Source organism: Schistocerca gregaria, chromosome X (assembly GCF_023897955.1).
Source record: "Schistocerca gregaria isolate iqSchGreg1 chromosome X, iqSchGreg1.2, whole genome shotgun sequence".
NCBI lineage: Eukaryota > Metazoa > Arthropoda > Insecta > Orthoptera > Acrididae > Schistocerca > Schistocerca gregaria.
The window spans coordinates 35,717,844-35,789,932 of record NC_064931.1 but is presented as its reverse complement, the minus strand read 5'-3'; the positions used below and the strand labels follow the sequence as shown (position 1 = coordinate 35,789,932).

The 72,089-nt window shown below is 40.3% G+C and overlaps 1 protein-coding gene across 1 annotated transcript; it reads right to left on the bottom strand.

Annotated features, from left to right (window-relative positions):
• Positions 1-28,658: 28,658 nt before the first annotated feature.
• Positions 28,659-70,494, bottom strand: LOC126298592 (uncharacterized). Its single transcript, XM_049989966.1, has 4 exons — positions 69,718-70,494; positions 40,528-40,821; positions 32,597-32,812; positions 28,659-31,372 (listed from the first exon to the last, which is right to left on the bottom strand). The coding sequence occupies exons 1-4, from the start codon at positions 70,000-70,002 to the stop codon at positions 30,944-30,946; spliced, it is 1,224 nt and encodes a 407-aa protein (XP_049845923.1). The 5' UTR covers positions 70,003-70,494; the 3' UTR covers positions 28,659-30,943.
• Between the last annotated feature and the right edge of the window lie 1,595 nt (positions 70,495-72,089).

Genomic DNA, 72,089 nt, shown 5'->3' with positions numbered 1-72,089 from the left:
GATCTCAGTATCCATGTCTAACAGAAAATATAAGTTGTACTACTGTCAAGTATGCAGAGGCGGCCATTCCGTCCAGATGCTGGAAGAAAACTAATTTGGTTCACATGGTTGGAGTTTTGGCATATTTTCAGAATACTGCAACCTCTGATCCGAATGAAATTGTGAATAGCATGTTTGTGCTCGGGGAGGAGAGGAATTATACATGACATTTTGGAAGCGCATGTGGAACCAGCACCACCACACAATCTGTTTGTTGCTGGTAACACCCTGAGTGGTAAGTATCACTAGTTGGTTTGTTGTTGTCAGCTGACTGTGGTTCATTTCGTTACCCATAAGAGGTGAGATGTAGTGGAAGTATTGGGAGCTTAGGATGTGTTTGTTCCACATCAGCCACTGCCAGCTGTGGTGAAGGCCAAGATGGCTGCCATTGCTCTGTAGGTGGCACGTTGTGAAACAGTGTATGTGGTCGGCTTTGCTCAACAGCTGCCTGCCAAGTCGAATCATATTATTGCTGATGAGTACATGTTCTGCTGGTTGCTGCTGGGTAGCAAGGGTATCCATCTGAAAACAGTCTGCCATCTACAATTTTATCTCTTATGCAAGTCTTTTGTTGAGAACATTATAATCCTGTGAGACAATTTACTGCTATTAATGTAGGACCTACTAGAGTTCTTAGAAGGCACCAAAACTGTGGGGCGTCTATCTGTTCAAGTGCTCTGAGAAAACTGCCTGTCGAATTTGTTTCTCAGGTGACTTGCACAGTCTTCAAAGTAATGCCGCCTTGGATGACTCAAATTTGTTAAAGGGAGGCGGTGACAGGATGACAATGCTGATGATAGAAGCATGTTCTACCATGTGATAGAGTAATGTAGAATGATTCACTGTATCATCAATAATGTTGTGAGTGGAGCACACTGATTCTATAACTACAAACCGGGTCTGTGGTTGTTCTGGTAGGGTAACACATGCTGAACAATGGATTGCTGGAAAAGTACCTGTATGGACTAACAAAGTCGATCATGCCATATCGTCAGGTGTAACCCCATCGATCAGCTGCAATATTGTAGAAAACCATGAAATTTTATGGCGTGGTGTGCTGACCAAGCTTTACTGAGGGGTAAGAATGGATTTGTCACTTCTAAAACTGGTGAGGAAGCACAAGTCGAATTTGGAGGAGTAGGATCCAGCACAGGTCCTGTAACACTTCCAGGTATCAGTCTCTGCTGCTACTCCTCCATTAGGAATACGTATATCAGATCCACATGAGGAAACATGGAACGTCGCCACATGGAATCTACACGTCCATGTACATATGTGGGAAGAGGGTTGTAGTCACTTTCACTAGCAGCTTCAGAGTTGGGTGGCTTCATAATGTTTGTAACACTATGCAATCCGCGAAAAGCACAATAAAAACTAGCAGAAGGTACCAATAACCTTTTATGGTCCGCAGTATCCGTTGTACTGGTATGTTGATATGCTGCATGTTTACTGACTTCGTAGAAAACGTGCAGTTGTCATAGGCCGCCCATGTGGAATCTTTGTAGTGGTGAGTATGCAGAATAATATACCGATATTGTTGACGCGTATTGTATCCCTTTATTAACGGAAATCCACACACAATAATATATTAACACGTCAGTCATAAAAGTACACAGCAACACAACAACGAATCAGAAAGATAGTCATCAAAACAAAGAAATATATACAGGGTGGTCCATTGATAGTGAGCAGGCCAAATATCTCATGAAACAAGCATCAAACGGAAAAAAAACGTGAAAGAACGAAACTCGTCTAGCTTGAAGGGGGAAAACGATGGCGCTATTGTTGGCTCGCTAGATGGCGCTGCTTTAGGTCAAACCGATGTCAACAGCGTTTTTTAAAATAGGAACCCCCACTTTTATTACATATTCGTGTAGTACATAAAGAAATATGAATGTTTTAGTTGACCACTTTTTTTCGCTTTGTGATAGATGGCGCTGTAATAGTCACAAACGTATAAGTACGTGGTATCACGTAACATTCCGCCAATGCGGACGGTATTTGCCTCGTGATACATTACCCATGTTAAAATGGACCGTTTACCAATTGCGCCGGCTGGGGTGGCCGAGCAGTTCTATGCGCTACAGTCTGGAACCGCGTGACCGTTACGGTCACAGGTTCGAATCCTGCCTCGGGCATGGCTGTGTGTGATGTCCTTAGGTTAGTTAGGTTTAAATAGTTCTAAGTTCTAGGGCACTGATGACCTTAGAAGTTAAGTCCCATACGGCTCAGAGCCATTTGAAACATTTGAACCAATTGCGGAAAAGGTCGATATCATGTTGATGTATGGCTATTGTGATCAAAATGCCCAACAGATGTGTGCTATGTATGCTGGTCGGTATCCTGGATGACATAATCCAAGTGTCCGGACCATTCGCCAGATAGCTACATTATTTAAGGAAACAGTAAGTGTTCAGCCACATGTGAAACGTCAAGCACGACCTGCAACAAACGATGATGCCCAAGTTAGTGTTTAGCTGCTGTCACGGCTAATCCGCACATCAGTAGCAGACAAATTGCGCGAGAATCGGGAATCTCAAAAACGTGGGTGTTGAGAATGCTAACTAAATCAACATCGATTAAATCCGTAATATATTTCTATGCACCAGGAATTGTGTGGTGACGACTTTGAACGCTGTATACAGTTCTGCCACTGGGCGCAAGAGAAATTACGGGACGATAACAGATTTTTTGCACGCGTTCTATTTAGCGACGAAGCGTCATTCACCAACAGAAGTAACGTAAACTGGCATAATATTCACTATTGAGCAACGGAAAATCCACGATGGCTGCGACAAGTGGAACATCAGCGGCCTTGACAGGTTAATGTATGGTGCAGCATTATGGGAGGAAGGATAATTGGCCCCCATTTTATCGATGGCAGTCTAAATGGTGCAATGTATGCTGATTTCCTTCATAATGTTCTACCGATGTTACTACAAGATGTTTCACTGCATGACAGAATGGCGATGTACTTCCAACATGATGGATGTCCCACACATAGCTCAAGTGCGGTTGAAGCGGTATTGAATATCATATTTCATGACAGATGGATTGGTCGTAGAAGCACCATACCATGGCCCGCACGTTCACCGGATCTGACGTCCCCGGATTTCTTTCTGTGGGGAAAGCTGAAGGATATTTTCTATCATGATCCACTGACAACGCCTGACAACATGCGTCAGCGCAATGTCAATGCATGTGCGAACATTACAGGAGGCCCACTTCTAGCTGTTGAGAGGAATGTCGTTACACGTATTGCCAAATGCATTGAGGTTGATGGACATCATTTTGAGCATTTATTGCATTAATGTGGTATTTACAGGTAATGACGCGTTAACAGCATGTGTTCTCAGAAATGATAAGTTCACAAACGTACATGTATCACATTGGAACAACCGAAATACAATGTTCAAACGTACCTATGTTCTGTATTTTAATTTAAAAAAGCTATCTGTTACCAATTGTTCGTCTAAATTTGTGAACCATATGTTTGTGACTATTACAGCGCCATCTATCACAAAGCAAAAAATGTGGTCTAACTAAAACATTCATATTTTCTTACGTACTACACGAATATGTAATAAAAAATGAGGGTTCCTATTTAAAAAAAACGCAGTTGATATCCGTTTGACCTATGGCAGCGCCATCTAGCAGGCCAACCATAGAGCCATCTGGTTTCACCCTTCAAGATAGGCAAGTTTTGTTCTTTGTAGTTTTTTCGTTTGATGCTTATTTCGTGAGATATTTGGTCCGGTCACAATCAATGGACCACCCTGTATACGCCTTCATTGTTCTTAACGTAGATTTTGTAAGTCTATCGATTTCGGCGGTCAGTCCGCCACAACATTTAATGAACATGTTCGTATTCCGGTTTCGTCATATAAGCAGCGATCATTTCGCTCACCCCATGAGTCAGTATTGTCAGAGTGTATACACGGACAAGGAAGAAAAATTCCCGGATTCCCCATATAAAAATTCACTTTTTCCTGGGTGAAAACACGCTTTTTCCATGATAAGTGACAGTTTATTTTCCCTTATCAATACTTTGAATGATTGAGGTTTTATACACAGGTGTAGAATTTCCCAGCACTTTAGAAAACGAAACTCAGAGAAAAAGACACGTTTTGGAAATATCTTTTATGTGCAGCAACATGTAGGGGAGAGTGGAGGAAATACACGCACCTAAGGAAAAATCGATGTGAACTATTCGTTACGTCATTAAAACCTACGAAAATAAGTATGTACCATACAATGGACATTTCTCCACATATTCCAATCGTCTGTAAATGGTTATAAACAGTACCTTAATTCTGAACATTAAAATAAAAACAGCGCAAATGCGTGGTATTCCCCCCCCCCCCCCCCTGGAGGGTAATGACAGGCAAAGTACTGGGTAATAACACATAAAACAAACAAACAATAAAAATGTACAATACATGCTATTTTTATTTGCTTATTAGTTACTACAAATAGTAAACAGTATATTTAAGAAGGAAATAATGTAATTCTACAAACATCTCTTGTAATCTTCGTTTTTTACATTTTTTTGATGTGAAATAGAGTTCTTTTTCTCATACAGCAAAGAACGCACTTGTAGCCTTTTGGAGTGTTCCAGCCACTACATTCTTCATGACTCCATCTGTTACAAGAAATACAGCGGTACCATAGTTCTCCATCTTTCCCAAACTCTCCACAAACCAAACAGACATCTTCTGAAATCGCCAATGGATCGATTTCATCCATTTCATCGTCATCAGAAATCTTTTGCAAGTCCAGATTTAGGTCATCCTCGCTGCTACTTTCACTTTCTTGGTGGTGTTTCTTCTTATATAATGTCTGTTTCTTCTTCCAGACTTTATTAAGCTGTAGATTTCTGCACTTATCTGCTTTATCGTTAAGATTTCTTTTATTGTTACCTTCAGCTTTCTTTTTCATGACTTCTTTTTGTTTCTTTATTGATAACTCCGTTAGCAGTTTATTCTTCTCTGGAGTTGCTGTAAGGATCACTGACTTTCCCTTAGGCTTTCCCTTGTCTTGTTTCGTCTTAGGAAGAACTTGTTTTTGTTTTGGAACAGGAGATATGTCAAATACACAAACTTGCTTGACACATGCACTTTTAGTTGATGTTGTGACCTCGTCTAGGCCTACTAGAAGTGGAACATCTTCTGCTGAAGATCCATGAATCTGTTCTTGACTCCTTTTGGGGATATGTGGCTCATTTGTAGATGAAACCACTTCATTTCCATTTGTTGCATTCGGAACCTCTTCATCTTCAAGGACAACATCTCTGAAGATCTCACATTCTTGTAAGTCGTCATGCTGAAATTTGTTTGGATTGAAAGAACAAATCCCACATGCCTTAAACCCTGACTGACCTTTGTCCATGGTAGCGACCTAAATATATGCCTTATTAAAAAGTTCTGCTATCTCATATGGTGTAATTTTTTGATACACCTGTGTTTTCATATACATGTCATATTCACGATTGAAGAAAAGAATGTAACATCTAGTGGTTGAAGCTTGTGAGAAGTGTGTGGAGATATGCTTACCATGACAATTGAATTTTTTTTTACAAAAGTCAAAAATATCAATTGAAATGTGGCTGTTGTGATTATATAAAATCAGCAACACAGGGTCATCAATAGTTGATTTTACATTGTTCTGAAAATGTTGGATTCATTCGAAATATAATGACTCATTGGACCAGCCATTGACGGAACGACCATATATTGCTCCAACTGGTCCACCTTTACTTAAAGAGATTTTGCATCCTCTTCCTTGGAAAGAAAACATAGGGGGGATGTAGGTACCGGCAGTATGGAAACAACATATCACAGTCATCTTTTTCCCCCTATCCCAAGATGTGGCCCCACCTATTTGTTTAACATCTGTAGGAGCCAAAATTCTCTCTGGCTTTTGTACAGTATTTATGCCCGTTTCATCGACATTGAACACTCACCCCTCTTTAAGTTTATATTTTTCAAAGACATGTTCTAAATTTTTAAAATATGCATTAACCTCTTCTTCATTAAATACCTGCATTCTGTTAATGCTAGTTGCTTCAGGTTTTCTCATGCTATTACTTAGGTTTCTTTTTAAAAACAGAGCTAGCCAATCCTATCCAGCTAACCTAGATGACATCAAAATTGTTTGCAATACTGTTAGCCTCTGCATACTCAAATGCAATCTTTGCAGCTGGATGCATGTAACGCCATAAAACAGCTTGGCCCTTGTAATAACATGATCCCTAATCTCATTTTCCTGTTCTGTCGAAAATGTTGGGTTTGTTCCTAGTTTTGGACACTCGGTATTTTTAATGTTCATTTTCGTTCGCAGAGTAGCTTCATGAATCCCGAAAGCTCTTGATAATTCTCTATTTTTCTTCCAGATTAGATGACATAAAGAGCTTTACAAAGTTCCTCTTGCGTCCATTTTGCTTTCTGGGTTTTTCTTTTATAATATCTACCCATCTGAAATTTAAAAAAAACCCTCGTTAGTATTGAAAATATAATCTGCAAGGGGGAATATCACGCACTTCAACAGCTGCGTAGCATTACCCCACTATAAGTTCAGTAACTAACCTAAGAATAACTCGGCACCTAATTCAAATATCGCGACAAATCTACAATTAAATTAAAGGTTTCATCTAAGGTTAGTAATTGATATACACGAATTACATTAAAGCCCTTACCTTGCAAAATACAGTGGACCAAAATTACATGAGACACACCAAAAATAACCAATACTTCACTGCTCCAATAATGCCACTGGAAAATGGCTGGCGTAAGCTGTGTAGTAGTTGTTACTCCTGCCGGTAGGGCGTAGCACCAACTGGGAACAGCTTACGCCATTCAAACTGCGTAGATCAGCCTGCTTGGGATTACCCACATGCGTGTAATTCCACCACCTTACCCTACGTTGCGTATTTTCGTATTACGAAAGTATACATTGGAATTCCACCAAACACCGCATCTTTCCGAATCATTGAAATCGAGATTGCAATGCATTTCTGTAAGCCAGTCATAGCTCATGTTATGTGATCTAGGCAGCCGATGACAGGAGATATTCAAGAGCATAGGACACATGATGTAGTTAGCCAACAGCAACATCACTGTTATGTAGCATGAATACACAAACAGGGAAAGTTAATAGTTTAAATTAATATATACAGTGTTGCTACAAGAAAAGCAAGGCTTTCACATATAATATTGGTTATTAATAAACTGAAAGAGAAGCTAAGATTTCGCATATAATTTTGATCTTTTTTGCGAGTGTTACTTTAAGATATATCACACAAATATGCAAGCAAAATTTTTAATAATGACATAAATGTATGATCTTCAGGGTTCTAAATTCTTCTAAATGGCTCGTCATCAAAGAGCTGATTTTTAAATGATAGTCAAACGCTCTGTGATCTAAGAAATTCGTGATACATTCTCGCACATAGTTAAAGTTACGTAAAGGGATATTTACTTTGAAAGTAACGCTTTTCAAACCACCATTCACAATATTTTCCCGCGACCTGTTAGAAATAGGTTCGTTTCAGCAGTTGCCAGAGAGCGCAGATAACAGGCGACACTGTGCTTGCGCAGCTACGGTGACGTAGGAAGCCCGTATGTACGTACGTGTAAAACATTGAAGTATCATACATTGTCATAAAAGAAACAAGACATCAGAGGATACTCCAAGAGCATCGGAATTTTGTGAACTATACAAAAATGTGCACATTTAAAGTGCATACTGAAGTGCAAATTTGTATGTCCAGATTCCCAATGAAGTAGACCTCTACCTGATTTAAGATTTTCAGTGTGGTTTTCGGGATGTAAATTTTCTTGGAGCACCAGTACTGTATTATATCATGTCTGGTTCTTTATTATGGCATAATACCATACGTGCTAGAAGATGAAAACGTGCACTTGAAATGCAGCGAACAGTTTAAACTAGCCAGTACTGTGGAATTAAACATTTCGTTTCAAATACATTGACTGCCTCTGCAGAAATGGTTAATAAAAGTCAAATTTCATTAGCAAACAGACAAAAATAACTTCACTGTTCTGCAAGGCGATTAATGCTTGACAGTCAGAAAGGTGGAAATAAAATAAAATCTGAAACTAATGAGATATTTTAGCCTTCCGTAATTATGTGAATGCATTTTAATTCACTGGATAGCTCCCCGCCACAGTTATCCATTTTGTTTTCATCTGACGTGAAAGTAAACGAGGGGGAAACAGCAAATTCATTAAATGTAAACACGGATCATGTGGAGACTTCCCACTATAACTCAGACTGCTCTGCGCATCAGCCCCAGATCTATGACATTTGCGAACTCTGTGGAATTGAAACATGTATATTTTGTAATGGATGCCATCAAACCTACACAGGACAGTGCAAATTAGAATGTCCTGTGGTGCCTCTCCCGCTCCAAGTCGGCAGGCCTGACAGCCTGGCCCTCTTAAAAAAAAATTTAAAAAAATCTCGCAATTAATTTAAAAAAAAAATGGTTCGAATGGCTCTGATCACTATGGGACTCAACTTCTGAGGTCCTTAGTCCCCTAGAACTTAGAACTAGTTAAACCTAACTAACCTAAGGACATCACACACATCCATGCCCGAGGCAGGATTCGAACCTGCGATGGCAGCGGTCTCTGGTTCCAGACTGTAGCGCCTAGAACCGAGTATTCAGAAATTTTTATATAAATTTGGAATCGTCTTATTCTTCCATAATTTGTGTCATGTCCTCGTTTCTTTTCCTTCCTCGTTCTAACAAATAATTTGTTCACCGATTAATTTCATTAACCCTGCCAGAATCACAGGTTTAGTGGTCCCGCAATTGTTTTCTTGTTAGGCGTTATTACATGTTCATACTACACGTTTTACGTGTTACTTCAAAAATAGAACCTATGCGGCTGCTAGCCGGGGACTGTACAACGGGTCCTTACTAGTGTAGCACCCTGGCCAAAGATTTTCTGTCAAAATTTCATTTTCTTGGGTACGCTGAGAAGATAGTTCAAATATGTGTGAAATCTTATGGGACTTAACTGCTAAGGTCATCAGTCCCTAAGCTTACACACTACTTAACCTAATTTATCCTAAGGACAAACACACACACCCATGCCCGAAGCAGGACTCAAATCTCCGCCGGGACCAGCCGCGCAGTCCATGACTGCAGCGCCTCAGACCGCTCGCCTAATCCTGCGCGAGAAGATAGTAAGTAATCTTCCTCACCTGTTATCCCAGTCAGTTGTTTATTTCCATTCTGGTAGTCTGAATCTATGGATTTCACTGGTAATTATAACAATGGTGATCATTCGCAAACCCAATCAACCACATAATCAGACAGCGATTGGCATTCATCCATTCGGCTTTACTCCGCTTAGCTCATATAGCCCCGTTCCCTTTTGTCTGCGGAAAGTTTATTTCTAGATGCCAAGAGGATTCTCCTGACAGATACATCATGTGCATTATGCACGCACTCAAAAATCAACTTATGACTCATTCAGAAATGGACTTAAAATGTGTTTAAAAAGCAACAGGGAAGCGTTTCAAAATCATATGAACAATCGATAGACAAACGTGCGCTGGATGCTAGGCGCTTTGTGAAACAATTTTTTTTTTCACCTCATGAATATGAATTTGCCGCCTACTTTTCCCGGTAGCATCTAGCTGCGACTGCTTGCACAGCCAATAGGCAATAGCCACATTCCTGTAGCCATAAGCGGGACAATCTACTGCTCAAACGCGACTCAACTACGCATGTCCACAAACCCGCTCGTAACTGCTAAAACGAATCTAATGTAAACAGTTGTGACTTTACGCTCACCGGAGGGTGGGTTGGGTTGTTTGGGGGAAGAGACCAAACAGCGAGGTCATCGGTCTCATCGGATTAGGGAAGGACGGGAAAGGAAGTCGGTCGTGCCCTTTCAAAGGAACCATCCCGGTATTTGCCTGGAGCGATTTAGGGAAATCACGGAAAACCTAAATCAGGATGGCCGGGCGTGGGATTGAACCGTCGACTTCCCGAATGCGAGTCCAGTGTGCTAACCACTGCGCCACCTCGCTCGGTGCTCATCGGAGGCAATTTGTTGTTATGAAGCACTGCATAGTCTTCCTGAAGCCTTTGACACATTTTGCTGTTGGCAGACGCTTGCATGAGAATGTGTGTCGTCGTTGCATATGGCGCATTTCCTTTGCAATTTAAGTTATTTTCGTTTTTTCCCTCGTTTATGTTTTATTGTTGGAGTATTATTCTGCAGTAGCGGGATACAGTAATATCCTTTGTTAGAGTATCGGATCTTACCAGCCAAAATCACAAAAATTTAACTTATAACTGAAACAATGAAAAATTCCCGGAATTCTAAAAAATTCCCATGTTTCCCCGGTTTCCTCCCAGATGAAAAAATTCCCAGGTTTTTCCCGGTTGTCCCGGGCTGTATACACCTTGAATGTAGAAAAACGGCTCCAATTTCCAGTAAGGTAGCAAAATTTTGTCCAGATACTTTTGATAGGTTTCTTTTCTGAGCTTTCCACATTTTGTGGCTATTGTGTGCACATTCTGATGTCATTCCACTATCTTGATGGACTCAAGCACCAAATTTGTTGCTGACTCCTTGCATACTATTGGTCGCAGTTCTCTGGAAGGTATTAACCTGTATCAGTTCTGATGATAAAATTTGTTTTAATAAGATTTGAAACATTTATTTCTTTTGCCATTAATTCCATTGCATTTCACGATGTCTAAAAAATATTTATGTTACATACCTCAACGAAGACGAGAAAAAAAACGCACTATTCGATTTGAATATAGGGCCCAAAATTTCGGAACTGCACTCTTAGCCACTGGAAGTAGCCTGTTGAAGTCATGTAGAAAATTTGACTGTCATCTTCTCAGAAGCTATTGCTTGTTGGCATCGAAGCCAAAATACACTGTCTGATCAAAAGTATCAGGACAACCACAAAAACATACGTTTTTCATATTAGGGGCATTGTGCTACCATCTACTGCCAGGTACTCCAAATCAGTGACCTCAGTAATCATTAGACATCGTGAAAGTGAAGGATACTGCGCTCAGTGGAACTTACAGACTTCGAACGTGGTCAGGTGATTGGGTGCCACTTGTGTCAAATGTATGTACACGATATTTCCACACTCATAAAAATCCCTAGGTCCACTGTTTCCTTGGGATAGTGAAGTGGAACCCTGAAGGGACACGTACAGCACAAAAGAGTACAGGATGAACTCGCCTGTTGACTGACAGAGACCATTGACAGTTGGAGACGGTCATAATGCGTAATAGGCAGACATATATCCAGACCAAACTGCATCAGGATCCTCTGCATCAGAACCTACTGCAAGTACTATGATAGTTAGGTGGGAGGTGAGAAAACTTGGATTTCATGGTCGAGCGGCTGCTCCTAAGCCACACATCACGCCGGTAAATGTCAAACAACGACTCACTTGGTGTAAGGAGCGTAAACATTGGACGATTGTACAGTGGAAAAACGTTGTGTGGAGTGACGACTCACGGTACACAATGCGGCGATCCGATGGCAGGGTGTGGGTATGGCGAATGCCCGGTGAACGTCATCTGCCAGCTTTTGTACTGCCAACAGTAAAATTCGGAGGCGGTGGTGTTATGGTGTGGCCGTGTTTTTCGTGAAGGAGGCTTGCATCCCTTGTTGTTTTGCATGGCACTATCACAGCACAGGCCTACAATGATGTTTTAAGCACATTTTTGCTTCCCACTGTTGAAGAGCACTTCGGGGATGCCGATTGCATGTTTCAATACGATCGAGCACCTGTTCATAATGCACGGCCTGTGTTGGAATGGTTACTCGACAATAACGTCTCTGTAATGGACTGGCCCGCACAGAGTTCGCACCTGCATCCCACAGAACACCTTTGGGATGTTTTAGAACGCCGACTTCGTGCCAGGCCTCACCGACCAACATCGATACCTCTCCTAAGAGCAGCACTCCGTGAAGAATGGAATGCCATTCCCCAAGAAACCTTGCAGCACCTGACTGAAAGTATGCCAGCGAGAGTGGAAGCTGTCATCAAGGCTAAGGGTGGACCAACACCATAGTGAATTCCAGCGTTACCGATGGAGGGCGCTGCGAACTTTTAAGTCATTTTCAGCCAGGTGTCCGGGTACTTTTGATCACATAGTTAGGTATCCCTCTACGCCACCCTGTCAAGTTTAGACTGAATCAGAGAGTGAGCTATGGCAGACTCTTCTCATCAGAGATTTGCTAGTTAAACCTCAGTAATAGAAAGTGAGCCCTTATAAGTGCATTCACAGAAGATTTAAGGCATCTGGACCTCATATTTGACGGTAAGAAAGACCGCGCAACTATCGACAGGCAAAAATTAGAACAAATTCGTGTGTCCATAAGAAGTTCAATGCATGAAGCACGCAACTTTTACTATTATACCTTAGTGCAAGTTCTTGAACACATTCTGAATTCGAATATAATACACTACTGGCCATTAAAATTGCTATACCTTGAAGATGACGTGCTACAGACGCGAAATTTAACCGACAGGAAGAAGATGCTGTGATATGCAAATGATTAGCATTCACACAAGGTTGGCGACACCTACAACATGCTTACAAGAGGAAAGTTTCCAATCGACTACCCATACACAAACAGCAGTTGACTGGCGTTGCCTGGTGAAACGTTGTTTGATGCCTCGTGTAAGGAGGAGAATTGCGTACCATCACGTTTCCGACTTTGATAAAGGTCGGATTGTAGCCTAGCGCAATTGTGGATTATCGTATCGCAACATTGCTGCTCGCGTTGGTCGAGATCCAATTACTGTTAGCAGAATATGGAAACGTTGGGTTCAGGAGGGTAATACGGAATGCCGTACCAGATCCCGGCTGCGTCGTATCACTAGCAGTCGAGATGACAGGAATCTTATCTGCATGGGTGTAACGGATCGTGCAGCCACGTCTCGATCCCTGAGTCAACAGATGGGCACGTTTGCAAGCCAACCACCATCTGCATGGACTATCAGCTCAGAGACCATGGCTGCAGTTACCCTTGACGCTGCATCACTGACAGGAGCACCTGCGATTATGTACTCAGCAATGAACCTGGGTGCACGAATGGCAAAACGTCATTTTTTCGGATGAATCCAGGTTCTGTTTACAGCATCATGATGGTTGCATCCGTGTTTGGCGACATCGAAGTGAACACACATTAGAAGCGTGTATTTCTCATCGCCATACTGGCGTATCACCCGGCGTGATGGTATGGGGTGCCATTGGTTACACGTCTCGGTCACCTCTTGTTCGCATTGATGGCACTTTGAACAGTGGACATTACATTTCAGATGTGTTACAACCCGTGGCTCTACCCTTCATTTGATCCCTGCAAAACCCTACATATCAGCAGGATAATGCACGACCGCATGTTGCAGGTCCTGTACGGGCTTTTCTGGATACAGAAAATGTTCGACTGCTGCCCTGGCCAGCACATTCTCCAGATCTCTCACCAAATGAAAACGTCTGGTCAATGGTGGCCGAGCAATTCGCTCGTCACAATATGCCGGTCACTAATCTTGATGAACTGTGGTATCGTGTTAAAGTTGCATGGGCAGCTGTACCTGTACACACCATCCTGTTTGACTCAGTGCACAGGCGTATCAAGGCAGTTTTTATGTGGTTGCTCTGGGTACTGATTTCTCAGGATCTATGCACCCAAATTGTGTGAAAATGTAATCACATGTCAGTTCTAGTATAATATATTTGTCCAATGAATACCTGTTTATCATCTGCATTTCTTCTTGGTGTAGCAATTTTAATGGCCAGTAGTGTAAATTTTCTTCAGAGAGAATAGCTTCTTACCACAAATCAGTCCAGGTTTGGAGAGAATTGCTCATTTGAAACTCAGATTTCCATTTTTCCACGATGCCCTACAAACCACAAGAGGTGGCCAACAGGCAGATTCCATATTCCTGGATTTCAGCAACGTATTTGACAAGGTGCCCCACTGTAGACTGATATGGTAACGAAGGCACAAGCATATGGAAGAGGGTCCCAGATGTGCGAGTGGGTTGAAGACACTTTAAGTAACAGAGCCCAGTATGTTGCCCTCAATAAAAGTGTACAAAGGTACAGTCAAGAACACTCTTGTTCGCTGTACACATAAATAATCTGATGGGCAGGGTGCACAATAATTTACGTGTTTGCTATGACACTGTGATGTATGGGAAGCTATAGTCGTGACTGTAAGAGGATACAAAGTGATTTGGAAAGAATTTCTAGTTGGTGTGATGAATAGTAGTTTGCTCGAAACGTGAAAAAATGTAAGCTAATGCGGATGAGTAGAAAAAAAAAAACAATACTGAAACGTGAATAAAACATTAGTACTGTACAGCTTCACAAAGCCACATCTACACGTAAAATCGCAGAGTGATATGAAATGGAATCAGCACATCAGGCTGGGAGCAGGGAAGGTGAATGATCGGAAATGTAGAGAACCGGCATTGATTTTACTGCTGCCATCATACACTGAGGTGAGAAGAGTCTTGTGATTGTGATATGCAGATGGTGCTAGCATCGTGTACACAAGGTGTAAATGGCAGTGCGCTGGCAGAGCTCCCATTTATACTTAAGCGATTCATGTAACATTTATACTTAAGCGATTCATGTAAAAAGGTTTCTGATGTGATTATGGCAGCACAACATGAATTAACAGATTTTGAACGTGCAATGGTAGTTGGACCTAGACACAGGGGAGATCCATTTCGGAAATCCTTAGGGAATACAGTATTCTGAGATCCACAGTGTCGAATGTGTACTGAGAATATCAAATTTCAGGCATTACCTCTCACCATAGGCAACGCAATGGCCGACAGCCTACACGTGACGACTGAGAGCACCAGTGTTTGAGTAGAGTTGTCAGTGCTAACAGACAAGCAACACTGTGTGAAATAGCTGCAGAAATCAGCGTGGGACATATGACAAATGTATCCATTAGGAGAGTGCGGCGAAGTCTGGCATTAATGAGCTATGATAGCAGATGCCCCATGTGAGTGCCTTTGCTAATAGCACACACCTGCAGACCTCCCATGGGCATGGCTTGTGACCATATTGGTTGGACCATAGATGACTGGAAAACCTTGGCCTGGCGAGATCAGTTCTGATTTGAGTTGGTATGAGCTGATGGTAGGGTTCAAGCGTGGTGCAGACACCATGGTGCCATAGACCCAATTGTAAACTAGGTACTGTGCTAGCTGGTGGTGGCTGTGTTTACATGGAACAGACTGCGTCCTCTGGTTACGTTTGTCTGCTTGGAGGTCATTTGCATCCTTTCATGGACTTCCTGTCCCCAAAAGACAATGGAATTTTTATCAATGACAAAGCACCATGTCACTCGACCACAACTGTTTGAAGAACATTCTGGACAATATGTGCGAGAGCTCAGTTCGTGCACAAAATCCTGCACTGGCAACAATTCCACAATTATGGACGGCTATAGAGGCAGCGTGGCTCAATATTTCTGCTGGGGACTTCCAATGACTTGTCGAGTTCATGTGATGTCGAGTTGAGTCCAGGCGAAAGGAGGTCTGACCGATATTAGGAGGTATCCCATGACTTTTGTCAGCTCAGCGTACATTTTGCACATTAACCATGAAGATAAGATGAGAGAAATTAGAGCTCATGTGGTGGCTTATAGGCATTTGTTTTTCCATTGTTCTGTTTGCTAGTAGGACAGGAAAGGAAATGCAATGTATTGTACTGTGGAGTATGTATGTAGTTGTGGATGTATCCAGCTGCTGCACTGCAATTTGTTTCTCTCAGGTCCTTAATCGGTCTCATCACCCCTGCTAGCCAGCCACAAAAGCAGTCCTTAGCATATGAGGAATATGTGAATCGAAATTGAGCATTGGATATCTCACATTTCCAAAATCAATGACCAGCTTCCTCTGCCTGATGTCACGGCATAAACCAGTTTTTCTGCTGATATTGTCAATCGGTCCGAATTTTCTACCATTTTTGTACACAGTGGCCCAATTGTTTTGCTGTGGAGTGTAACTGCAAACTACTTTAAATGATATTCAGTAACAGCACAAATATTTTATACTACTATGTTGGATAGTAGTTACATTACTGCATGCTGATGAATGCAAACTGCTACACAGAGTTTGATGAACACATCATTGTTGTTGTATCTCGATAAACAGCAATTCTCCCAATAACTGTCAGTTGCCTAGAATCTCATTACTCAAGTGGAAAATGCCTTACAAACTAATCAGTTAAATTAAAACAAGTTTGTGTGTGTGTGTGTGTGTTGAATTATATTATAATACAGAACCACACAAGGAAAGGAAAGTAAAAATCACTCATTAACATGATTACTGTTATTGACGCTGATCACATCACGTTGTAATATGACTGAACCATTTGATAGACATTATCTTTTTTTCTTTCAACTTGTAGTTATCAAATATATTTAATTTTCAAAAATGGAAGGTTTATACAGGAAGTAGTATGACTAAGTATTTAAAACATAATTTATTGATCAGAACAGTACAATGAAGCAAATTCTTTAAAAAAGTACGACTCTCTTATGTCAACACATTTTTGTCAGCAAGCTTTCTGAGTGTTGTTAGCATACTGGAAGCCCTGGGCTGATTCTTTTCGGGCACGTGTAATAGCAGCTTGCAGGTTGTTGATGGTCTCAAAATTGCCTGCTTTCAGGAGTGTCTTGACTGGAGAGGGAATGAAAAAAAAAGTCTGCTAGAGCAATGTTATCAGGATTGTAGAAGGGGCTGGGGGATAGTGTTGCCACTGATGGAGGGGGGAGGAGGGGGGGGGAGAATTGTCTTGATGGAGATTTCCATGACTAGCAATGTGTGGTTTGATGAGTGCAGTTTTACTTTGTTCTATAATGTGCTAAAAATTATAGTTTTGTCCAAATATATGTTTACAACAAAGTTCTTATTGCCTACCATCTCAGAACACTTGATGTTCCAGAGCCCTTCAAGGATCTCACTTAAAGACATTGGAAACTGGTGCCAGTGTCTACCGTGGTATTTTCACAATGTAGAGACAGGCTATAGTTTACAGTGTCTAACATTGCTTATCATTTTAGCAAGCATAAAGTAATTTTTTGTTGTTTTTTGTTTTTCCATGGATAATATCTATGATAAATGTAGTGAATGCCTTGCTGTTCACATTTGATGCAAACATAGACAATCTGCTTTTGTGATTCCTGGATGAATTCATGAAGAAAAGTTTATTGAAAGTGACTTAATAGGTACTGAAGAAAACTGTATTTATAACTGTCTAATTTTGAAACTATCTAGTGCAGCAGGGCATGAGAACTTCGTGGTGCCTATAGTTGGTTTCAGAAAAATTCAACATGTTGTTCTGGACTTCAGACCAAAGACTGGTTTGATGCAGCTCTCCATGTTAGTCTATCCTGTGCAAGCCTCTTCATTTCTGCATAACTAGAGCAACATACATCCAGTTGATCCATCTCTCGCTACTATGTGGATGACCTGGATTTATTCCCAGTACTGCTGAGGATTTTTCCTTGGTGGGAATGCTGGAAAGGGGTGCACTCAGCCTTATGATGACAACTGAGTAGCTACTTGGTTCAGACAACTGCCCAGACAACACTGTGCTCCTTCATAACTCATTAAATGACACTGCTGACAGATTGGATTGGACTGGATTAATGGTCCAGGTCATTAGTCCCTCTCTTCTATATGTGTCCAGCTGGGAAGAGTCATCAGAGAGGAAGAACACAGAAATCAAATGCTGATGAACCCAAGTGTAACTGAAAATCAAGAGACAGATGCAAGTAGAAGTGAGAGAGCAGTATGAGAGTGAAGATGGTAGAGATGCAGAAAACAGCTGGAGCCCCAGGAGCATGTTATGAAATGGGAGATGTGCCCTCTGCACCTGACAAGTATTTTCACACTCTCCATTACCATATGAAAACCAGCAACACAAACAAGTTGATAAAATCTCAGAAAAGAGAACAACAATGATGAGATCGTAAACCAATGACAGATGTAAAAGAATAAGAAGAATTAAAAAGGTGAGCAGGGTTGGAGCCTGGCTGGACCCATCAGTAAGGACTGCCATGGGGCCCCTGGGTTGCAGCAGACAACAGGGCACCCTTCTAAATCCTCAAATAGCTGGCAAGACCAATGTGACCTATCTCACAGAGAGGAGTAGAAACCCCTGTTTACAGGTAAAACAAGATTAGCAACTTTGACATTATATGCTAGCGCCAGAGGCAGGATGCCAGCAAGTATAAGGATTCACTATAAGATGGCCAAATTGGGGCAGTGCAGTAGGATGTGGGCCACTATTAGACAGGTACCACACAAACAGTGGGGTGGATATCCTCATGTAGTAAAATGTGGCCAAGCCACAAGCCAACAGAGAATGGTAGAATGGAGGAGGAGGAGGAGGAGGAGGAGGAGGAGGAGGAGGAGGAGGAGGAGAATAGCGTTTAATGTCCCATTGACATCAAGGTCATTAGAGATGGAACACAAGCTTCGAATAGGAGGGGATGGAGGAGTAAAGTGACCACATCCTTTCGAAGGAATCATTCTGGCATTTGCTTTAAGCAATTTAGGTACATCATGAAAACCTAAATCAGGACAGCCGGACGCGGCATTGAACCGTCATCCACCCAAATGTGAGTCCAGTGTGCTAACCACTGCACTACCAACCCTTGATAACTAGGTCGAAACAGATCCAAGGATGGGACAGTTACCATGGGGATGTAGGCTATCGTTCCCTGACACGAGGAAACAGTGGGGGATTCTGGATTTCAGAGCACAGACACTGTATGTCAACTGAAAACATGACTCCAGACGTGGGCCACTGTTGTGGGAGGTGGACCTTCCTATCAGGAAAAAGGGCATAGTGTATGGAAGCTTGGGAGAGGGGGGGAGGGGGCAGTGACTGCATATTGCATGATGGAGCTGCACCTAGTGCTTGATTTACAGTGGAGGCCTCTGCGAGTAGGCTGTTCACAGGGCTGATCTGAATGACATCTGTAATAAGTTGGACCTCACAATGGTGTATCGGGTCCAGCATCTACAATGCTGAGCCATATGCCCAACTGCCATATCCTAGATGGGCCAGGAACAGAGCTGTGAAAAACTGCAGAGGTGTTCAGCAGTCTGCACCCCAGATGGTGTTACTGAGGCAGTGAAGAGTATTAAAGTGTGAGGAGAACATTTGCTTAAGTTGGCAAAGGTGGGTAAGCCACACCAGATGTCTGACATTGCAACCTTCCTACAGTAAGAGCATCATTTGTCAATAGGCTCACAGTGCCTCCAATGTTATTCACTAGATCATTAATAATAATGGCCATATTATACTCCGTTGGGAACTCCCTAATTAACCTTTACGTTTGTCAACAATATTCCATCAAGAAAGAAGTGTAATGTTCTGTCTGCAAGGATGTCATGTATTCAATCACAGATCTGATTCAATCTTGATAAGCTTGTATTTTGTTCACTAAACAGTGCAGAATTATACTGAATGCCTTCTGGAAATTGAGGAACATAGTATCAACCTAAATGTCTTTGTCTACAATGCTTTGGATCTCATGCCAAACGGTACCTTAGTTTCAGGTGATCTCTGCAGAATCCACATTGAATCAAGTAGAGGATATTTTCACTGTCAAAGAATATCATTACGCTTGAGCATAAAACACATTCCATAATTTTACAACAGACCAATGCCAGGGATACAGGCCTATAATTATGTGCTTTGGTGTGATTGCTTTTCTTGATAATAGGAACAACATACTTTCTTTTTCATCTATAGGTACCTTTCATTGCACCAGTGACCTACGATAAACTACAACTAGAATCAGTCAAGTTCTATCACATAGTTTCTGTAGAACCTAACTGGTACCTCATCTGGTCCTGTTCTCTTCCCAGTTGCACAGTTTGTTGATTATCTGTTCTGCAAATGCCTATAACCGTATCTGTCATTTCAGCATGTGTGTGATAATTCAAAGGAGGAACTGGTTAAACAATTCTGGAAGACAAAATTCAGTATTTCAGCCTTTTCTCTGTCATCATCTGTTTCAATAGCAGATGGCCACAGAGTGATTTAAGAGATGATTTTGATTTGATTACTAACTTCACATAAACCCAAAAATTTCTTAGGATTTTCAATAAGCTCTTTCCTTGCAATTCACTGAATGCTCCTCGCATTGCTTTCTTCATGCTCATGTTGGCTTCATTTCACTTAAACCAGAGAGGAAAATCTCTCTGCTTTCACAGCAACTTCTTACACAACTATTGAACCATGGTGGATCTTTTCCATTCCTCACAACCTTGCTTGGCACATACTTGTCTAAGGCATATTGTACAATGAGTTTCAGTTTTACTGATTTGTGCACCACATCTTCCTCCTCACAGCTGAATATGTGATGATCACTACTTTGATACTCTGCATTTTGTCCCATTGCTCTTGCTAGACAAAAATATTTGAATACCCATTTCAAAATTCCTTGTAATATCTACATTCATTGATGCTATCACAACCTTATGATCACAGTTCTCTCCTCGACATTCACTAAATCAAAAAGGTTGGTCAATTACTCCTCGACATTCACTAAATCAAGAAGTTTGGTCTGTTAGTTACTAGGAGGTCTAAGGCGTTACCTTCACACATTGTTTCTTAAACTATATTTTAATTGTATGACTCCCTCCTTCTATAAATGGCTAGTAGAAATTTCCCCTTTTTACAATAACATGATCAGGAAACATACTGGTGATAATCTCCAAGTTCTCTCTCAAGCAGTCTGACACTGCAGCTCCTGATGCAGGTGGCTATAAAATCATCACATTATCATGTTTGAACCACCTTTGGTGCTTACATTCACCTAGACTGTATCACATTTGGAATCTGTAATAATCTCACTAGATATTATTGTTTTTGTGCCAATAAATATGCTGCCACCGCCGCCGCCACCACCACCACCACCACCACCACCACCACCACCACCCAGCCTACCCTTGTGATATGTACTGCAGCCTCAAGTTAGTACTTCAATGCTGTTCATTTTTGGTTTCAGCCAGCTTTCAGTTCCTAATACTACATGGGTACTATTATCTTTAATATGAGGATAATTTTAAGAACCTACCATGTATGTTCCTACAGTTTACTGATAACATATTTTGTGACTTTGTAGGCTTTCCTGGTGAGATAAATCTTGGTAGTCCCCTTGGGTTTTCTGCCAGACCCCAAAATCAATGTGATTTAACATTTTGATGCTTCATCTGTCCACCATCTTCATGATGGTGGACACTCGTTCGACCTATACTTGAGTATTGCTCATCAGTGTGGGATCTGTACCAGATCGGGTTGACAGAGGAGATAGAGAAGATCCAAAGAAGAGCGGCCCGTTTCGTCAAGGGTAATTTGGTAACCATGATAGCGTTACGGAGATGTTTAGCAAACTCAAGTGGCAGACTGCAAGAGAGGCGCTCTGCATCGCGGTGTAGTTTGCTCGCCAGGTTTCGAGAGGGTGCGTTTCTGGATAAGGTATCGAATATATTGCTTCACCCTACTTATACCTCCCGAGGAGATCACAAAGGTAAAATTAGAGAGATTCGAGTGCGCACGGAGGCCTTCAGACAGTCGTTCTTCCACGAACCATACGCGACTGGAACAGAAAAGCGAGGCAATGACAGTGGCACGTAAAGTGCCCTCCGCCCCACACCGTTGGGTGGCTTGTGGAATATAAATGTAGATAATGCTGCTGCTGATGCTAAGGCTGCAAACCACTGTCCTATACATACTATGTGATCAAAAGTATCCGGACCACTGGCTGAAAATGACTTACAAGTTTGTGACACCCTCCATAAGTAATGCTGGAATTCAGTATGGTGTTGGCCCACCCTTAGCCTTGATGACAGCTCCCACTCTCGCACGCATACGTTCAATCAGGTGCTGGAAGGTTTCTTGGGGAATGGCAGCCCATTCTTTACAGAGTGGTTCATTGAAGAAAGCTATCAATGTTGGTGGGTGAGGCTTGGCATGAAGTCGGCATTCCGAAACATCCCAAAGGTGTTCTATAGGATTCAGGTTAGGACTCTGTGACGGCCAGCCCATTGAAGGGATGTTATTGTCGTGTCACCACTCCGCCACAGGCCGTGAATTATGAACAGGTGCTTGATCGCCTTGAAAGATACAATCGCCATCCCCTAATTGCTCTTCAACAGTGGGAAGCAAGAATGTGCTTAAAACATCAATGTAGGCCTGTGCTGTGATAGTGCCACGTTAAACAACGAGTGATGCAAGCCCCCTCCATGAAAAACACGACCACACCATAACACCACCGCCTCCGAATTTTATTGTTGGCACTACAAACGCTGTCAGATGACATTCACCGGGAATTTGTCATACCCACACCACACTGTGTACTGTGATTCGTAACTCCACACAACTTTTCCCACTGTTCAATCGTCCAATATTTACTCTCTTTACACCAAGCAAGGCATCATTTTGTGTTTACCGGCATGATGTGTGGCTTAGGAGCAGCCGCTTGACCGTGAAATCCAAGTTTTCTCACCTCACGCCTAACTGTCATAGTACTTGCAGTGGAGCCTGATACAGTTTTGAATTCATGTATGATGGTCTGGATAGATGTCTGCCTACTATACTTTATGACCCTCTTCACCTGTTGGCAGTCTCAGTGGACCTAGGGATGTTTGAGAGTGTAGAAATCTTGCATTCAGATGTATGACACAAGTGACACCCAATCACTTGACATTCAAAGTCTGTGAGTTCTGCAGAGTGCCCCACTCTGCTCTCTCACAATGTCTAATGATTACTGAGGTCTCCGATATGGAGTACCTGGCAGTAAGTGGCAGCACAATGCACTTAATATGAAAAAAAAGATATGTTTTTGGGGGTTTCTGGATACTTTTAATCGCATAGTGTAGGCTTCCATACAATACATTGTGCATGTGCCACCAACTGCAGCTGTTGCCCCTAAGACTGTGCTAATGACGCCACCTCTAGAAGAACACTGGCACAAACAAAATATTGCACTGAAAGACTATCTTCAAACACTCAGGCCACCTGCATCAAATAGTGTAGTGATTTGATGTGAAATAGTACAGGGTTCCATGTCCTATTCAAAGAAAAGCCCTTCTTTCTAAATCAAATTATCTGCCAGCCTAATTTCAATTCCCTCTTTACAAACAGTGCTCCTAAACCCAGAAGTACTGGCAACTATCAAAGTCTTGTCAAATTTCATCCTGTGCCCCTCATTTAAACAATATTCTGCTAACATCGATTTTGTCAATCTGTTGTAGCCTACTGGGATGGCAATATTTCTCGCACCTGTCCTGAACTGTGCATACTGAATGTCCGAGTCCGAAGGTAGCCTTCTCAACAGACACCGGATTTTGTATACACCAGGCTTCTTAGTCCAAATCATCTTTGACAAAGTTGAGTAGTGCCCTGATCTTGGAAGGTGGGCAGAACACTCGCTTCATGCTGAAACTCCTTATAAGTCTTTCAGTCTTTAACAATACACCCCCAACAAAAGGAAAAGAGGCCACAGATCTAGGCTCCTCTTCATGCACCTGCAGGGTTGGTCCAGACTACATAGCCCAATGAATCTGCTTCTGAGTATCCATTTTCTTTAAATACAGCCAACCAATTTGCCAGTTTCCATGTCAAACTGGCCACACTGGAAATAGCATATGATCTGAATGGCAGAATCCTAACGATGCCATGCGTTTGCTGGCTGGATGGCAACTCTAAGCATGCAGATAGTGACCGTTACCCTAAAATGAGGTGAATCTGACCAGGTGGTGTGAATCCGATCATTTACGTACTTTGCAACATTTAGATATCTGAATGCAGTGTATTGACAAGAACACTGTAATGACCATTGTTGTGAATTATCGACAGATTTATCTGTAACGATAGCATATTGGAGCACATGGCAATAACAAATGACAATGCCAGTAGATATGCAATTCATGTACTGCCCTTGTAAAGTAAATACATCAGTATGAAACCGTATGTTGGCATTATGTATTTCCAGTGTATTATTGGTTGTTGTAATATTTTTAGTTGCCTATGAACATCTGGTGCTGTTTCATTTTTATATGAACTGCTAATGTTGCGTATGCTATGCATGCTAATTACAAAACTGCATTATTGTAGGGTAGACCAATCATGCAAGTATAGCAAGGATGTTCTAAATCCAACCCAGAAATTAAACTATATGTCGAGAAGACTGTAAAATAGGGAAACTTAAGGATTTGTAAAGCTTCAGAAAATACGCAGTTTTTTTTTTTATACAATATTAAATGACAAACTCAGAACTGATACAAATATAAAATAGACGGCCAAAGAGCAATAACTAAAAATGGTGAATAAATCCAGTTGAAAGAATATTGTAATTTGCACAAAGATGATTTTGTTTAAGGAATAATAATGTTAGGAACACTGTACAGGCATCTCTTAACCAAGCAGGGCAAACTGAAAAAAAGAGTTCATGACAATCGACAGAGTTGTGTGTGGGTAAAATGTTTTCTGAAATGAAATAACAAACCAACAGCTAGAGTAAATGAAAAATGTGAAGAGGGAAAAGGTAGCAGTTACTCAAGAAACAATGAGTGATTATATCAAGTACCTTGAAGTGTCCTTGAATTGTGTTCTTCCCTTCAACATCGTAAACTATGATGAGACCAGCTTTAGTGATGACCCTAAACAAGTGAATGTAATGGTGAAGTGAAGTACGAGAGATCCTGAAAGGGTTGTGGATAGTATTAATTCAAGTATCAGGGTAATGATAGCAGTGACTGTTGACAGCAAAAACCCTCCCACCATACACAGTTTATACGGCAAAACATCTCTATGATACTTGAACAGATAGAGCTTCAACTGGTGCAGGTTATAATACGAACAAAAGTGATTCGCTTGACCTAACAGTGTTTGAATCATGATTTATTCAAACTGTCTTGCATTACATCTGGCTTTTAGTGAGACCAAAAGTTATTATAGGTTACAATCTCTCAAGGCACCTATCACTTAACATGATTAAACTGTGCCTGGAACATAACATTCAATTTGTGCATATATCACCTAACTCTACTAATATTTGTCAGCCGCTTGATGTGACCTTTTTAGACCCCTAGAAATTGCCTGGAGAAATAAGCTAGATGGCTGTAAAACGAATACTAGACAGTGGCAACAAAATACAAATTTCCTTGGTTGTTGAAAGGTGCCTGTATGTTATATCTGGATTTTGAAAAGTAGGAATTTCTCCTTCTGTCCTGATAAGGTCATTTCACAGATTTCAGATGAAACTAATACATAACACAACAAGGACTCACCAGAAGTTTTTTGGACAGCAGACTTCAGAATGTAACTGAAACACATTCATCCTCATGAAAGTATTATTGGCAGATATTTCAATGAACGTGACAGCACTGAAAGTTGTGTGTTCTTATCTTGTGATTCTGATTCTATCTCCAGAATATCTAACAATAATGTAGAACAGCACCAGTCAAATGAAAATTAAGGGATAGGCAAAGAGAAGGATAGGGATGGCCAAGAATTCAATAAAAATGGTTTTACCACAGTGAAATTTTTTATGAAATGAAAGTTCAGGTTTTTTACTGATAAACTTGATAACCTCTCTGACAACACTTATGAAATGACGTTTCTGAGATAAAGTTTTTGATAGTAACATTTACTTTGTCTTTCTAAAAATTAAAGACGTAACTGAGGTGTAACAAGCCGAAATCATTAAATAAGTTGAGACAGAACATAGAAGGTGAGGTAAATATATATTTGAATGTATAGATATTTATGATACCGAGTCAATATCTTTCATGCTGATACTGAAATCTATTTGCCAACTTTCCTGAATGCAATTGTTTTACAGCATTAATGTTGGAATTTAATGTACCTTTGAAAACTTATGTGGACTAGAAAATGTAATATGTTGCTGTAAATAGACCAACGTATTCTAAAATAGTGATCTGATTAACTACACATGACAACTGATCTTGTTTTTGCATAAGAAATAAATGAGTGATCACATTCATGCCACAGGCGAAGTGAAATTGATCAACAATTAAATTATTATAATAAATGCAATTGTGAATTAAAAATATACTAATACTTGAATACACCATTGTCAAAGTTGTACAGTTAACACTTCAGATTCATACTGCAGTATCATTACAGTAAATGGATGATATAAAAAAACTGCTTTTTTTTGTATGTATCAGCTTTAAGTAAACACTATGTCCCAAAGTACCATCACGTTTCCTGTAAACCGTGACATTCAAAAATGGAAGTCTCCCATAAGAGGATCACTTCCACATGACCAAACAAAAAATGTATTGTCAACATGTCTCCAGAAACATGTTGGTTGCAAAGCTCCATGAATAAACTGGCAACTATCAGCGATAAAGGACTACCCATAGCCACTCCACCGTTCTGTTCAAAAATGTTTCAATTAAATGAAAAATATGTGGATGTCAGTACATGATGACAGATAGTTGGCAACTCTTCATCCAGTTTTTCACTAACAAAATCCGAGGAGCCTTCAAAAGAGCTCATGTGAAGAGAGATACCACATCAAAGATCACAAGTAAATCTGAAGGTTCCAGTTTCAAAGACTTCAGCCTTCAGATTAAATCTACTGAATTGGAGATATGGTTTTCACAATTGTCAATGTATGGGTTAAGAACAAATGTTTTGTATTTTGCCCAGTTATAAGTAGGTGCACACAAATTATGAACTATAGGATGTAAGGATAGCCCTTCCTTATGTATCTTTGGTAGACCATACCAGCTATGCGGAACGACAGCATCAGTATGATGTTTTTTGTGGAACCCTTCTAAAAATGTACACATTTTCACAACAGAGAGTCTTGGGCTTAATCTTTTCTGTAGGTCACTACTACATCATCATCATCATCATCATCATCATCATCATCATCATCATCTGTAATTCAGGACACTGAGTAATGAATCCGTTTTCAGGATGTAATCATCTCATGTCGAAACAACTTTGGTATTCACCTTGTCAGCTGGTAAAACTAGATCATCATTCCTAAGGGAACAAATAGCTGTTCTCTTCACAGAAGAGATGCTATTTCATGATGGCGAAGATCGATGGAACATGTGGAACACTTCTTGCCTACTTGCTTCTTCCTGGTCTTCAGAGAAGCTGTGTAGTGCTTGTTCTAAATAACAGATAAATTCTGTAACAGGATGTCTCCTTGGAGTGAGAGTAAAATTTAAACCTTTCTCCAACACCACCACTGTGGGCCCCCACATCTCCTTATTTGAAAGATTAATCACCGGGTATCAATGTGTATCCCTTTCTGGCACTGTAAGACGAGGTTAAATAGACTATCCCTGGGAGTGTACGAAGGGGAACATTGATCAATGTACTTCATGTCTAACGCTGGGGGCATGTTGTTTAAGACTGAAAGAATTTTAAGGAGTTATAACATTAAGAACATTTTGTGTCCACCTTCTGATATTTGGGGAATACTTGGCTCTGACAAATATGATTTCAGACTTAGAAAGCTTAACATATACAAAATTCCATGTCAATGTGGAAAGGCTTAGATCAGCCACTTGAATTGCACAGCACTGGATGGGTGTGTACAACACTGATGTCACATGATGCTACAATGGCCTGAAAAATCAGCAGAAGTGGAACATTTTTTAAATGAGGCACACGGGATGAAATTTGATGAGACTCTGGAAGTACTGGCAACTACCAGACTCTCATCAAATTAAAATTTGGGTGCCAGGCAAGTTGATCAATAAAGACAAGGGTTTTCCTCTTAGTAAGATGTAGAACCCTGTCCCTGTACTCCATGCATCAAAACACAAAACTCTTTGATGCAGTTGGACCAAGTGTTTGAGTGTGATGTATTGTTGGCACCAGTATTCTACTATCAGCGGCACCACCAGCTCAGCCCAATCTTGGGGGCAGCAGCTGTGGTGGGTGGCACATGTGCCATGTACAGTATAAAGGGGTACACATGACAACTATTTGCAGCACTGTCACTAATTTTCGATGGGACTCAGCTGCTGCAGAATCATCTGAGCCTCTGATCTAGACAGTGCTGTATTTTTATGCAACATGACAATTTAATGTTTCTGATAATGTTCCTGGGACTTATTTATTCATTGCCTGCAATATCTCAGGTCATCCTTTTTATGAAAGAGTTAATATTCAAGATAACTTCTCTAAACACAAAAAACTGGCATTTTAAGTTCAGTTGTGTGTTCAAGTAATTCAGAAGTGGTCTTTAGATTTACAGAACCTCTATGAGATAGGAGAGCACTCCCAGTAAGAAAATGTCTGGTTAGATCAGAAGAGTGTATACAAGGATGTTTATGACTGGCATATTTTTTTATCCTCTTTTTAGAAGATAAATGTCAGAATTCAGTTTTTCTTGTCATACTTTCATGCACCAGAAACAACATTACTTACTGGATAAGGAATCTCAATCTCTGAGCAAAGTTCTAATTACTTCTTAGATTTTCTGAAAAAAATTTTATGTGAAGCAAAACAAGTGAATTAATTTTTTTTTAAAATTGCATGTGATATTAAGACAACTACAAAGTTCACAGAAATTTATTTTTTCAGTTTCACAATTCACAAGATCTCTGGATTTTAAAAATTTAACACAGTCCACTAGATACTATCAGAAGCAGAATATTTCAGCCACTTAAGTACACTAATTTAAACACCTCACAATGTCAAGTTCTTACATTAAATGAAAAGACAAATATATGTGTTTGACTATCATTTTTAGTCTGATATCAGTGATCACTTCTTTTCTTAAAAAAGAATTTATTTCAACATTTGTTTGGGCAGTGAACCATGTCAATTGTATCCTATGATATTACAGAAGATGATACTCAGTGGCTATAAGAACTATATGAGGGCTGAAACACACACAATACAGAAACGAAATTTCGGAACTGCAAGATCAATGGGCGATTTAGGAGCTGCAGTAAAAAAGAAAGAAGAAACGAAGAGGGAGTGAAGGTAACCACATTATGCTCAAACAGTAACTCAAAGAAGAAACTTACAGAAAATATAAATACAACAATAAATGAAACTGAGTCCTGTACACATGAAAAACATGCTGAAAGAATAAGAATCAACTGCTCATTTAAATGAGCATGGGGAAAAACAGTTCTGGACACATAAGGTGACTTAGACAGGTAAGCTGAACCAAATTAATAAAAAGATATAAATATAATGACTAAATGAAGTGAAAATAAGAAATATAATGAAATACAGAAAAATGGGAATATACTTTTTCACAATAAGGAAGGACAGTCATTATAGTTGTGTGAGAGTAGCAGAAAGAAGAACTCATCAAACTGCAAAATAAAGGAAGCATACATCAAATTATAATCAGGGATGTAGAGTAATAGGGAAAAACAAGCTGAGAAGTGGGGAAAGAGTCATTAGTAATAGATGAGCTTACTGAACATTGTAATTTCAACATGCCTGGAAACACAAGTTATATAATGGTTGTGGAGTCACTTATCATCAATTTATTAGATAAGCTTATGTTACAATCAGGTGAACAGTAATAGCAAAGTTGATGTTCAGTAATTGGCTTCCCTCTGCAGAGCTCCAAACAAATGGTACTAGAGAGGGAAACAATGGATCTAATAAGGCAAGCCCTCTCTCCTGTCTACAAGATACTATTGTTTTGTCAAAACAGGATGTCTCAATGACAACACATATACTAGTCAATACTTTATGGCCATAATTTCAATGTAGAAAGACTATTTGTAGAATAACAAAGTGACAATTTGGTAACTTATGAGACTCCATCTTATTGGAAGAAGAAATGTAGTAAAATGTGGATTAAAAAGGCACAAGGTACAGTGCTCAAAGTCATGGAAATAATGCACAAGGACAGAAAAGTGGGCACATATAAGTAAGAATGGCATTAACAATAGAAATATGGAAGAAGACATTGAGTAGATCAATGTTTATAAGCAATGCAACCTCTATAAAGGAAGTTAGTTAACTTATTAGATGCATGTATTTTTATCATGAGTACAGTGGTAGTTTGAAAAGTGAGAAAAGCCCAGATATTTACATATGCAATGGGATGATCTAATACCTGTGTGGGACAACCCAACAAGTGAGATTAGTCCTGCAACAAGATTCTTTATCTTTAGTTGGTCCAACTATGACATAAGGGAGGGAACAATTCTTATAAAACAATTTAATATTGTCATTGAAATTCATTAACCAGTGGTTGCCTTCAATACTGCCACAGGCTCTAAAATGAGTGAGTATTCCAAATGTCAAAGAGCATGTAACTGCTGTTTAGTTCAGAATTTCCAAAATATTTACATTTAGTTTTCTCTAAGTTTGTAGAACACAGACCTTTTAAATTTGACTTGCATCTTAGGATATAAAAGCACATGTCACATTAACACAAAATGAAAGAAATAAACAGTAGCATACTAAGTTGCATTATAAATAGTGGTCTAATAAAAATTAGTTGCACTAAAATTGTAAGACACTAATAGCACCCTAAAGTAATACTAATATTTCTCAGAAATTTTCAAGTTTTTCAAAATCGTTTTTCTTCCTCTAAAATCTCATTATCGCCGTTTTTGTGCTTCTTAAATGTTGCTTTGGATATAACCACAGCTAAATATACAGCCAAAAACCCCAAATGAGGCTCAGTTTCCCATAAAATCACTAGCAAAGATTAACAATGAAAATTCCTGTATCAAACTCAGACCTGTCCTCAAAAATGCTTGAATAAGAGTAAGAATTCCTTGACTCACACCCACCCAATCCTCAAACACAAGTAATGTCACTTGCACTTGTGGCAGAGACTGAAAGAAATTTTCTATTGGAGTTCTATCCTGGCCTGTGTAAATAAGAGACAAGATTAATAAAATCTTGTGTCCACTTATCATGGGCACTGGTAGTTGGCACTACTACTTCATTAAATTTGGATCTGTGATATAATACATTAGCAGACAGTCTATCCGTTAAGAGGGTTGCTTTCTTATCTGATGATGTTTCTGACAACTTTATGCTACTTGTACACTGTGCTGACATAGCTGTCGATTGCTTTAACCTTTGCTTTCTTTCTAAATAAGATGAAAGTTTGATATATGCTTCCTTTGCTTCCCTTTGACCAAGTGATGCAGCATACTTGAAAAGTTCTTGAGCATGAGAGAGGTCCTTTGCAACACCACCTAAACCATACATATGAAAAACACCAAGATTGTATATTGCAGTTGGATGTCCTTTCTCTGCAGCCATTCTGTAATATGAAGCTGCCTGCAAAACAATTTTACACAAAAATAAGTTAATGAAAGAGGATCATGGTAAATGAGTAATAAAATAAGTTATATAATATAATGTGTTGTGTCTGTTCTTTCAGACATGTCTGAAAGAACAAACACCATGCATTCATATAACTGGTTCACCTCAATGGTCAATAAATCCACCACCTTTAGTCTGGCTGCACAACTTCATTCGATTTCCTGTGGGAATATCAAAACAGTGAGCCTGGAGGGCATGGACAGGAACTGTGGATAGCTGTTGCTAGGTGGGAATGTGGGTCAGCCGAGTGACATGCCAAGATATTCCACGTAACTGCGATCAACACTGTGGAAAGCACAGGGATTAACGCAACTGCCTAGTAAGCAGGAGATCCAGGTTTCGAATCCTGGTCTGGCACACATTTTCACTCATTGCTACTGATTCCACATAAAGTCCCAATGCAGTTGAGATCAACAGTTCCTTCCTTCCTCCCGCCCCCACCTTCATTTACATAAAAGCAATTATATATTAATAATTAATAGGGTTGAACAAAGATTTTCAAAACCAGTGCCCTCTCTTTTCTTAAAACTTCCATGCTGAGAAGCTGTATAAATGCAGGAAATTACTCATGAACATTTCCTCCTTGTCTTCATCTGTGAAGATGTCATCCACAAATGTGGATGAAACATTAGAAAATATTCTTGCATATCAACCTCAAGTTTCAACAGAAATCAGTTAATGAAAAAGGCCTTTCTGTAAAAATACAACATTTTAGTGTTTGAATCCAGTTTCCAGCACTGTTGTGCTGAATTTGGTGGGACATTCTGTTCCAAACAACAATCTGCCAACTTCAAATTACACTTCTGAGAAACTGAGCTGCGCCCCCCCCCCCCCCCCCCCCAGCCTGCACGCACACCTAGTAGCATGTAGCATTCCATTTGTCCTGATGGAGGTAACTAAACAGAAAAGTGGCAGAATATATCTACTTGCATGATTTTTTTTCCCTTTTTTATGTTTGACTGTAGCTTACTTTCAAGTTGACATAACTGTGACAAAATTTTAGGCCTTTTTCGCCAAAGGTGGTACTGCAACACTAGAAATTGTTTGGATGTAAACAGAAGATTTTTAACATTATACCACAGTGATTATATATATATATATATATATATATATATATATATATATATATATATATATATATATATATACAGAAACAGAATAAAGGATGCTCCAACCCACCTGAGTCAAATCCTTCTCTACACCAAGACCCATTTCATAGCAAATGCCCATATTAAATATAGATGTTCTGTTGCCCAGCTTTGCTGATTTTAGAAAGTATGTAGCTGCTAGCTTCTTTTTTCCTGATTCCATGTGCTTCACTCCAAGCTTATTATCAACAGCACCAGCTAGTGCTTTCTGAATTTGTGCTAAATTGTCTGTAGCTTTATCCAGAGCCTAAAATGCAGAAGAAACTTAATACAATGTAAAAGAAACTTAATATAACATAAAACTTAGTTATTTCACAGTTAAAGTATGCACAGTGTTTCAGGAGGAAACATACAATAATTAAAACCTGACTGGCTGATTGTATGTTATTTCCCCTTCAGACTGTTCCACATCAACATAAACACTATTCACAATAGTTCATGATATCACACTTTTTGGCTTTTAATGCATGCTGATATGACACAGACATTGGGAAGAGACCATATTCATGCAGTGTTTAATGCCTTTGAATACATTGTTCTGCAACAGGCTGTTCCAACAGTGCCCCACAGAGCAGAAGCACTCCAGAGAGCTCACTGCAGCAGATTGTAATCCACATGGGGGTGTAAAGAGAATTTACTGCTCCCTGGTTGCATGAAGCCATAACTGATGGAACAATGTGCATTCAGTAACAGCAATGGATAGTTGTGGAAACCATGTCTCAATTGGAGGCTACATTTCTATTTACTGATAGGGATGGACGTCCACAGCGCCTTGTATGTCACAAAATACATAATTCTGCTACAAAGTACAACATACAGTGTCAATGTAAACATCCTCATGTAACACGTTACAAGCAGGTAGAAGGCAAAGCACATAGTGTGTTAGTAGCCAGGCTTATGAACAACATACCGGGAGACTCAAATTTAAAAAAGGAATTTTAGGACAGAATTTATAGTAATATATGAGATTAGTTCACATACTGTATTGTGTTTATACTTTTGAAGTGAATGATAGTGAAGGAAATGTGAATGAGGCAGCAGTTTGAGCAAGCTAAAAAGTTGCTACATTAAAGCAACAAATAACAATTCATTTTCAGTGGGGAGCTGCAGGCAATTCAATGGGTTTGCCTTTTGAAGCGAACAGAACCTCATCAAATGCTGGATACGGCAGCAAATTCTGAGATGCAGCTCAGGAAAAAAGCCGAGAACTTAATTGTCTTTTCGTTTGCACTTGACAAAAGCACTGATCTATACAACAGTGCTCAGCTTTCAGTAACTTTGCATGGTGTAGATGGAGCTGCAAGTAACGGAGAAAGTCTGGGATGTGGTACTGCTCCATAACAGTGCTCTAGGACTTTGCATATTCGTGAATCAGTGGACAATATGAATTTACCGTAAGATAAACTACATTCTGTAGCCACAGACGGTGGATCACAAATGATCTGGCACCTTAAGTTTTTTTTTTTTAATTCTAATTTATAATATACTCTAAAAAGTGAATTCGAGAAAGACGTTTTGATTGTTCTCAGCTTCTTTCACTGAAAACAGTAGAGCTAGGAGGCATAATGAAAGCTGTGGTCGAGTGGGTGAATTTTGTGTCGTCTCACATGGCAAACCAATGTCAATTCAAAGGATTCCTGCAAGATATGGAAACAGTAAGGTGACATATCTTACCACAGTACAGTTCATTGACTTAGCAGAAATTTCTTGATGTTTTCTTTGTCATTAATAAGGAAACATTAATAAGGAAATCTCTCTCTCTTTCTCTCTCTCTCAAACTGAGTGGGGAAGAAACACACAGTCTTAAAAATTTAAAATGAATATCAGACCTAGTATTCCTAGCTGACAACTATGCATCCCAACAATTTAAAATTGTCATTGCAGGGCAAAGAGCAGCTAATGACATGAACATCAGAGCATCCATCAAAAACATTTTCTTTGAAAGGCAAATGAGTAATGAAAGTTCAACATTCTTCAGACTTTGACTCCTTTAAAACTGCCTGAAGGTACTAGTTTTCACAGTTACCAAACCAAGATGAAGTAGCTCACTACGTCTTTTGAAAAAAGATTCTGAAAGCCCACCATTTTGGAAATAGAAATGAAACTGTTCAGCACCGCTTTCTCTTTTTCACCTGATGATTTGGCATCGTCATTCCAGTTAGAAGTCACAGATTTCCACAATTCAGCTTTGATCAATGCTAAATGTGACATGGTGGTCCCATTCATTACACAAAAATGCTGCCCAGATCATGTGCATGTCTGGGCCTACTTACCCTTCTGAGCCGCTGTTCCTAGTAATCAAAATAAGAACCAAGGAATAATCTTTCCTTCAGGGTGTGACAATGAAGAGTATCCTCTTTATTAATGCTGTGAACTCCTTGATGGCCAATATATTTCTGCTTTTGGTCTGGATAAGTCAAATTTCAGAAGGCCAATACACTTATTCGATTTCTTTACTTGTTTAGCTTCCTATTTCCCTGATGTAGTGTGAAATTTCTCCATAGCACTTAAGAGTATGTCAGTCATTTTGTAAGGTGCGGGTGGCAGATCAAAAGGCTCGCAGTGCCACATGGTGGCGCACCTGATTGTTCAAAGTAAGTGACAACACTGTGTAGAGCAAGGAGTGCAAGAGCTGGAACAGCCTGCACTACAGGCTAGTCTTCTTTTAGGAAACTATCACTGGCACTCTTGAACAGAAGCAATCAAATCTGAAAATTTCATAGAGGTACATGATGTCACCATAAGTGGCATGTGTAAATGCCCATGACATCACAGAATATTTTCAACTATGCTGGCAAATTCCAACAACATTTTTAACTGGAGCAAGGTAGTATGGACTCATTATTTCATCCCTTTTCTTAAGCTGTTTCTATCTTTGAACAACTAATGTTTGGATTCCAGTAATCAATCTGTCAAATGTTGTGACTCTCCAACACTTGTACATCAAACTGAATATATGTCTCCCCCCCCACCCCCAGAAATGTCTATATTATTATCTTCCAAAATATGACCATCACCTACTAAAACAACCTGCATACATACAACAAATGACCCATTAGCGTTACAGGTGAAAGTAGAGTATTGCTAAGACATACTCCTACAGGAAAAAATTAAAGCAACTGCTTGAAATGCATGAGAAAAGTATTACTAATGAGAAAAAATAATATGATAATTGTTATAGTTAATTAAAAAACTATTAATTAGTAATTGAAGCTTGCCTTAACCAAAATGTTAGTTTAAACACCATAGTGCTTCACTAGGCACTGTCACATCGAAAGTTAATTGATGGACACAGCCCGTTGAAGGACCTATATATGACGATCTACTCTAAATCATGATGCAACTTGGCATTTTTCCTCACATAAGTCCTACCAAGTGAGGACTGCACCCTCAATCTATGGGTTTGTAGGCTGGCACTTAACAACTACTGGGTCTATGTTCAGTGGTACGTAAGTTATACTCAAAGTAACAAATAATGGGTTTTAATAAATCCTGTATCTGCAGCACAGTTCCATCAAATAGAATGGTATTATTAATATAAAATGTGAAGTTCGCAGCACTTTTATGACTAATTACGCTGCTCTAATATATTTACAACATGAATTTTTGTACAAAACTACTGTTGTGCAAAGTTAGCTTGCCATATTAATTTATATTCATAAAAGAATCCTACATATTTCACACATGATTTGACACAAAGTTAATGGAGTGCTGAGGGTATTAACAGTTACTGCAATATTTGGGGTGGTAGAACAATCAACAGAAAATGTTTTACTGCAGGTATGCCATAATTTTTTATCACATAACTTGAATGAGGGAGAGCACAATGAAGATAAATATTATTATAGAACCATGCTTTGCTTTTTTTTTAGTTTTCTTTGTCAATAGTGTCCAATCATTCTTAATATGAGAGAAATATGCTTCTAATAATAAGAGAAACTAAATGTAGAACAATTTACTGAACCTGATAAGAAAATATGTGCTGTTACTGAAAGTGGCATGCCATAACCATCAAAAACAAGCAGTTCTTTTCCATGGAAAAGACACTGCCAATCTCAGCAAGAGATTGGGGTAACCATTACCAAACAGTCTGTGTAGTCCACTTTACATTGTGTTGTGTGTTCCTCGCTGCTTTCTTTTCTTATTTCAAAATGAATGAAGAAGATACTCCAGGTCCATCATGGTGTTCTGGTGCTACTTCTACAACCCTAAAAATAATCTGCACTTGTTACCATCACTATGTGACAGCTTCACTTTTAGAGAAATAAACCACAAATGTAGGTTACTAGCCGTGTAAGAGGCAGGTGGGATTTATTCCCCTGAATTGCCCCTCTTCCCACGGCGGATTAAGTCCTCATTTGTTCATGCTAGTAGCCAGCTTCTGTTGAAGTGTCTACACTATATCACAGTTTACTGTTTTCAGAATTCACTAACTTTTCTTCTCAGTGATACTCTATTGATCTTTTTTATCAGCAAAGAAGTGATTTTCTGTTATTGTATACACTAAAACTTGTCTGTTGAGCTATCATGTAGTAACCTACCAACATACATCACCATGACTTGTTATTTGTAAACACTGCTGCATAATCTGGATAATTATGAATTATTCTGAGAGCTGGGTATTTTTGCTGGACAGACTGCAATGCACTAAGTGAGCTGGAAGAGGAGAAACTGGCTTCTTGTGATGTCCCCATCAGAGAGCTCACATTTTTTTTTTTTGTTTTGTTTTGCTACGTTGTTATACTTTTAGTCTAATATAGCTTGTTGTAAGACATCTCCAGTCCAGTCCAAAAGGTGAAATTTTACTGAAGAACACTGGCGGAGCAGGACTTTAAAGGGTTCACCTCATTTGACATCAAGCATACAACTCTATTCAGTGACAGGAGGCTTGTTACAACCTGAGAGTGGAGTAACGTGGCTGCAAAAATGTGACAGTGAATGTTGACCATTACAGCTACTAGGGGTAGAAAGGCTACTGATGTCACGCTCAAACTGCCAAAAATTTCTGACAACTGTTAACTAAAGCCAATAACAATGTAAGACAGATACTACAGAGAAACTTAATTTGTTTATTAATTATTACACAATGGTATGCAAACATTATTACTTCAATATTAACTAAAACAACCATGAAACAAATTATTTCTGAATGTTTGTGAAGATGGGCACAAACTGTAATTCAAAGTATGGAAAGTTCATAAAGTTAGAAAATGCCACAGCAGTTGTCCTTGTTAACATATACACATAAGGTTGAGTTTTAACCAACACTAATGTGAAAGCAATGAGCAATGAGCAATGCTCCGTATGTCCTCGTATTAAGTGACAAATCAGTGTCACATTTCATAGTACTTTCTTCCAAATTTACTATGATTAGCAATGTTATGTTTTTATATGTTGAATGTTGCAACTAGAGTTTGGATTTTTCATGGGCACATGCAGAGGATGAGCAAAATGAATGTGACATCCTAAATCTAGTCCATGTCATTTGTATGGTAGTCTACCTGCAATCTTTGTAAAAGCCACTTACTTGTTTGTTTTTATGCATAACTAGGCTGCAGACAGCAATGGAGCCTACGGTGAATAGTAAGTGAGCGGAAACAGACTAATAATGTGCTGCATCGTTTGCTCTTAATCTCAACTTCCCCCATAGCTCTATTTCATCCAATGTAGTTTGTACAGTGTAGTGAGTGTAGAAGTCAGTATTCCTGTAGTGGATTCTACATGAGAAGCAGGTTGCATCTTGACAACCTTTCATTTCGTTAAAATGTACTCTCATATTGTATGAGAGTGCTTTTAATACAATACACAAGTCTTCTTATGGTAGTTAAAGTCTGATGACACTACAACTAAAGCCAAGGATTTCTCTCCACACAGACACATACAATCAGGTTCAAGTTAATTTGAGATTTTTACTTAAATGAATGTAACTAAACCAAGATTTTAAAACTAGTTAACAAAAAGATTTATTTCATTCCACATCCAAATCTGTGTTTCTTGGCCATCAGAGAAGTGACGCCAACCACAGATCATCAATTCATGACACATAACATCGAAATTGTTTTGTAAAAATCTTAAAGGGGTTTTGTCAAATTTGGTAGATTTGTACACAATGCAACAGAGGTAAGTGTTTATCAGGAACTTTTCAGCTTTTAGTTCTACAAGGATCAAGCACTAAATAGTTAATCATGATTCATTTGCTGAAAAAATAACTAATTATCAGTGTCATCTTTCCATGGTACAGTGCCCCATGAAGTATATAGTTGATGAGATAATAAAGTGAGACTTAAGAGGAGAGCCAACACCTCTTCCACATATTTTACCACCTAATTACATCCATTACTGGCAATTTTACTGCTGTGATTGTATTACTTCTGTAAAAACGAAAACCACCATCTTCAGTCACAAATAGTGATTTTTATTGCAATACACAATGCATTTTGAACCCTGGGACGGGGGGGGGGGGGGGGGGGGGGGCCTCAACTCCATTGTATTGGAATAAAAATCACAATTTGTGACTGAAGGCAGTTTGTTCTCTTTCATATTAACATTAATAACCACAGCTGAGGGAGATGTACCTTTAATGTACTTTTCTGAAGAATGTGACTATCTTAATTGTTGTCGTGGTCTTCAATCCAGAGACTTGTTTGATGTAGCTCTTCATGTGCGCTACTCTATCCTGTGCTAGCTTCTTCATCTCCAAGTAACTATTGCATCCTACATCCTTCTGAATCTGCTTAGTGTATTCATCTCTTGGTCTCCCTCTACCATTTTTACCATCCATGCAGCCCTCCAATACAAACTTGGTGATTCCTTGATGCCTCAAAACATGTCCTGCCAACTGATCCCTTTTTCTAGTCAACTTGTGCCACAAATTCCTCTTCTCCCCAATTCTATTCAGTACCATCTCATTAGTTACATGATCTACCCATCTAATTTTCGGCATTCTTCTGTAGCACCACATTTCGAAAGCTTCTATTCTCTTCTTGTGTAAACTATTTATCATCCATGTTTTACATCCATACATGGCTACACTCCATACAAATACTTTTAGTAAAGACTTCCTGACACTTAAATCTATACTCAATGTTAACAAATTTCTCTTCTTCAGGAAACACTTTTCTTACCATTGCCAGTCTAATTTTATATCCTCTCTACTTCGACCATCATCAGTTATTTTGCTCCCTAAATAGCAAAACTTATCTACTATTTTAAATGTCTGATTTCCTTATCTATTTCCCTCAGCATCACCTGATTTAATTAGACTACATTTTATTATCCTCATTCTGATTTTGTTGATTTTCATCTTATATACTCCTTTGAAGACCATCCACTCAATTCAACTGCTCTTCCAGGTCCTTTGCCGTCTGACAGAATTACAATGTCATCAGCAAATCTCAAAGTTTTTATTTCTTCTCCATGGATTTTAATTCCTACTCCAAAATTTTCTTATATTTCTTAATTACAATGACAATACTCTCAAACTCTCTGTTACTCATTATGGAACCATCATACACAAGGGCCAACCTGCTGTAGAACTGAAAACATGTAATATAGCTCTTAAGTATGAAAAATCTTTTTGGCTCTCGGGCAAAGTGTCACACTACAGATCCAAAGGTCTTAGTTTTGCCCCCCAGTCAGTTCTACGAGTTGTGTGTCATTTTTCACTTCTTTCAGCTCTAGCAATGTTTGTTAATGGGAAAGATGCCAAGATGTACAGCAATTCAGAACCCGCATTAAACTGCAAGTCCCCTTGTAACTGGCTGAGTAAATCATGCCATATACATACAAAAATCCTCAAATAATTGTTTTTAGTTGGACCACATTATACAAAGTAGAATGAATGTGAGCAAAATTACTTTTAACTCTTAACTGATTCCAATCTGCTTATAAGATATAATGACTATCGATTTCATTAAATATATGGTAAGGAACAGATTATGAACATAGTGTGCACTTTCTTACCTCTTGCACTGTTAATGTACTGCATGCACTATTTTCAACTCTGTGAGCTGTAGTCTGAGTGGAGAGACTGTCTTTTTTAGCTACTCCAACAATTGGTTGTGCAATGCTACTTCTTGTCACTTCATAACTGAAGCTTCTGTTAGTTTTATTTATTTCAGTACTCGGCTGAGCAAATACCGTTCTTGTCAAATTGGGAGCAAGTCCTGCTTTATCAAATTTATTTCTATCAGGTGGTAGAATGCACTTTCGGAAAAATGGCTGGCTCATGCACCATCCTATGGCCAATGCTGTACTCTATAAGAAACAAAACACAATGCATTATTACATGATAAAATTAAAGAGTTTATTCTCCTGTATAAATTTAATTTTACTCAATTTCCACATTAGATAAGCTACTCCATCTTCCAGTTGCTTATCTCTTCCTTCCACAGTGAATCACGTTCACGATCTTATAAATGTACTTTTGATTAACTGAAGCATTCAACACCACTTCTCCAATTAAAAACTGTCAACTTACAACCTAACCTAAACCTTGGACTACACTACAGATCAGTATGGCAGCACAGCTAAGATTTTGCATTCACAAAAAAAACTTAGCTTCCAATGTAAATAGACCTCAGACTATGCTATGGATCAGTCTGTCATCACAACCTACATAGACTCATAAGAAATACTGTCACTGTTCTGTTCTCTGTCTGTCTGCACACACACACAACAAGAAATGCCACATCATTATGTTACAGGATGAAGCCGACATCCTGTGCACGAAGGTTCAGTTCACCCTCTATTTTTACTAATTATTTGAAATTCCCTAATGGAGTGTGCTGCAAGATTTCTAAAACCAACATCCACTTTCATATTATGAGTGCCCCTGAGAAGTTTTCATTTCTGCTGTAAGGGAAGATGACAAGTCTTATCTTGTTCCAATTTACTTAGTTCTCTTCTCTCACAAGAACTATACTTTCAACCACAGCAAAAGTGGTTGGGTTCGAAAAAGGGGGACAGGGTGTTTGGTATGTTACAGAGTACATCTGCTTGCTCAGTGTGAGGGGTGAGGACTTTGGGTAGGCATTACTAACACCATGTTTCCCAACAGTACCAGTTGCATGTCAGCTATCATTCCTTTTTGGCCACAACAAAGCCCTGGCTAATTGTCTAGAGGTCAGAACTTGTATAGTAGTATGGGCATTACTGTGCTGCCTGCATTCAATATGAAAGGCAAAGCAGGTCTAGTCACGGTGTGTGCCTGTAACCACTAACCACCTTGTCAGTCGTATAATGGTGAACGAGTGTGGGGCAATATATTGCACAGAACCTAATGAGGGCATCTTCAGACTGTGCTGTTATTGTAACCTTCTGTATTTAGGTTTTGAATGTCCCGTATTGCCATTTCATCTCTGTAGATACATCCACTGTACCACAGCTGCCACCAATGCTGCAGGACAGAGTGCCAACACAGTAACTGCCACCCACTATTCCAATGACACTAGTGGAGATACATGCATTCATCAATACAGATACCATCCAGATCACTAGCAACCCAATGGGCTGGTTATAAGGGGTAGGTATCTAATTTATTTGACATATGCAGATATGAGCTTCGGCATAGGTGACACTGATGATAATATCTAGGTAGCACCCCCTTCAAAAAGAGAAAATTTCACTAGTAACCAGATGTTCACTCTACAACCTCTGATGTTGAACCTGCATTAGAGCATCAGCACTGCCTGTGCCCATCATCATACAATAACATCAGAATCTGCTACACAGAGATACACTAGATCGTTTATCTGAAGCCAACTGGTATCACTGATGAGTATAGCAACAACTGCACATACTATGGTCTTGTCTGTCACTCGGAGTCTCCTTGGAGTGGATCAATCTTCATTTACAAGACTTCATTTATTGCACTAGTTATTATTGGGCACCCTGTTTTTCACAGATTATTTGACAGCCTATGACAGTTCATTAATTACAGAACTTCACATATGTTGTTGTTTGGCTGCACCAAGTACTTACATTCCTGTTGGGTATATAAATTAGAGTCAACCCTAATACTAAACCCATCAACGATATGAAACTTGTCCTACATAACTACCACACATGACCTATTATATGCCAACCACATTATAGATGGTGATTCAGCTAAGCTAATCAGCTCCAGTATTTCAGGAACCATGTAATACATTTTAGTTTTGTTTTCACCTAGATGAATTGTGAGGAGGTCCTCATTAAAAAATATGCAGTTTCTTTGCATAAATATATTTATTACAGAGATATCAATATTAACTTCACTTTTTAAAATGAAAATACTAATATTGTAATTCTAAGAGAGACAAGTTCAATGGTATTTTACCCTTCAAAATCTGATTACAAGTTTTGGAGCAATTAAAACATTTAGAACTTAAGATTTGACCGTTTTGAACATTAAATCGATTGCTGTTTTATGCAGAAATTGGTAACTTTGTACCCAAATAAGGAAAAACACCATGCCAGATATGGAAGAAACACACTGTTTGCACCACTACAATACCTGTGTAAAAGCAGCACAAAAGAAATATCACTTTCATTCTGTGTATGTCATTCACATGCGTTGAGTGTTGGTTGTTTGGGGGGGGGGGGGGGGAGAGTCTTTCAAAAACCAAGATAAACTGGATATACTGCTACTTTAATGCAGATGGAACACAATGCAAACAGTTAAGTCATATGTGCAAAGATATCCAGATTGACAGTGACTGACAAGAACGACAATTCAGCGAATATGCAAAAAGCTTATGTTGGAAGGGCACTGGAATATTAGGCAGAGGGTAAGGAGAAAACAAAATGTTCCGGCATCTGTTGCTCATAATCCACATCTTAGGTGAAGATATATTGTGAGTGCCTCCGGAGTAAGTCAAACTAGTGTTTTCATTTTGTACCCACACAGCTTCCATCAGTATCACGAGTCACTTTATCAGCAGATTAAGCAACAAGGCTGCAGAAAACACACGGAATTCTGTAAGTAGTTGAGAACCCATGCTGGCCAAGGCAGGTTCAACATCAGAGGTTGTAGAGTGAACTCTGGTTCTAGGAAAGCATTCAGCTAGCTCTTTTCTGGTCAATGGGTATGACATGTGGGTGTTATCAGATGGCCTGCTCATTTGCCACATTTGACACCATCAGACTTTTTTCTTTGTGGTAAACTCAAAGATTATGCCCACACAAATGTTCTGATGATCTAACAGGATTTAAAACACAAAACTGTAGCAGCATATGCAATGATGTCAAAGGAATCTCATCTGTCTGTCTACGAGTCCTCACACCAGAAACAACAATGTTTATTGTAGTAGATGGTCAGCATTACAAAAACTTCATGATATAAATGGAATTTTAGAGAAGAGTTTATGACCAAGTTGTTTTGTGATACCCTTTCTGCTACTGTTGCTGTTGTAATTCTGCAATGTAAGTATGTATCTTTACATCAAATTCATGAAACAAAGTTCTTATTTACCAATCTTTATAACTCAGTCCCCTGTATTACAAATCTATGCAATTTTTGACATGCATCTTTCTTTTAAGGCTCTGGCAGGAACAAAAGCCAAAATGTCACTATAGTTAACTGGCAAACCATCCTTACATGATATGTTCTTTGCATTCCCATTCGTGTGTCAGTCGAATCATCATAGCCTAGTGTTATTAGTATCAGTTTTAAATCAAACTTTTCTCCGCTATTCCAATTTTTTAAGCAGTTTCCCTTAGACACATCAAGCCAAAGCACCCCATCAGCCTGACATGGCAGTTCCGTATAACAATGCGAACTTCTACATGAGGTAACAACTGGTTTCCAGTGCAAAACAGAAATTGTAATGTCTCCAAAACTACTAATCAGATTCTGAAGAGTGAAGTGTCACTGAATTCATCATTTAGAACTATGAGACTAGCAGCAGAAATTAATATAATTCTACCTGAAAAAGCAAAGCTGATACCAATACCTCTAACATAGTTATGCAAAGAGAATATGCATCCTTTAGTGAAGACATTTATCATAATTCATTCGGGGAAAATAGAATTATGGTATCTTTAACAGTTCAAGAAACAACTGGGAAGAATAGCTTAGCTGTATCACCTTGTATACTAGCAAACACAAAGTTGTTCAGTTCACTATGATAGTCATAACAACCCCCAGTCTGTTGGTATGAATGAGAGGGATAGTCCCACAGTTGCAGGAATTTCACTTCAGAGAAAGATAAGAATTTGCTCAGTAGCCTTGATTTCAGTTGTGTGTTCCACCAGGTACCATTTCTAATGATCTTGCTGCCAACAGTTAACTCCTTTCTTCGAACATGTGGAAATTTGCGTTCTTTTCTCACTTCTTTTCTGCCACTCTGAAGTATTACTAACACATTGTGATTGTCTTCTATGACCATTCAAATTAGTGACTGTTGAGATGCAATGTGTATACAGGGAGTGTTCATAAAGTATTTCAAGTGATTTCACTGTGAAGTGGCCGTGTGTTGCAGTGCATTTGGGCTAGACTCTGAAGGAGAAGAGGAAGAGAGAAGGATGCACCAGGTTCACAATGCACCCCAAGTCAGTCTGGTCTAAGCAGTGGTTGTGTCAGCGTCTTTTTCATTCAGTGAAACTCATCTCTGAGACCGTGTCTTCATCTGTAATGGAGTAAATGATTGAACAATGGTATGTGATCAAGTTCTGTGCCAAACTTGGCAAGAGTTATACTGATACAAATCAAGTGACTCAGCAAGCCTTTTCTCTTTTAACTGCACTGCAGATCTAGATTACAATTGACAGTGCAGCTGTCATCAGTGCTACAAATAAGAATTAGGCATAGAAACAGCACACTGATCAACCACCACGCCACAGTTGTCAACAATTACAGATCCACAATTACATACTGTTACAAGTAGTCCTGTAGACTGAACATAATTATAATGACACATATTCCAATCTAACTCAGGCATGTACAAGCATTAGTCTAATTTGACAGATGACATTACAACCGATACAGACTGCCTTTCTGCCCTGGCTTTGAAATTATATCTTGAATAATTTTTCTTACAACAACACTTGTGTTACTTTATGAACACACCCTGAGCCTAATCAGTGATTTTAACACTCAACTGATTCTAGTAATAGCACTACCATTTTCATTAAGAACAACATAGAACTTGCTCTATGAAACAGATACTATTCTTCGTCACTTACTTTAGATAAAACTGTGTTTCAACTAATTCTATCAGCCATTTAATCTGAATTACTTGGTGGATCTCATGATAGTATCTTCACCACCATTATTACTGTTACCATGTCTTAGTGAGAATGCCACACAAAATGAAATTTGCAATAGAGTTTCACACACTTCTCAAACATTGTTTTATACTTGTCTTCGTTAGAGTTGGTCACAAGAAGTCCAAATTTTAGTCAGCCACAATCTTTTGCAGCCTTCCTTCAGAGATACTCCACCACCTCTCCAATCTACAAAAGTACCTAGGCCATCTTTATGCTGCACCGACTACTAATCTCTTGCCACATAGGTCATATTTTGTGGAAGACCCAGGTGCAAGACTGTCCTATACATCTATTCAGCACATCTTATTGCAGCCCCATCACAGGCACATCTTATTCTATCAGAGGCAGTGTCACCTGTGGAATCAGTCTTATCCCATAACAGTACTCCTGTAACTTATGACAGTATTTCATGTGGACAATACCACCAAACAGCTGTCCAGCAAACTGTGGCTGATGACAGAGTTGAGCATTCAATGACAGAAAATGCTGCTCAGAACTTGCTTTGATTTCGATGACTGTTTCTCAACCTAAGCCATTTCAATCGTCTCCTAACACCAGCTTTTCTGAATTACATAGATGGGGATTGTCTTTGCAACATATCCTTCAATCCTCTAAACCCCCAATCTCCCTGTCCCACACAGACCTCTGCCCAATAACTGTAACTTCACTCAACCTGCACTCATTCTCTCCTCTTTGGATTTTCCATCTTCCTGTTCTAAACTACCTGACAAAAGGAGTTAAGTACCCAGCAGACATGGTCTGATATCAATGTAACTTCTTACTCATACAGACTATGAGCAGGTATGTAAATGATTTAACGTTGCAATTCTCTGTGATAGCTAGAACAGCCACTGGAGTGCATTAGTGTTGTTCATGTTTACTATTGTTACCAGGCCTCGTAGGGTAAATAAGGGGAGTGAACAGCATCAGACTTAGCGACCACTGAAGGACACGGAGATGCCATGTGTGCCAGTGAGACAGCATTATCAGCACCTGATAAGAGTCTGATAGGGACCTCATTGTGTGTTGCCATTTCGCCAGCTGGTCAAATCGTACAGTATCCAGATGTGTGGGGCATTCAGGTGTGACAGCATCCCAATGTTGAATTGCATGGGAATGTCGGATTGCATGGGAATATGAGGGCAGGCATATGCATCGTCAAGATCACAGTCGATCACGTCTCGACACCACATGGCAGGATCACCATATTGTGCATGGAGCACATCATGATCCCTTCACACTGTGCCTACCACCCAAGAACATGTAATGGACTCCCTGCAATATTCCGTAATCCCCCACCACTGGTTGGAGACTAGTGGCAGCTAGGCTAGGGAATTACACACACAGGCTGCCAATAACACAACAAAAATGGCTGTGTTTCGAATGGTGCTGTGGCCAGAAAGTATGGATGCTGATGAATGGAACTGTATTGTGTTCAGCAAAAAAATACAGTAGTGTAGTATGCTGGATAATCCTTGGCAAGTATAGCGGCAACCTAGCGAGAGGTCCAGTCTTCAATGTTTTGGACAGGCACAGTACTTTTACTCTTGGTGTCACAGTGTAGAGAGACTGAGTGTGATTTAGGTCATGGCTGGCAGTGATTGAAGGAAGCCAAATGGCAAAATGCTATGTCACAGACGTACACAGTTTTCACATGTCTCCTCTCATGTGACAGTATCTCAGTATCATTTTTCAACACAATACTTGTTCGCACGTGAGACGTGTTTCCACACATTGCCGGCATGATAAGGTGCTCACATGGGCAGCAAGATCCCCAGACCTACCCTGATAAAACATGCAACAGACGTCAACTCTGACCCACTGTCAGTACAAAGGACATCACGAACCAGTTACAAAAGTTGTGGGCCGACTTGGCTCAGGAGAGGATACTATGGCTTTATTATACCCTTTCCAATGAATTAGTGCACGCATCCAGGCCAGATGGAGTTCAGTGACATACTGATAGGTGGGCTCATACTGTCAAGTTCTTTGAAGTGTGACTATTTGGTAATCAATGAAGTAACATCACAAACCCTCTCAATTTGTGGAACTTCATTTCTTTCTCCCTTTCTGAGTGCTTAACCTTTTTTTTTTCCTTTTTCTTCAGACAGTGTCCTTCTCTATTCCATTCTACATCATGGAGCACTGAGCACAATTCCACTTCCTTGCAATAGACGCAAGCTCGCGAGTGCATTGATCATGGCACATGTATGTTATGAGTGGAATTAGGAACAAAAACTGTGATCTTCAGGTTGAAGACTGGTTTGATGCACCTTTTTTTCACTTTCTACCCTGTTAAGCCTTTGCATAATTATCACAACCTACATCCAGTTTAACCAGCTTACTGCAATCAAACATAGGTCCTCCTCTACAAATTTTACTCCATAACCAAACTGACTATTCTTTGGTGCCTCAGAATATACAAAATCAACCGATCTCTTCTTTTCGCCAAGTTGTGATGCAATACTATCTTTTCCGCAGTTCAATTCAGTACTTTATCATTAGTTATGTGAGTGACTCATCCTATCTTCATTATTCTTTGGCAGCACTATATTTCACAAGCTTCTATTATTTTCATGCCTATATTGCTTACTGCCTACTTTTCACTTCCATATAGGGCCATGCTATATACAGACAAACATTATCAAACAGCACTTCCTAATAATTTTTTCTTTCTCATAAATGCTCTTCTTTCAACAGTCATTCCACATTTTATATCCTCTTTACTTCAACCATCATCAGTTATTTTTCTGCCCATATGGCAAAGCTCACCCATGACTTTTAGTGTATCATTTCCTAATCTAATACCCTCTGTATCACCCTGTTTAATTCAATACAACTCCATTACCTTTGTTTTAATTTTGTTGACATTCTCTTTATAAACTCTTTTCAAGTCACGATCAATTCTGTTCGACTGATTACCAGGTCTTTTGCTGCCACTGACAGAATTAAAATGTCACTGGTAATCTCAACTGAAGCCTAATTCCCTTTCAAATATCTCCTTGGGTTCCTTTATTTCTTTCTCAACATAAATGTTGTGAAACACAGGGGATAGGCTACAGCTCTCTCTCACCATCATCTCAGTTACTGCCTACCTTTCACGTTCTTCGGCTCTTAAAATTATAGTCTGGTTTCTGTATAAGTTGAAAATAACCTTTTGCTGTCAGTATTTCATCCCAGCTAGCTTCTGCATTTAAAAAAATTTATTCCCGTCAACACTGTCAAAAGTTTTTTTTTAATTATCCAAATGATGTAAAGGCAGATTTGCATTACTTCCTTTTGTCTTTTAAGTCAAGTCACAGGGTTGGTATTTCCCTGTGTGTTCCAACATGCCTCTGCAACCCAAACCTGTCTCCAATGTTGCCTTCCACTTGCCTTTACATTTTACCATAAATTATTTCTTGTAATAGTTTGCAGTCATGGCTTACTTAACTGAAATATTCACAACTGGCAGCAACTATCATTCTTGGAACTGGGATTATTACATTCTCCTTTATGTTCTAAAGTTATTTCACCTGTCTCATATATCTTGCAGACTATACAGAATAATATAGCCATGGCTGGCTGTCCAAGAATATCAGTAATTCAGAAGGCATATTATCTACTCCAAGGAAATTGTTCCAACTTAGGTCTTCCAGTGCTCTGTCAAGTTCTCCTAGCAGTACATGTCCCATCACTTCATCTACTTCCTCTTGCCTTCCATAATACCAACTTGAAGTTACTTTCCTTTGAACAGTTCTATATATTTCATTCACATTTCAAGCCTTCCCTTCTTTGCTTAGTACTGGCTTTCCATTTGAGCTCTTTATATAGATACAGGTCCTTTTCTTTTCTTCAAAGGTTTTCATCATTTTCCTATTGGTGACCTCTATTATTCCCACAATCACACATACATCAACAGCTTTGCATTTCTCCTCTAGCCATTCCTGGTTCACTGTTTTTCATTACTTGCCAACCTAATGCCTTAGATGTCAATTCCTTTATCCAGCTAGACATTTATATTTTCTCCTTTTGTTTGTGTGTTATACAAGAATTTCTACTGAACATTGGATTTTACCTATTTGACTTCCTGCTTTTATTATTTTCTTTGACTTGTACTGTATTCCCTCACCTGTTCCAGCCAATTGTTGCTTAATTCTCTTTTTGAATCTTTTAGAAACCTCTAGTTCTTTTAGTTTATCCCAGCCCTATCTCCTGAATTTCCCAAGTATATTCTTCAATTTTAATCTGGAGTTCATAAACAAGAGCTATGGACTCAGTCCATGTCTGCTTGAGGAAAATTTCTGAAGTTAAAAAAAGTCTGATTTCTAATTCTCTTTCCTACCATTATGTAATCTACTGGCAGCATTCTGGTGTCTCCAGGATTCTTTCACATATACAACCTTCTTTCATGCCAATCCCCCCCTTCCTACCTTCCCCAGTATTTAATTCCAGTCCCTCATCACAAATAAAAGTTCATCTCCCTTAACTATCTGAAGACCTTATCTCATTACATATTTTTTTTACAAAATCATCATCTGTGGAGTTAGCAGGCACATAAACTTATACTACTGTTGTGAGCTTTGGGTTTTAGTCTGTGTCTGTAATTGTAACACATCCCCTATTCATATTGGTTCCACATATTCTTATTTTCTAGTCCTGTATTACCACTACTACATTTTTTGCTGATTATCATGTACTCATCCATTAAAAAAGGGTCAATGGAAGTGTGTGATTTCACCCGTCTGCTCTGACCCTTGACATAATAGTGTTGTGGTGTGTGACGTCACTACGGCACGGAGTTTTTGAGTTGGTTGTGTTTGTAGATGTTGTGTTGTTATATTTAATGGTGCCCTCTGGAGGTGGAGCTGGACATGCTGAGTTTAACATGTGGTATTGGGTTCATTTGAGTTTTTGTTGTCATCATGCTAACGTGGTTCTGAGTTTATGTTTTTGTTGCTATAACGAGTGTTGAGGAAGTGTTTTCAGCAAGTTATTAAGGTTCGCTTTGTTTATGTATTTGGTGCTTTTCTTGGGCCTGATTAGTTTGGTGTTTGTTGTGGGGAATGAACTCTAATTTTGTATTGCTTTTTTTGTTAGGTACAGATAAGGCAGTTAAGTTCATGAGTGTATCGCTACGTTTTGAGATATGTGGTGGTACAATGACTATTGTACAGCTTCTGCAGATTTTTGGTCACCATGGACATGTGGCGTTGTGTGTGTGTGTGTGTGTGTGTGTGTGTGTGTGTGTGTGTGTGTGTGTGTGTGTGTGTGTCAGAGGCATTTGTTGGTAAGTAATATTTCTTTTGGTTTTATTCTATAGTAATTATAACGTTTTGTGTGTTGTATATTTATGGAAGGTCAGTTGTGTTTTAATTGATGTCGTGAATATGGGGTATTTGGGTTTTTGAGTTGGTTTTGGTTCCACTTTTCGGAGTTGTAGCTGTTGGGTTTTTGGTATTGGAAGCTGTGGTTGAGCTGTATACATCAAAGGAAGTTTCCAATTCCACTTTTTGGGACTATAGTTTCTTTCTTTCTTTTTTTTTTTTTGCTATATACGCCGAGGAAACTGTCAAATTCCTGTTGGTGCAGAGGAATTTAGTAATTCAATTTTTTTTATATTATTTGTTTTGAGATTGTGCCGTATTTTTTCACTGGTGTATATTTAGCTTGTCCCCGCCCTAAATGCCCAATTTTCCATGGTTGTCCCGTTAAGTTTCATTTTATTTTTGGAGTGAGCCAACATTATGTCATTTTGTCATTATGTCATTGTTCACATTTATTGGTGTGTGTGTGTGTATGTAGCGACATCATTGTAGTCATTTTGTATAAGCTGGAAGTAGCCATTTCCGCCATATTGATTGCATCATGGGTCAAAGAAGACAGGTGGAATTGGACACTTCTGTAATGCCCTCAAACCTATGGTTCTTCCAGCCACTATACTTAACTATACCCACTTAAAAATAATTGCATTTTGATCACACTTTCAATGAATACATGACAAGAGTTGACAGTGGGGTCATTCCATGTCAAGAGTCCCAGTTTAGAACATGCTCCCAGCACAGCCATCTTCAATTTTGATGAAATTTGTACAGTATATACCTGAGGGCGCTACATGAACTTATGCAAAGTTTCAGGCTCACCTGTAACTTGGATGAGGTGCTAGAGCCACTTTTGTGAAGACCACTTTCACAGAAACCAAAAAGTTGTGAAGAAATCTTCAAGTTTGGCATTCCACTGTTCCTAATGTAAAAGAGCTAGACTCTGGCTTCTGGGTATAGTGGTACAACTTCTTGTGCTCTACACACAAACGATGGAAGTAGAGTTCCGAAAGCAATGAATTTGGCATAATCTAAGTTCAAAGAGGGCAACAAATCACATCACGAGAAATTTGTCCCATACTTTAACGAGGCATAAGTAGTGGAGAAAGTGTGTTATGCCCCTAGTCTTTTGCCAAACTAGTGTCTATCTGGGTGTTTAGTACATCACACGTTTGAGTCTGGCTTGTGTGTTTAATTGCTGTGCTACCATCCTGTAAATTTGCTAAAAAACATGAATGTATCAAAATATATCTGTGTTCAAAGTCATGTGTCTCAAAATGGACACCTACCACGTTACATTCATTAACACCTCTCAACAGAGCATATTTCATTCTATTAGAAAAACTTATTTTCATTTTGGTGTCTCTTTGGGTAAGGTGCAAAAATTGCATCTTAAATTTGAAATTTCGTTGATTATGTCTTCAGTGTTTAAATATCCATTTTGCTTTTTATTTGGTGATTTTAAACCTGTTTGTGACAGGTTCATTGCTAAATTTAACCATTTAACTGTACTCAAGACTGCTACATAATTTTTGTGAAGCTGAATGCTTATTAATTTTATTTCTTTACTTTATTTAGGACTTGACAATTTGATTTTTGTGCCTGAAGCACATCAAGTTGTCGCTAAAATGGAAAAACAAGAGGGTGAGTCCACATCAAATCATCCAGAAATTTTAGGAAATGACACCCATCATCACGCAAATCCTTGAAATTTTGTGTAATGCAAGTTTATCTAGATATATTCACATTTCCTAAATATAACTGTTGCAAGTCAATTACTTTTTCACTTATGATAAAAAGAAGTTGTATAGATTCAGGAATTCAGGCTTTCATATACGAGCTACTTTATAATATAAAAATGCAATAGTTCCTACAGTTTTTGCAGTGGAAGCTTGATCCCCCCCCCCCCCCCCCAAAAAAAGGGGGAAGGTTTATATTTTTATAGTCATGCTTCTTGTAGTGAATATATACCATATACACATCAGAAAAAATTGTAAATAATTTCTTTTAAACAAAATCCATGCATGGACATTATCATTTTTTAAGGTAGAACCCCCTCATATATACCTTTTGTAAATTTACAATATTATTATAGATATTCCATTATGTCACACAAAAAGAATAAGTTTGTAGAAACAGCGGGAAGTGTGAAGAACAACGTTACAGTACAAGAAATATTAAAGTTGCTAATTCATGACTACCATGTCACCACTGAATTGCTGAATCTGGCTACACTGAATTTCCCTAGGAAAAAATAATATCTGAGAACACTGTTTTATTGCCACTACATGTATTGCATCATCCGGTTACTTTTGTTTTGGGTCATGTATTCACTGAGAATGCAGTTCTGAGCTCTTGTACTGAGTCGTACCCAGAGTCATGTACTGAGTCGTACCCAGAGTCAATTACTGGTTAAAAATTCAATTGTTGAAGTTTTTAAGTATCCATTTCAAACCTAAAGTTCCCTAATGTTACAATAACAATGTGAAATACTTTTGTAATGAAACAATGGGATAGAATTATTTTTCATTATTTAATTACTTTTTAGGTTATACCAATCATCTTTTGAATTATTTACAACAAACATTGGTTTTATGACTGAAGCAGTGTGAAAAGTTCAAGCAGGTAGTGTTTTCTTCGAAAGTATCTGCAAGATATGTGTGATAATGTCCTGACTTGTGTGAATGAACTGACTAGTGAAGAACAAGAACTTTTATTATGACGAAGCAATAGTAATTCATTCTATGATTTAAGTGTTCCATGTATGTGTGTTAAACACAAGGACAGGTACCTGCACAGATTCTCTCTAAATAAGAAAATTTGCTGTGATCCCTTCAAGTGCCATAAATGATCTGTTTCATCTGGATTGCATGAAATTAATTTAGAAAAGGCGAAGACCTTCAAAATGAGAGGCTTTAGTATCATTCCTGGGGAGAAAATGTGCCCAGCCTGAATAAAACTTATTAATGAAAAACAAGCAAGTGACGACTCGTCACCAGAAAAATCTGTGCTCAATACTAGCGTAACTAGCTTAGGAGTGTCTGCTGCAAAGATACATTCAGTTGCTCAGCATGGTCGGCAAGCAACAGCCAAACAAAAACTGGAATCAGCAGCTGGGGCTTTGAAAACTAAAATTTCACATACATATGAAGTTGAGCTGGCTGCTAATGCAAGCACTATCCCTGACAGTGGTTTAATACAACTAGAAGAAAAGGCAAAACATCATGATGAACTCGTGGTCAAAATCAAACAGAAAATTGAATATGCAAATAATGGTGAAAAAATTCAGTTACTTACTCTTGTGCTGCCAACTTGGCCTCAACAAAAAGTCCGTTCCAAATTTCAGGTTTCTGAATATTTGGTACAACAAGCAAGGGCTCTTTTAATGGAGAAGAGTTGGTTGGTTTAAAAGAAGGGGGGAAGGGACCAAACTGCTAGGTCATCAGACCCTTGTTCCCATTAAAATAATCGAGACATACAAAAAACAGCTGGAAGAAAAGAGAAAACCACAAGAATGACAGAAGGGCAACAAACACTAAAGTGGACAAAATCATACAAGGAAACCACAGAGAGATGCAAGAAATATGTAGAAGAGATCAAAACAAGAGAGCAGATTACCATGGCTGGCTGACCATGAGAATAAACAGGAGAAGCCAGCCACTCTGCAATACATTACAACCTCCACTCTAAAAGCACTAGGGTGGAGAAGACAGAGGGACCAAGGACATGTGCTAAAATTTAGATCAAATGATAAAACCCACCCTCATGAATAAAATGTAAAATTAAAGCTTCTGCTGAGGAATTGTCACCTGACACCGAAGGTAGAGTGCTGGGAAAGTTAAAAGTCCATCGCATAGCGGCTAAAAGTGGGCAGTCCAGCAAGAAGTGGACAACCGTCATTTGTGAGCCACAGTCACACCAAAGTGGGTCCTCGCAACGGAGGAGGCAATCATGCTTTAGCCACATATTGCCAATGCGGAGCTGGCAGTGGATAAGTGATTCCATGTGAGAGGGCCGCATCGGAGACTTCCACACATTCGTAGTCTCCTTAATGACACGCAGTGTATTGTGTGTACTGTTATGGCACTCCATCTCCCAAAGCCAAAAAATCCTGTGGCCGAAGACAGAACGCAGGTCAGTTATGGGGATGCCAATCTGCAGAAGTGGTTTCCGTGTAGCCTGTTTGGCGAGCCTGTTGGCAAGTTCATTTCCTGGGATTCCGACGTGGCCTAGGGTCCACACAAACACCATTGAACGACAGGACCGTTCCAGGGCATGGATGGACTCCTGAATGGATTCTACCACAGGATGACGAGGGTAGCACTGGTCGATAGCTTGTAGGTTGCTCAAGGAGACAGTACACAGGAGAAATGATTTGGCAGGGCACGAGTGGATGTGCTCAAGAGCACGAGATATGGCCGCCAGCTCTGCAGTGAAAACACTGCAGCCATCTGCACCAGTGCTGTTCAGTATGTCCTCCATGAATATATGCAAAGCCTATGTGACCACCAGCCACTGAGTTGTCGGTGTAAACCACTTCATGGCCCAGTTACATGTCGAGAATCGAGAGGAAATGACAGCAGAGAGCCGCAGGGATAATGGAGTCCTTGGATCCACATGAAAGGTCCAGGCAAGGCTTTGGCCAAGGTTTACACCATAGAGGTGTAAGTGAATGGACCTCAAGTGGAGGTGGTAAAGGGAAGGACTCCAGTTCAGACAAAAGGGACTGGGCGCGAACCACTATCGTAAGCCCTGACCCGGGCTGCCGATGCGGGAGATGAACTGCAGTGGTTGGGAGAACGAGACGATAATTCGGATGCTCAGGAGAACTATGAATGTGTGCAACGTAACTAGCCAGCAGTTGTGCACGCCTGACTGTTAATGGAGGGACTCCAGCCTGACTGTTAATGGAGGGACTCCAGCCTGACTGTTAATGGAGGGACTCCAGCCTCCACCAGGATGCTGGTCACTGGACTCACCCTAAAAGCTCCTGTCACTAGGCAAACACCACAGTGGTGCACTGGGTCGAGTAAATGCAACGCTGGGGGTGCCGCTGAACCATAACCCAGACTCCCATAATCAAGGCAGGATTGAAAGGCGTAGAGTGATCTGCACCCCAGTTGGTGTTGCTCAGGCAGCAGAGGGCATTGAGGTGCTACCAGCACTTCCGCTTAAGTTGATGAAGGTGAGGAAGCCAAGTCAATCGGATGTCAAAAACCAGTCCTAAGAATTGATATGTCTCCACTACAGTTAGTGGATCATCATTAAGTAATCATTCTGGTTCTGGATGAACGGTACGACACCAACAGAAGTGCATGACACACAACTTTGCAGCTGGAAGCCTTGAAGACTGACTTCGCCTTGAAGATGGTTCCCTGTAGGTGTCACTCAGCAACACCAGTACTGGAGGAGCAGTACGAAATGCAGACGTCGTCTGCATACAGAGAAGGTGATACGGTCGGCTCTACAGTTGCTGCTGGACCATTAATGGCCACTAAAAATAGAGATATACTCAATACAGAGTCCTGGAGGACCCCATTCTCCTGGATATGGGGGGCACCAACTTGGACACTGAAAGTATGGAGCGACAAGAAGTTTTGGATAAAAATCGGGAGTGGGCCCTGGAGACCCCACTGATACCATGTGGCAAGGATATGATGTCACCAGGTAATCTTTATGCTTAACGTAAGTAAAAAATACGGCAACCAGATGTTGGCATCTGGAAAAGGCTGTTTGGATGGCAGACTTGAGGGACACAAGATTATCATTGGTAGAGCGACCCAGATGGAAGCTGCCCTGACATGGAGCCAGTAGGCCACGTGACTCCAGGACCCAAACCACTGACACACCATATGTTCTAGCAGCTTACGAAAAAGGTTGGTGAAGCTGATGGGCCAGTAGCTATACAGATCAAGTGGGTTTTCACTGGATTTCAGCATCAGAATGATAGTGCTCTCCCGCCATTGTGAAGGAAAGATGCCATTGCACCAGATCCGGTTGAAGATGAAGATGAAGATGATGATGATGATTATGATGATGTGTCACTTGTAGTCCGATGAGAGAGGTTTAATCATCTGACTGTTGATCCGGGCTGACCCAGGAGCTGTGTTGGGGCAATGTGCAGGGGCACTGAGGAGTTCTCTCTGTAAATGGGGTGTTACAGGGTTCACTGTGACATTTAGTGAATGAGAGGACTTTCCTTTCCATCCGCCATTTGAGGGTGCGAAAGGCTGGGGAGTAGTTCTCTGACACAGAGACTCGTGCATAGTGCTCAGCAAAGTGCTCGACTACCCCGTTTGCGTCGAGAGATAACATTCCACTGATGTTAATGCCAGGGACACCTATTCGGATCTGGTACCCAGAAAGACGCCTGATCTTTGTCCAGACTTGGGAAGGTGACATTCGGCACTCAATGGTCGACACGTACCTCTCCCAACACTCCTGTTTCCGTCTTTTTATAAGCTGGCGAACACAGACATGGAGCTGCTTAAAGGCTATTACGTGCTCTAGGGAAGGGTGCTGCTTATGTCACTGTAGAGATCATCGATGCTCTTTAATTGCCTCAGAAACTTCCGGCGACCAAAAAGGGACTGTCTTTCACTGGGGGCACGAGGGATCACGTTTCTGCTGCACACACGATCAGTGTTGTGACCTGGACAACATCGATGCCACCATGTGGGGAAGATTCAGAAGTCACAGCAGAGGTGAAGGCTTCCCAGTCTGCCTTGTTTAAAGCCCATCTGGGTAGGCGTCCGTGGGCATGATGCCAGGGGAGTGACCGGAAGATGGGGAAGTGGTTACTACCATAATGATCGTCATGTGCTCTCCAGAGGATAGATGGGAGAAGGCCAGGACTACAAACAGAGAGATCAATGGCCAAACCTGTGCCACACTGAGAAGTGTATTTAAGAGGCAGATGTCGAGTTGTGACAGTTAATTTTTCACCTCCCTACCTCGGCCTTAAGCATGGTGCCACCCCACAAGTGGTTATGCACATTAAAATCTCCAAAAATTAGGAAAGGTTTAGGGAGTTAATCAATCAGTGCAGCCAATACGTTCAGGGGTACTGCATCATCTGGAGGGAGATATATGTTGCAGACAGTTATTTCCTGTGTCAGCCTTATTGTGACAGCCACCGTAAGAGGTGTTTGAAGGGGTCACAGGTTCACTACATACTGAGTTCAGGACAGATGGAAACTCCACCTGACACTATTATAGTCACTACGGTTCCTGCAATATCCCTTACAGCTACAGAGGGTAGGGGTCTGCATTGCCGGGAACCAGGTTCCATGGAGGGAAATGCAGAAAGCAGGTGTAAAGCTGAACAGTTGCTCCTGTAGCTCAGCAAGGTGGTGGAAAAAACTGCCGCAATTCCACTGGAGGATTACATGATTGTGAGACTGAGATGGCACGAAATACTCCACGAGGCAGTCTACACCTCAGGGTCACCTGCTGCCACTGGATGAGTACTTGTGCGATCACTTGCTGCTCCTGTCTGGCTGGGAGAGCTTCACCGAGTCAGTCTCAGGGACTGAAGTAGGTTGTGCAGGAGGAACAGGGAGGGAAGTGTCCCCCACCAAGGGGCAGATGGAGTCTGACGGCTCTGAGAGCCAACTGTGCACGGCAGAAAGGAAGATGGTAGTACTGTTGTCGTAGCAACAGTGTAGGTTGACGTCATATGCACAGGATGTAGCCACTCATATTATCTCTTGGTTTCAGTGTAGGTCAGTTGGTCCAGGGTCTTGTATTCTACAGTTTTTCTTTCTTTCTGAAGAATCCTGCAGTCTGGCAAGTAAGGCAAATGGTGCTCTCTGCAGCTGACAGAGGTGGGAGGCGGGGCACAGGGAGTATTGGGATGTGAAGGCACAATCCTGACAGGTGACACTGGAAGTACAGCGGGGAAGATGTGGCCAAACTTCCAGCACTTAAAACACCGCATCAGGGGAGGGATATATGGCTTTACATCACAGCGGTAGACCATCACCTTGACCTTCTCGGGTAATGTGTCACCCTCGAGGGCAAAGATGAAGGCACAGGTGGCAACCTGATTATCTCTCTGACACTGGTGGATGCGCCAGACGAAATGGACACCTCGCTGCTCTAAAATGGGCACGCTGCTCATGGTTAGGCTACAAAAGAAGGTCCTTGTGAAATATGATACCCTGGACCATATTTAAGCTCTTATGGGGCGTGATGGAAACAGAAACATTGCAGCACGCTCTGGAGACCCCACTCTCATAATGTGGCAAGGACATTATGTTGCCAGGTCGTGTTGTAAGCTTTTCGTAAATAAAAAACGACGGCAACCAGGTGTTTGCATGTGGAAAAGGCAGTTTGGATGGCAGACTCAAGGGACACAAGATTATCTGTGGTAGAGCGACCCTGGCGGAAACCTCCCTGACATGGAGCCAGTAGGCCACGTGACTCCAGGACCCAACACAACTGCTGGCTCACCATAAGTTCTAGCAGCTTACAAAGAACGTTGGTGAGGCTGATGGGCTGATAGCTATCCACATCAAATGGGTTTTTACTGGTTTTGAGTACTGGGTTGATGGTGCTCTCCCGCCTTTGCAATGGAAAGGCACCATCGAACCAGATTCAGTTGAAGAGGACGAGGAGATATTGCTTGTAGTCGGACGAAAGATGTTTAAGCATCTGACTGTGGATCCAATCTGGTCCATTAGCTGTGTCAAGGCAAACTGTAAGGACGCTGAGGAGCTCTCACTCTGTAAACAGGGCGTTATAAGGTTATTTGTGGTGTGTAGTGAACGAGGGGACCTTCCCTTCCATCTGCCATTTGAGGGTGCGAAAGGCTGGGGGTAAGTAGCCGATGCATAGTGCTCGGCAATCAAGTTTCCTTCAGTAGAAAACACGCCATTTATGGTAATGCCGTGGACACTTGTTGGGGTGTGGTACCCAAAAACACGTCCGCTCTTCATTCCAACTTGGGAAGGTGACATATGGCACCCAATTGTCAAGACATACCTCTCCCAACACTCCTGTTTCCGTCTTTTTATAAGGTGGCGAACACAGGCACAGAGCCATTTAAGATCTTTATGTGCTCTAGGGAAGGGTGCCGCTTATGTCACTGTAGAGCCCCTGTGCTCCTTAATGGCTTCAGCAATTTCCAGTGACCACCAAGGTACCAACTTTCACCGGGGGCACCCTAAGAAACAAGAGATCGCAGTTTCCACTTCAGAAACGATCTTTCGAGTGACCAGCTCAACCACCATATCGATGGTACCATGTGGGGGAGATTCAACGGAGACAGCAGAGGTGAAAGCTTCCCAGTCTGCCTTGTTTAAAGCCCATCTGGGTAGGCGGCCATGGGCATGACACTGCGGGGAGTGACAGGAAGATGGGGAAGCGGTCACTACCACACAAGCCATCATGGGCTCTCCAGTGGACAGATGGGAGAGGTCCTGGGATGCAAAGCGATAAATTAATGGCCGAGTAAATGCCATGAGCATCACTGAAATGTGTGGTGACCCCAGTATTCAGGAGGTAGGGGTCAAGTTGAGAAAGTAAATTTTCTGTACCTCTACCTCGGCCAGTAAGCACAGTGCCACCCTGCAAGGGGTTATGGACGTTAAATTCTCCCAAAAGTAGGAAAGGTGTAGGGAGTCGATGAATCAGTGTAGCCAATACATTCAGGGGTACTGCATCATTTGGAGGGAGATATAGGTTGTAGACAGTTATTTCCTGCATTGTCCGTATCCTGACAGCCACAGCTTCAAGAGGCATCTGAAGGGGGCACAGCTTCACTACATACCGAGTTCAGGACATAGACGCACACTCCACCTGGCACTCAATTATAATTGCTACGGTTCTTGTAATATCCCCTATAGCCATGGAGGGCAGAGGCCCACATTGATGGGAACCAGGTTTCCTGGAGGGCAATGCAGAAAACAGGTGTTAAGCTTAACAGTTGCTGTAGCTCAGCCAGGTGGTGGAAAAAACCGCCGCAATTCCACTGGAGTATAACATTATCGTGAGACTGGGAAGGCATGAAACACTCAATGAGGCAGTCTACGCCTCAGGATCACCTGCTCCCACCGGATGAGTACCTGTGCGACCAACATTCATTTTATCTAAGGGCCCAGCGAGATCTAGGTCCTCAGCAGACACAACAATCACCACTTCATCCTCAGATGCAGGGTTTGTAGGTAGCGGGCATGTGGGTGCCATCACAGTGCCTTGGTTCTTGTGTGGAACAATGGCAGCTGCACTGTTCACACTACCCATATATATTACAGAAAGGACAAACAGCTGAAGCAAAAAGTATTTGTATTGTTTCTGATTATCTAGAACATGATGCTGCATTGGTGTACTGGACTCAGAAGACTGTACTGCTTTTTTTTTTTTTTGACGTGTGAATTTCCAGAAATTCATCTTGTGTATGTTGAATATTTCGCTGTGGTTGTGGTGCACAATATAAAAATTATTAAGAATTTCAGAAATATCTGATACCATGAACATAACTTTAACATAAGTGCAGCCGGTCCTTTTTTGCTACCAGCCATGGCAAATCTCCGTGTGATGGTATTGGTGGCACTGTTAAAAGACTTGTCACAAAAACAAGTTTGCAAAGAGTTTGGAAAGATCAAATACTTACAACTTCACAGGTAATTGAATTCTATCACGAGAACCTGCAATGCACTTCAGTTCTCAATATTTCAAAAGATGAAATGCTGCAAGTCAGACATTATCTTTCTCGGCACTTCACAAGTGCAAAAACAATTCCTGGAACATGATCTATGCATCACACTGTACCAATATCACCAACCAAGACTGGAGAAAAAAAGGCTGAACTGTGATACGGATTTTAGTATCGTGCATGATTTCTCAGCTGCACTTACACCACTAATGCCAGAATGCACTGTGCAGCCCAACTGCTAAGTTGCATGTGCATATGACTCTTCTTGGTATTTGGGAATTGTTGAGAAGGTGAATTGTGAAGGAGGAGATGTTACAGTAGGGTTCACACATCCTCATGGACCACTCCCATTCTACTGGACTGATAATGATGTTTGTGATGTTTCTTTCTCTCATACGAGGTGTGACAATAAAGTAACAAGACTGATTTTCTTTGTACGATGTGGTAACCCTGCAGGCTTGCATAGGCACAATACCTTTGACCTTGGTCTATAAGCTGCTTCTAGTCCAAGCGGCACATCGATGCAACTGTTCAGTCGTGAGTTGTGCTGTAATAAGTTAACACATGTTTGTGTCGTTCGCCGTGGTAACTGAACCGCATAATATTGCGCAACGGTATGCCATTTCTTTTTGCGTTAAATTGGGTGAAAACGCAACGACAACTTATGGTAGCTTCAGAAGGGTTTTGGAGAGGAGGTTATGTCAAGAGCTCAAGTTTTTTGTTGGCATAAAATGTTTAGTGAAAGCAGAACAAATGTTGAAGATGAAGACCACAGTAGACAACCATCAACCTCACGGACGGATGTCAACTCGGCCAGGGTGCATGAACTTGTGCAATCTGATCGAAGATTATCCGTGAAAATGATTGCAGAAGAACTGAACATGAAATGTTTTGTCTAATAATAACTAATGATCATGCTATGAGAAAGATTTGTGCAAAAATGGTCCCATACTGCTCTGTCAGTACAGCAATTTTTAACCTCAAAACAAATTTCAGTACTACCACAGCCACCTTATTCACCAGATATCACTCCGTGCGACTTTTTTCTATTTCCAAGAGTCAAAATGGCGGTCAAGGGACACCATTTTCAAACAACACAAGATGTCCAAAAAGCTGTGACGAGGGTCTTGGAGGATATTACAGGAGATGAGTTCCAGAAATGTTACCATCAATGGTAGAAGCACTGAAAAAGTGTGTGCAGTCACAAAGGAACTACTTTGAAGGAGACAACACTAAACTTGACTAAAACGGTAAGCAACATTTTTTTATTCACATCAGCCTCATTACTTTATTGTCACACCTCGTATTCTGAGTGAAGTTGTTATCACCACTAACTTGCCTTACTTATTGTCTGAGCAAAGAGTCCTCAAAGTTGATGGAAGAAAAGTGGTTCTCATGGGGAGGAAAAAAAAAAATCTGAGCATCAAAGTGTATTGTCACATGTGTAATTCCAAATCAACTTATGCAGACGGCAGCACGACCATTTTGTGCAGTGTTGACAATATTGGCTTTTGACAAAATGCTTAAATATTATAAACAAAATGCTATGTATTTTTAAAGTCACTTAATTTGGTTATGGCACAAGTAAGAAGGTGTTCATATGTCATGTAATGTACTACAATTTATGTTCAATTTGGATATTGTTATGTGTACTAATCTTGTTAATGTCTCTTGGGTAGTAATTGTATTTCTCTCCAGGATAGTGCCATTCATTTTTCAAACCTGATTCTTTTGTGCAATAAAACTTTATTTCCAGAATGAGATTTTCACTCTGCAGCGGACTGTGCACAGATATGAAACTTCCTGGCAGATTAAAACTGTGTGCCGGACCGAGACTCGAACTCAGGACCTTTGCCTTCCACGGGCAAGTGCTCTACCATCTGAGCTACCGAAGCACGACTCACGCCCGGTCCTCACAGCTTTACTTCTGTCAGTATCTCCTCTCCTACCTTCCAAACTTTACAGAAGCTCTCCTGCGAAACTTGCAGGAAGGTAGGAGACGAGATACTGGCAGAAGTAAAGCTGTGAGGACCGGGAGTGAGTCGTGCTTCAGTAGCTCAGATGGTAGAGCACTTGCCTGCGGAAGGCAAAGGTCCCGAGTTCGAGTCTCGGCCGGGCACACAGTTTTAATCTGCCAGGAAGTTTTGAAACTTTATTATCTGGGAGGGAGGGGGGGTTGACAATTGCCCAAAATATTTTTCTAAATTAACAATAACATTAATTAAAATTAATTTACAAAAATTTAATTGGGCAACTCTAACATGTTTTCAGAAACTACATGTCCAAAAGGATATTCACGGAAAAAAACTGTCAGCATACCATATTTTCTTTAAAAACTGCAGCCAATTTTCAAATTTTTACAGTTTGCTTTGAAGTAACGCATTGCATAAAACTTTCAGCAATTGCTACCAACAAAATGTATATAAAGCAAAATAGATTAGAGAGACAAGTAGGATCTAATATAGAAGAGTACCAAACCAGATTTAAGAACAGTAGATGTACGTAACTGATTCTTAATTTAAAAACAATTATGAGAGTTGCAACAACTCTTTTACAAGATTACAATTTTCTCGAGTACTATTTTTCTCTTCGAGAAAGATGATGTCACTAAACAAAGTCTCCCAAATATTCAAAATATGTACAGGGACCTTGTGCTATAAAATGAAAAATGCACACTGGGAGAAACCTGGAGGGTGAATACATTTTACTTTATACGAAGAAAAGCAACTGTGTAATTGCGTGATTCAAATGGGTGCCTGGGGGTACTGATTTGATTTGTTTGATCGAAGTGTGAGCAGCAAAATTTTGTTGGATAGAATGAGACGGAAGGTAGCCAAGTTTGGGACTTCCCACCTTCCTAGCTTAGACTGGGCTAATTCATCCACAAGCATGCACAAAACACTTATCAGTGAGGCAGTGTAGTAACATTGCTACAAGGAGAGCAGTTTTGAGTAAAGAGATTGTTGAGAAGTATTTTGAACCTCTTGATATCTCACTAGATGGTATACCACCAGAAAACATGTCAAAATTTAAAAAGCAGCATACTATGGTTACTTCCATTCTTTGGTGGCATATAGAATTATTTTCCGGGGAAATCAACCTCTTGCAAAGAAAACATTCATTGCTCAGAAGCATGTTGTAAGAGTGATGTGTAGTGTAGACCCGAGATGCAGTTACAGAAGCCTATTCCAGAATCTGGGAATTCATACAACTACTTCTCAATACATATATTCACTTATGTGTTTCATAAGTAAAAACACTGATTTATACAAATGTAACAGTGAATACCATTAGTACAACACAAGGAGGAAACACGATTTCCACACTGAAGGTAAAAATTTGAAGATTGTGCAGAATGGTGTACAGTACTCTGGTATAAAGATATTTAATGCTCTTCCTTTAGAAATCAAATGTGAAATAGCCAACAAATCTACATTTAAAGAGCTTCTGAGGCAATTTCTTTCAGCCATGTCATTCTACAGTTGGAAAGAGTTTATGAAACACAGTGAGAACCTGCCTTAAAATAGATGTACACTCCTGGAAATGGAAAAAAGAACACATTGACACCGGTGTGTCAGACCCACCATACTTGCTCCGGACACTGCGAGAGGGCTGTAGAAGCAATGATCACACGCACGGCACAGCGGACACACCAGGAACCGCGGTGTTGGCCGTTGAATGGCGCTAGCTGCGCAGCATTTGTGCACCGCCGCCGTCAGTGTCAGCCAGTTTGCCGTGGCATACGGAGCTCCATCGCAGTCTTTAACACTGGTAGCATGCCGCGACAGCGTGGACGTGAACCATATGTGCAGTTGACGCACTTTGAGCGAGGGCGTATAGTGGGCATGCGGGAGGCCGGGTGGACGTACCGCCGAATTGCTCAACACGTGGGGCGTGAGGTCTCCACAGTACATCGATGTTGTCGCCAGCGGTCGGCGGAAGGTGCACGTGCCCGTCGACCTGGGACCAGACCGCAGTGACGCACGGATGCACGCCAAGACTGTAGGATCCTACGCAGTGCCGTAGGGGACCGCACCACCACTTCCCAGCAAATTAGGGACACTGTTGCTCCTGGGGTATCGGCGAGGACCATTCGCAAACCGTCTCCATGAAGCTGGGCTACGGTCCCGCACACCGTTAGACTGTCTTCCGCTCACGCCCCAACATCGTGCAGCCCGCCTCCAGTGGTGTCGCGACAGGGGTGAATGGAGGGACTAATGGAGACGTGTCGTCTTCAGCGATGAGAGTCGCTTCTGCCTTGGTGCCAATGATGGTCGTATGCGTGTTTGGCGCCGTGCAGGTGAGCGCCACAATCAGGACTGCATACGACCGAGGCACACAGGGCCAACATCCGGCATCATGGTGTGGGGAGCGATCTCCTACACTGGCCGTACACCTCTGGTGATCGTCGAGGGGACACTGAATAGTGCACGGTACATCCAAACCGTCATCGAACCCATCGTTCTACCATTCCTAGGCTGGCAAGGGAACTTGCTGTTCCAACAGGACAATGCACGTCCGCATGTATCCCGTGCCACCCAACGTGCTCTAGAAGGTGTAAGTCAACTACCCTGGCCAGCAAGATCTCCGGATCTGTCCCCCATTGAGCATGTTTGGGACTGGATGAAGCGTCGTCTCACGCGGTCTGCACGTCCAGCACGAACGCTGGTCCAACTGAGGCGCCAGGTGGAAATGGCATGGCAAGCCGTTCCACAGGACTACATCCAGCATCTCTATGATCGTCTCCATGGGAGAATAGCAGCCTGCATTGCTGCGAAAGGTGGATATACACTGTACTAGTGCCGACATTGTGCATGCTCTGTTGCCTGTGTCTATGTGCCTGTGGTTCTGTCAGTGTGATCATGTGATGTATCTGACCCCAGGAATGTGTCAATAAAGTTTCCCCTTCCTGGGACAATGAATTCACGGTGTTCTTATTTCAATTTCCAGGAGTGTATTATCGTATAAATTGAACATTAACCTGTACATTCTTGCCACAAATGTAACACATTTAGTGTTAACTGCTTATATTTAACTATCTGGGTTATATGACCTTATTCCTATTTAATCTACTATGTTTTAAACTTTGTAACCTGTAGGCTAAGGTTTCTCATTTCATCATATTGTGTTATGAATCATTGTAGTAGTAACGTAACTTTCTAATCTTTACTTGTAAACGTAGTGTATAAGTAATTGTCATTGAGAATGTAAAAATTGACACACACTACATCCATGTGAAATTCTCACAGTTGGATCCATGGTGTAAGAAATAAATAAATAAAATTGGCCAAAGTTCAATATAAGATACAAAAGCAGTACACAAAATCTCTGTTCACAACTAGGTAATGGGTGTCATGGCCTGGATGACTTGGCATGGAATGACCCAAGATCAAGTTAATGTGCGCAGTTTAGGAAATACATGCCATTTAATAACATACAGAGTCTTAAAAGGACAAAAAGCTGTAAAGGAACTTTCCTTAAAACAACAACAATTACTTACTAGACGGAATGGTTTACACCCTACTGAAAATGCTCAACTATGCTTCCACCATGACACTTTACTCCTACAAAGATTTGAATTTTAGCAAAGATCGTGCCGCAACCTGTTTGGTAAGAAAAACCACACCGCACAAAAAAGTTTGCACTCGATCAACATAGAAACAGCTGACCTACTAAAAAGTATAACTGTGTCTGGTATTAGACCAAGCCAAAAAAGTGCCCTTCCTGTTGAGAAGAATTTGATACACTGAAATATTCACAGATGGAAGACTAATGTTGCTCACAATTTGAATACAAGCTTAAAAACTGTTGGAATATTACCATCAAAACTTCAACGAATTGATGCAATGGATACAAAAGGATATGCAAAGTGAAAAATACATCAAGCTGAAGGTGTAATTATTAAGAAAGTTGCAGAAGTGGGAGGACTTGATCAAACTGAACTGTAGCAACCATCCGCAAGCAAGCAATGCTTGACTCGTTCAGATTACAGTCAGTGGATCGAAGTATTGAAAGACAAATTACATATATCAAATCATAATCAGGAAATTCAAACTTTGACCTTAGTTCCCCAAAGCTGGTCTATCAAAAAGACTATGGAAGAATTTTGTTTTTCAGAAAGAATGGTACGTAAGGCTAGAAATTTAAAAGCTGAACAGGGAATATTGGCACAGCCCAAGGTAAATGTGGGAAAAAGCTTCCTGAGGCTGTGATGGCAACAGTCATAGAATATTTTTAGGATGAAGAGTTTAGTCAGTGCGCTAAAGTTGCTACTAAACATGTTGTCATTACTGAACTACAGCCTGGCCAGTATGTCGCTTGCATTTATGGTAGAAAATGGTGGATAGAAAATATTTGAACTTTCATGTGAAGAAAAAGATGCCTTGATTAATTTCATGAATCCTCATGGAGCTGCTCAATCATTTCACTGGCCAGTTAGAAGAGACATATGCTGCATTCCAGAACAACAGTCATAACAGTTACAGCTGTTTCAATGATGGGGTGGCAATACAGTTTGCCGCAACACTAGTTTTGGACATCAGCAACAAATTTAAAGCATTTAATGACTGAGAAATTCTGCATTATGGCTTGGGAACCACAAAGAGACCCAAACAAGGCCCGGGAACCTGCTAGATATCCACATTCAGGCTTGACAACCTGTTAGATGCTCACATTTCGGATTGGGAACCTGCAGTAAAGAAACACACCTGTGGCTCACTTTGCATGGCTATAGGGGAGGCAATGGGGCTACCAGTCACTGAGATTGGTAATGGCGTAGCCACTATGGAGCAATGCAAGGATTTTTCTCAAATTACAAAAAAATTCAATAGTTTAGGCGTAATTTTTGCACCTTACCCAAAGAGACACCAAAATGAAAATATGTTTTTCTAATAGTATAAAATATGCTCTGTTAAATGCTGCTAATGAATGTAATGTGGTAGGTGTCCATTTTGAGATACGTGACTTTGAACACAGATATATTTTGATACATTCATGTTTTTCAGCAAATTTACAGCATGGCAGCACAGTAATTAAACACACAAGCCAGACCATAGGGAGGATATTCTGAAGCATGCAGACGATGTCAGGAAACAAGCTTAACTAATACATATTTCTAAAAAATAACAACATGCCTTTCACAGATGCTACGTGAAACGTCCTTGCGGAGGGGGGGGGGGGGGATTTCACAGATGTTACGTCCTTGCGGGGAGGGGGGGGGGGGGGGGGGGGAACCAATTTCATGCAAGCAGTAATAAATGCAGTTAGGCACTGAACCATCGGAGCGTCAATAGCAAAATTATGTGGGTATGGAAAGTCGTGTTCTACCCCTCCCCCTCGCTAATTTGATTATTTTTCATAGTTTACGTAATATAGAACTATATGTAGCGGTATATAATCTGCATCAAACTAATCGTCCATATTTATGTATTATGTAAAACAGGTCTTCGAAACTTTGGTTTTTCACTCGCATTAATTACAGAGCTAACTTAAACCTTTGGACAACACTTAGGATTCATGCATTATTACAACCTTAATTTCATATTACCGCGCAGTCTCTCATCTCTAACACTATTCCAGTGGAAGACAGTATCACATTTTCTGACCGATGGTGTCTAAATTTGGTGAACAGCTCTGTGTCAATGTTATTATATGTTTTAAACTTAGTATATTTAAAAGTTCATAGTATAGTAGGGGCAAATTTGTTTTTGTTTTAGGAAATATTAAAAACCTAAGAAATCGTCAGTTCAACTGACACGCAGAATGCCTGAAAGACAAATAGCACACTTTCTGAGAATGGAAGACTATTGGTAATATGCAGAATATCATAAAGCCAGTGCTATCATTTTGTCTTTACCTCTTTAAAATATTTACACGAATTTGTAACCCACACTCGAAATAACGATTCAACAGTGTTATATTTAACAACAGTAAGCATAGAAAACTTACCCATCCCAAAAATTCAAGTGCAGAATGCTCCAAGTGTATGGAATCTGTCCATGAATCTTTTTTATTTCGTCCAAATCCATCTTCGCTATTGGTATTGACGCCTGCATCACCAAGGCGGTTGTTGACATATTTCCTATTTTGTAAACTATTTGCATAATATGAAGTTGCTCCTCTCGACTTGATAATACATGAACTGACCTTGCGTAACTCACAGGTATTCACCAAATTTTTAAAACTAAATTTGCCAAATATGTCTCTAGCATTTTTTGTAAGATGTCTCAGCATTTCTTATAATGTAATTGTGTATCACCTACCGGAGAAACGTTGTTTGTCAACCTAATTAATACCGCACATTTTATCCACACAAATTAACTATACGAGTAAATGAACGCTGAACACCAGCTGTAGTTCAAGCATTTTAACCCACCCTCTCCCCACGGAAATCAAACGGTACCACACACACTACGCAGTGCAGCAAGCCGGTGTATACACAACAACAACATTCAGTGTGCTACTGTACACATTACACAACTACACCAACGACCATCAAAGAACTTGCAGTAGACGCAACCGAATGAATGACTACCAAAGAACACGTTCAATATTTATTGATAATACTAGTTTATCGAAACTTCAATATATTGAAGCGACCTCACACTATCAATAATATCAACAAAAATTGTCAATTAGCAAGGCGATTTTAAAGGTTAAGACTTCTACGCCGCCTGTTAAGAGATTTGCACACAACATAAAATGGCTCTGAGCACTATGGGACTTAACATCGATGGTCATCAGTCACCTATAACATAGAACCACTTAAACCTAACTAACCTAAGGATATCACACAACACGCAGTCATCACGAGGCAGAGAAAATCCCTGACCCCGCAGGGAATCGAACCCCGGCTCGGGAAGCGAGATCGCTACCGCACGACCACGAGCTCACAGAGCTCAATTTAATAATCGCTAACAGTTGAATTAAAAATAATAAAAGATTGTTGTATACTTTGCAGAGACCTGGAGACACTGGGAAGGTTTCAGATTGACAATATAGTGGTTAGACAGAGATTTAGGAACCAGATTTTAAACATTCCTAGGAACAGGTGGTGGCTCTGACCACAATTTATTGGTTATGAATTGTAGATTAAAACCGAAAAAAATGGAAGAGAGGTAGTCACTTATGGAGTAGGGAACCGGATAAGTTGAAAGAAACAGAGATTGTTGAGAGTTTCAGGGGTAGCATCAGGCAACGGTTGACTAGAAGAGAGGAAAGGAAATAAGGAGTACAGTAGAAGACGAATGGGTAGCTTTAAGGATGAAATAGTGAAGGAAGCAGAGGATCAAATAGATAAAAAGACAAGTAGGAATCCTTGGATAACACAAGAGATATTGAACTTAATTCATGAAAGTAGAACATTTAAAATATAGCAAAAGAAGCAAAGGAAAGGGAATACAAACACTCAAAAAATCAGATTGACAGGAAGGGCAAAATTGATAAGCAGGAATGGCTAGAGGACAAATGTAAGCATTCAGAAACATGTTTCAGCTGGGGAAAGGCAGGCACTACATAAAGGAAAATTAAAGAGCCCTTTAGGGAAAAGAGTAGCAGCTGTATGAATATCAAGAGCTCAGATGGTAAACCAGTCCTAAACAAAGAAAGGAAAGGCGGGAGGAATATATAGTGGGCCTATACAAGGGAGATGAACTTGTAGGAAAAATTATACACAGAGAATTGGACGTAATGAGGATGAAATGGGAGGTATGGTAATGCGAGAAGAATTTGACAAAGGTCTGAAAGATCTAAGTCGGAACACGGCCCTGGGAGTAGACGATATTCAGTCAGAACTACTGATAGCCTTGAAAGAGCCAGCCATTACAAAACTCTTCCATCTATTGTGCTAGGTAGATGACATTCCCTCAGCCTTGAATAAGAATGTGCTAATTCCAGTTCCAAAGAAAGAGGTAGTTGACAGGTGTGAAAATTACTGAACTATAATTTTAACAAGTCATGGTTGCAAGATACTAACACGAATTCTTCACGGAAAATTGAAAACTCATAGAAGTCGACCTCAGGGAAGATCAATTTGGATTCCAGAGAAATGTAGAAAGTCATGAGGCAATACAGACCCTACAATTTATCTTGGAACATAGTTTAAGGAAAGGCAAACCTACATTTATAGCATATGTAGGCTCACAGAAAGCTTTTGACAATGTTAACTGCAATACTCTCTTTCAAATTTTGAAGGTGGCAAGTGTAAAATACAGGGAGTGAAAGGCTGTTTACAACTTGTACACAAACCAGATGTCAGTAATAAGAGTCGAGAGGCATGAAAGGGAAACAGTGGGTGAGAAGGGAGTGAGACAGGGTTGTAT

What these genes read in the sequence shown, in the direction of transcription:
- LOC126298592 (XM_049989966.1), bottom strand. Translation starts at nt 70,002, where the DNA reads ATGCTGAGACATCTTACAAAAAATGCTAGAGACATATTTGGCAAATTT. An exon ending in CACTTGAATTTTTGGGATGG is followed by an intron (nt 40,822 to 69,717) that starts GTAAGTTTTCTA and finishes TGTTTCTTATAG; the next exon opens with AGTACAGCATTGGCCATAGG. An exon ending in TAGAGAAGGATTTGACTCAG is followed by an intron (nt 31,373 to 32,596) that starts GTGGGTTGGAGC and finishes ATTGTTTTGCAG; the next exon opens with GCAGCTTCATATTACAGAAT.